This window comes from Poecile atricapillus, chromosome 2, assembly GCF_030490865.1.
Source record: "Poecile atricapillus isolate bPoeAtr1 chromosome 2, bPoeAtr1.hap1, whole genome shotgun sequence".
NCBI classification, from domain to species: Eukaryota; Metazoa; Chordata; class Aves; order Passeriformes; family Paridae; genus Poecile; species Poecile atricapillus.
Window position 1 is genome coordinate 66,627,144 of NC_081250.1, and position 71,133 is coordinate 66,698,276.

Below are 71,133 nucleotides of genomic sequence, written 5' to 3' on the forward strand. Positions count from 1 at the left end.
GCAGTAGCTGTGCTGCAAATGCATTTTTCTCCTTTTCAGAGCTTTTCAAGAAATTAAAATGCAGTGACTATTTGCAAAACAGTTTGATAGCTTATTGTTAAAATAGTAGTATCCTTATTCCCAATGTCAGAGGACACGACTGAAACAAGCTGCTAGGCTGTCTAATGAATGATTGACCATGAGCAGAGTATGCCTTTTTTCAATAAAAGATTTTTATTCTTACTAGGTTTCCAGAATTCTATCCAAATCACAAACTGCAAGATATTTTCAAGAAGACACATTTTGTCTGGATTTGTTGCATATAATATTGCATTGTAGTATTTTATAGTGAAGATTTATTAATTAAAAAGCTTGCTTGGGGAGCTTTTTTTGATAGTCTCTAGAGGTAGCAAAGAAAGGCAGGTGAAATTGTGTGATGCAAGTTGGTACAGCCAGTAAGCCTAGCTGCACTTGCTCAAATTTAAAGGTATTTTGCAAGGATGTATTTTCTGTACTGCAAGGCAAGTTTTAAGGTTAAATCTTTGCCATATCTGCAGCAGCAAACGTGACAACCAAGTAGTTGTAATAACCTGGTCAAGCACTCTCCTGTGGTGAATCCCGGTTATAGATTGAGTGGTTTGCTACAGAACAGATACTGAAATCTCGTTAGCAAAGTGATGAAGCAGACACACACGTAGGAGGCTTTGGGAGGCACAGAAGAGCGTGGAGGGGAGGCTGTCCTGGGATGCTGGGATGGCACAAGGAAGCACGCAGCCCAAGACAGTTACTTAAGATGGCTTTTATTCAGGCAACTACTGCAGCCATAAAAATAGGTGTGCGAGGGAATGTCTCAGGAGAGCCTTTCCCAATCAGCAAGGCGTGCCTCGAGGCACACCGTCACGAAGGGTGAGGTGCAGAGGGGCCCTGCTGTAACAAGAGATGTGTGGAGGATCCTGAGGACAGCAGGGAGCAGGTGGAGCTAGGCTGCAATGGAAATGGCTCTCCTTGTCTCCCCCCACTTCCCTGCAGCTTCCAGCCATGCTGCTGGCCAAGAGGCAGAGGCCTGAGGGTTGGGGTGAGAGAGCCTGACAGATGTGGCAATGTTGGGGGTGTGAAAGGGGGAGGGAGAACAAGGGATAAATAAGCCCAAGCAACCCCTATTTCGTACTTCTTTTTTCAAAACAGACATTAGGGCCTGTCTTTCCTGCGCTCAAGGATTTTTTTCTGTTTTTTTTTCTTTTTTAAACCCTGCTGTAACTGCTGCTGATGTAGGCGAGTCCAGCAGCAGCCCCCACTTGACCTTGCCTGGTTTGCCTTGCGATGAAGCTGAAGTTGCTTGGCTTTGCTGCTTTTTTACCTTGGGACAGGTCAGAAACACTAGCTTGAGGTAAAAAAAATGCACCTCTTTGCAAGGCAAAGGCAAGGCCTCACTCTGCCTCAGCCATCTCTCTCAGTAATTTGAATTTCAGCAAGTACCTGCCCCTAAGATGAATGTTGTGCAGCATTCCCAGGCATGCCCCACCTCGAATGCCAGCCCAATCTTCCTCCAGGCCCCAACACAGCATCAACAGCCTTCTCCCTCCTGGAGCAATGCATGGGCTACTGATTCATGCTGCTCTACCATCAGCAAGCAGGGAGATGTCTGCGCCATCTCCGGCACCTGGGTTCAAGTAGTTACCCAGGCAAAGTTCTTGCTTGGAAAGGTCTTTTTCTCTCTCTGCTGGCCCCATTTCCCAAGATTTATAAGACCAATTTCTAAACTCTTCTTAATTGTAGAGATAAGGTATTTAAAACATATGTGCTTCCCGTAATCCTGTGTGCCTCACAAGCGTTATATGCTTCAAGTGCTGTCTGCCTCTTGCCCTGTCTTCGTTCACAGAAGGTGCTCATGCATATGGAAACAATCAGGCTACCCAAAAGACAACACACTTGATACTGCTAATTACATGGAGTAAACACCACTGGGACTATAACTGGTCTCTAGATCTGAAGTCAGTGTTTTGCTGCTGAGCTAAAGAAAGTCTATTATGTGCATTCACATTAGCCAGTGAAGTCCCTGCTGCACATATTGCTGATTTCTCTACATGCTACATGGCACAGAGCCAAGGAGTTGTAGTGCAAACAGGATTTTATAACCAGCGTTATTTAAGGATGGGCAAACTGTGAAGCTCCAAAAGTTAATGATTGTAGTACACTTTCAATTAGTTTTTATTGTCAAGCTTTATTTCAGGGCACTAAAGAGCTCTTGCGATGACAAGCAGGAGTGTGTGGGAACAGGCGGGAATACAGTAGGCATTGTTATTCTCTCTGATTTATAGATCAGAGAATAACCTATCTGGTTGACAAGTTACCTTTTCCCTCTCATGTTAGATGAAATTAATCTCTGTGTTGAGCTCCCCCCCCCCCCGAAAATGCATTTTAGCAGTATAAATAGAGTGTCAGTCATCATGTTTCACAAATGGTACACATAAGCCCCTGTACAGAAGTAAATACCACCTTTTTTCACTAAGGATATCTGTACGATTTTTGTTGTTAAGACAATGTATCTTACAGTAGCCCGATGCAGAAGTCACTGAATGGATTTAAAAGTACCAACTACATTTTAATGACTCAGAGAAGGAACTTCTGACAGGATGCTTTCTTTTGAAACACAAGTATACACTGAAGTCTACATGCCATAAGGTTCAAAGTCTGGATAAAGGCAGGCTGTGCATGAGCAATTACAGTGACAAAGCCTTGCCTTGTATGATGAGCATTAAATTCACCACTTCAGCTCCCTCCCTGTCCCTCTGAAGCCATAGGCCAGAGCTGTGTGTCAGCTGAAGAGCAGCACTGGGTAGCAGCTGAGTTTTGCCTGCTTTTCCCCTTGCAGAGGACACAAGTTTGGGCCTCCACCCAGACACTGATGGATTTAGAGGGTCATGCTATATTTGAAACGCTCTCAGGTTTGACTGAGGATGGGACAGCAGACTTGAAACAGATTACAGGGAAACTGACAGAAAGAACAATTATGTAAGTCTAATTTACTTAGGAAATGTAAGGAAAAAAAAATACCCACCAGAAAGCCAATCCAAACCAAAACTGACACTTTGGAAAGTATAGGTAGAGCTGGGTCACAGACAGGTGTCCAGCTTTAGCTGTCAGCTGAGGGAGGTGGCTGCTGTGGCTGGCTCCTTCTCCGCTGCCCCAGGTTACTGCTTCAGCGGCTGTGCTGATACAGCTGTTTGTCTAGCTGCCCTTTAAGCCAGTCCTGTGAAATGATCCACTTCAAAGAAAAGACATGCATTTCAGGGAGAATTCATGGTGGGGATTTTTTTAACCCAAAGGTCCTTAAAAGAAGTCTTTGGAGCTCAGCTACACAAACAGTTGACTTGATGTTGTGGGACAGCAGGTGTAAGTCTCTCTCTGGATTTGTGAGGAATGAGGGGGAGCTACACCAAAGGGCCCTGCTACAGTCCGGACGGTTGTATGTCTGTAACCTGAAGTGCTCCTCTTCTTCTCAAGTCCACCAAAACCATCAAGTGACCTCAGGTTTGCCTGTGTGGTGCATGCACCCACAGGGTGGTCACTCTGTGGTTGGCTGCCATCCCCAGCACAGGGTACTGCGGCACTTCCTTTGCACCCACCAGTTTTGGCAGACCTAGTCTACACTGATCTTTGCCAGTTAAGCTATATCATACCAATTTCAAAGTTTAAATAATGGCAGTGCTATGCCCACACCATTTCAAACGTTAGCCAGGACTTAATGCATTAGCACCAGGCTCATTTCCATGTGAAAGCTGGCATGTGACAAGCCAGAGGATGAACTTTTGGACACTGTTACCCTGCACTTAGGCCACAGACATTCATGTAAGCTGTGACAGGAGTTTCTGTCTCCAGCTCTCCCCTGGTACCAGAGGTTCCTGCTGCTTCAGATCCAGGGAATAAGCTGTGGGTTGACCACTTCCTGTCATTTGGTGGCAGCTTGTAATGTTGAAATGCTGGGCCCCCTCTAACCTACCTCATTAAGCCTGAAAAACTGTGAGAAGAATTCAAGCACAGCTGAGCAGAGCAGGCCTGAAGGGATGCTGGGCCGACAGACTTCTCAGGCAGCACCTCAGCCTGGGAGGATATGCATCTGTAGCCCAAGTCCTCTTGTCTGCTAACAAGCAGACATTGTTAAATTATCTTTAGAGGGTTTATTGCAGACAAATGTTGCTTAGTACTAGCATGAAACCACACAGCTCCTCCTTTGGGCTGGCATTGTCCTCCAGCTGTGGGCAGCTATTCAGATCATCCATATGTCTGCTGAAAATGGGTACACACGACCTTGAGTGAGCTGAGTGGGAGGTAGCTCACCCATCTTTGAAACTCAGGTAAGCTGCTTCAGTGCTGATTGCAAACCAAAACATCTTCATGGGGAAGCTTTCTGCTGAAACCAAAGTGAGTCTTTACCCTTGGCTTTCTTACTGCTACCTCTGGAGCCACCACATCCTTCTCTTGCCAGGAGCACCTCTCAGTTTAGAAAGTGGCAACAAGTGATGGTGCTAAGCACTGAGAAGTGGGTCTCAGTGTTTGTGGAGGAAGGGATGAATTTATGGCAGGGTTAAAACTTGCTCTTTGAAAGCAGTGAACACCAAAGGGTCCACCTGAGGAGAATGTTCCTGGCGTGCTGCAATTTTGTTTCTTACCTACGTTTCTTGTGGAGACAAGCCCCAAGGAATCTAAAGACTTGGCTTATTTTCCTGATCCTGCAGCAGATTCCCTGCCTTGCCCAGCCAAGAGCAAGTCATTTAGGATCACATTTTCAAGCATGGGCTTTAATTTTAGCCCTGTAGCTTGAGATATCCAGAATGTGTCTTACATGTGTATTAATCACTTACAGCTCTAGCCAAAATTAACAGAAACTGCCTGTACCCAGAAGTGCACTGAAAATTAGATGTTACTTAAAAATACAGGGCCAGGTCTGTCTTACTCAGCTTGCTCATATGTTCACTGGAGGCAGTAACACCTGTCCAGCTGGGTATACATCAAGATGAATTAATTTTTATAAAGCATGTGGAATGATTAATTACTTTTTTAAACATTATTTGCAAATGTAGCAGAGAGAGGATCTTGGAGCATTGTTTCTCTTGTTTGGATGTTTTTATTGGATTCAAATAAGGATAAGCATTACCTCCTTCATCACCAGGCTTGCTGACCATAAAGAATTTGGTTTTGCTTTGAAGGATTAGGGCATGAGATTTTGGTTCCTCTCACTTGTTTATGGCACGAATTTGCTACACATAAATCACTGCAGGTCAGAACATTGCTGTTCCCTTAGCACAAGGCAAGAGAGCACGGAATCACTCTTTAATGTTGTGCAATTGGACAGGATTTGGCTTGTCCTGATTTTGTGTTTGGAGAAGTCAGGCTGCCCTTTGTGCTTGATGTTTTACCTCTTTTCTCTTGAAGGTCCAGTGGAGAAATCTGACTAGGTGCGTTTGCATCACTCACTCACTGCCTGAACTTTGTTTTGCTGAAATTAAAGTACAGCTTCCTAGTCTGTGGCTCACTGTGGGATTTCCCAGTGTTTCACCAGGCTGCAGTCTGATGTACTCTTCAAATACTGAAAAAATCATTTGTTACGATCTTTACACCTGGTCCAAAGTGCATGTAGCTGTAAGGTAGGCCAGTTCAGGGGAGAAATCCAGCTCAGAAAATGAGAGTTTCTGGTTTGCAGTCAGTTTAGTTTTGTGTGGCTCAGGTTTGATGGTAGAGCTGAGCAGCAAGGGCAGGAGCAGGAGATGCAGAGTCAAGGCCCGGTCCTTTGGGTGGCCTTCTATGGTGGTGTTAGCAGAAACATACGCAGTCTTACTGCCCTCTGTCTCTTCATTTCTCTTGCTGCTATCTCTCTGGGGGGGTGCTTGGGTGCGGTGGCAATAAGTTAATGTTACTCAGTAGCCAGCAAGCAATGGGGATAAAGACCAGAATTCTGCCTTTCTGATCCCAAGGCTATCCCCCTCCCCCCTTCCATTCTTTGGTTAACTCAGTGAAGCTACGCTGATTCACATAAGCTAACAATCTGTTTGAGAAGAAACAATTAGGCCCATAGAAGTTGTTGACATCTTATTTTCATTTTTTTCAATGGCATAATGGGTGCTCCAGTCCAGCTTGTCCTTTTGTGTTCTCCATCCCAGGCATTCCTCCCAGATGCAAAGTCCCTGTGAGGCTAGGGTCAGAACAGTGGCTCCCCAAACATTTTGGACCAAGAGACTGCTAGTGACACTTAGCATTTCTCACAGAACACGATGTGGCTGCTGAGCAGGCTATTAATTGGAAACACTGCTCAAACCAGGCAGGCTCCCCAGGCCAGCTGCGGGCCACTTCCCGTGCCTTCAGAGCCCGAAGTGCTGGCAATTGCTGGGACCAGCTGTAGGGGCTGGGGAGGATGGAGTGTGGTGGCAGGAGGCTGCAAGAACAGCTCGGGCATCTCTTCCAGGAAGTTGGGCGCACATTCCCTGCTTCTTCTTTCTCTGTGGTCTTTTGGAGTTCAGCTTAAATCAGATCTGAAAAACAGCGTCCTGCTGCAGAGGAGCCAATGGTCCTAGAAACAGACTCGTGCTATAAAAAATCTTACGGTAGCCAGATGCCCCCGACCCTGACGGAGATTGATCAAGTGGCTGCTGCTATCACCTTTCACTTTGCTTTGGCAAGGGGGGGGGGGAGAAGCACGGAATGATGGAAAGTTTCAGGTGGTACTTCCAGAAAGTATTTAAGGGTTGTTGTTTGTTTTTGTTTTGTTTTTGTTTAAGTGCTGCAAAGAGGAAGGAATCATTCTACACCACACAGTGCAAGCACAAAGACAGAAAGCGAGGAGGACAGTGGCTAGCAAGGAGCAGCCACTCCTGAGGAGCAGCCCTTCCTGAGTGTGGCACGCTGCAGATGTGTGCTCTGTCAGGGGCTGGGTAAGTTCATCGCCATGGAAAGGAAATCTATTAAACGTGCCTCCTGGAGGGATGGGAGGCCCTGCGACAAACCTCCCGGGACAGGGGGAATATTTGGCCAGAGAACCGCTTTGGAGAAAAGAGAGAGAGATGTTCGGGTGTGCCAGCACCAGCCTTTGCAGAAGCGGCGCGCCAGGCCTTCCCGCGGGGTGTTTCTGGAGCGGAGGAGGTGTCCCGCCGCTGGCTCCGTGAGGGACTGCCGCTGGAAGCGGGGCCGGGATCCGCGGCCGGAGCCGCCCGGGCGCTCCCGGCAGGTGCTGCCCGCGCCGCCGGGGCCGCACGCCGCCAGGGGGCGCTGCGCCGTGCGCGCCTCCGCGCCGCCGGGGCCGCGCCCGGGCCGCCCCCGCGCCGCGGGCACCGAGCGGCCGCAGGGGACAGGGACAGGGCAGCGGGGACAGAGAGCATCACCCCGGGCACCGCTGTGCCGCCCTGCGCCGAGCATCCCTGTTAAAGACACCGCCGGGCACAAAGGCCAGAGCAGGCTGAAACGAAACTTTCTTGGAATAAGTAAATGGCAAGGGTTCATAGCCCGTTAGGCTAGCAGAGCGTTTGCTCGTCTTGCTGCAGTTTGCAGTGTGTGACCAGATACGGGTGGATACTTCTTGCCTTCCTTCCTCTTTATATTTCCAGGCTGGGAAACAGCAAGAACATAGTGAAAAGAGTAACAACATCAGAGAGACAGAGAGAGGGGAAAAAAAAAAAGGATGAGGCGGGCCCGGCCCAGCGGCCAGCCTCAGGAGATGGCGAGACAGAAGAGCTATTCATTCTGAGAGCCAGTTGCTCTTCGCCCTGCTAGATTATAAATTGGACACCTTATTAAGAGCTGATCCTCCAGGAGCCCCACCCAGGGCTGTGCTCATGCGCTTAACCAGTGGAACGTAATCCCATTTCACTAGTGATGCCTGTTACTGGATAAGCACATGTGCAAGCGTGGCAGAGGATACAAGGCAGAAGGAAGCAGCACTCTGGCTGTTTTCTGACTTGTCGGTTTAAGAAAAGAAGATAAGAGTTTTGGGAGAGAATGGGGAGGAGGATGGTTTGCACTAAAATGTGGACACTTCCATGACAGTGCTAGCTGTTTTACCAAATCATTAAACTGGCATAATGTTTGTTTTTATATTTTTTTTTGCTTGTTTTCTCAGTTGTAACTCAAAAATGCTGTCTCTCTGTTATGATGTGCCAGCCCAAATGTTGCTGCTGGAATCAAGCACTGGAAGAGCCTGGCAAGATATAACCCTACCAAGGCAGAGGCTTGGCATGGGCCTCTTTGGTGATTCCAAGTTTCAATTCTGATGGTTTGGTTGGCCACTTATTTCTTGTCAGATTAGCCCAAAGGTCTGAACAAATTTAGGCAGATTTCAAGTTGAGTGGTTGTTGCAGTGAAAATTTTATGGAAACTGTTGTTTAACATTTCAGTGAAGTTTTATCAGCTTTGGCAATTCTTCCAAGCTCTTCAACCTTCACACACCTTTTAACCATTTGAAAAGTTGTCTGCCTGGCATTTGAAATGCACAAAGTTACTGCCAGTTGTCATCAGAAAAAAATGCCTGATATGGGCATATTTGTGCTGAAGAGAACAGGATGACTTATTATGAACCTGTTTCAGTGTCTCTGAACAGTATCCCTGCTCATACGTGCACATTTTTCCTCCCAGGCAAGACCAGCTGGAGGATTCATGGAATGCTAGATGCATCACAAAAATTCTGCAACGTCAGGGCATTTATTCTGAACAGTATACAGATAAGTGTGTGATTGGTTCACAGTATTGGGGCACCTCCGCTTTGCTTTCCTTGGCAGGCAGTTTAAGCGTAGTTAGACACATTGCAACTGAGCAGTGGTCTGGAAATGAAAAAGTAACATGGAAGTGCAGCCTTAAAACAAGGTCCCCTTCCTGTGCAGCAGTGAGTTATGGACATAGACTCAGTTGCATTTCAGTGGTATCTCAACTTTTTGCCTTGTTTTGAATCTCATGTAATTGAAGACCAGTCTTTGGGTTTGTTCTAGGAGGAAATAAATTTCTGTCAGCTCTAATTATCATTAGTGACTCATGTGTCATTTGGAAATGTTTGTGCGATTCTCTCTCCAGGTTCTGAGTTGCTGGTTGTTACTGGTGTGTTGGAAAGCAATGACTCCTCAGATGTTCCTGTATACCTTTATCTATCTGCTTCCAGTCATTTTATGAGCTCATGAGAATGAACACAAGACATCTTTGACATTCCTCTTTCTCATTTCCTCTCCTTTTTTTTTTTTTTTTTTTTTTACATAGGGTGCTTTTGCCAATAACTCTCCTGGTAGAACAAAGCATCTGAATTCATGCTATGTGTTTAAGTCTCTCTGTATACGTGATTTCATGTGCCTTCTCATCTCCCTGAAAGTTTGAGCCTGTTGACAAAAGAATACAGATCTGAAAGTGAAGTTTGTAACTTTGAAAGAGAGGGGCAGATGAGTACATGAAAGAGCCTATTTGTGCTGAAGCATCAACATGCTACCAGCTCAGCTCACCTTTCATCAGACACCAGTCTGACTTCCAGTGGAGTCCCCTGGAAGTCAGACTTCCTCCAATCTCTCAGTCATGGACTTCTTGTTCATTCTGATGGCTTTGGTACAGTTGGAACAGAGAAATGAAGGCTGGGTTGAAAAACTGGAGTTTCTCTTTTGTTCTGCCCTTCTGACATTTATGGGTGTCTCTTGCAGGTTGTGTCCTAGGCAGCAGGGAATCTCTGTCCCTGGTGCACACACCCTCCAAAGTGGGTATTTATTGTGTTACAGAGCAATTCAACAGTGTCACTTTTCAGAGATGTGGATGCCCTTAAATCAATTCTTGCTAAAGTCATGAAGGCTTTGAAAATAAGAGCAAAGCCTTGAATTTAAGCTGGGACTGAGTAGTCAGCAGAGCAAAGAACAGAGCTTAAGCTTGTTTGGTGGCCTTGTGCTGCTGAGTAAATGGCCATAAGCATTTTTGCATGGGTTGTCATTTTTAAATCCATTAGGTTGTAGGAACCAAGAATAAGGGCCAAGTCCAATTTTTCAGTTATCTGATTGGAAATTTTGCTGAAGGATTAAGGCTTTTGCAGCAAGAGTTGTGGGGCTTTCAGGAAGATGGAATTCAGATTAACACTAAATCTTCAGTTAGTCTGAATGCCAGCAATGGACATTATCAAAGTGTCAAATACTTTCCTATATCATCAGCCCAAGCTCTTGTGACAATTCAGCTTCTGCCAGCTTCATTCATTTGCTGATCTTAGTCAAGCCCTTGAAGAGTTGAGTAATGGTGTTATTTGCATGGGAGGTGAAGATAATGTAGAGATGGGTGTCATATGTGTACTGCTGACAAGTCAGTCTATGGTGCCACCGAATCTTCTCCAGAGGCTTTATATAGATATTGAACAGGCTGGGTGAGAGGAAAGACTCTTGAGTTATTCAGCAGGTGGAAAAGGTTTTGGAGGTTAAGGGAAGAGCAAGTGTTTATCATAAATCTCTTGAGTGTACAAGAGATTTATGTGAGGGATGTCTGAAGATGTACCAGCTCAGTTCCATAAGGCTGTGGATGGCATTTATTTTCAAACCACTGAGCTGGTTGGAAATTTTACAGTCATTCCAGATGCTTGCTACCAATCTTCTGCTGGTGGCACCTATATCCCTTGCTCTGCTCTTAGAAAACGTTGTCCAAGGTCCTCCTAATCTGTCAGGTGAAGCCTTTCAGATAGTTCTAAACACAGGCAAAGGTGGTGCTTGTTAACGCAGCTGACATTCCTTATGTTTAAGAGAGAGCTTTTACTAGCACTGCTTTACCCTGAGTTCTAGAAAAGAAGGAGAGGAGTGAAGGCAGCTCAATTCTTTCCCACAGAACACAAACAGTTCTTGCATTGCCTCCTACATGTGGTACTGGATGCATCTGCTGGAATAGACTATATTACTCCTGTTTCATGTGCACGTGCACTTCTACGTTTGTGCCAAGCATGTTAAATATGTGTCAAGTATTTGTTTGTTACACGAGCAACTAAAATGGTGTATTTGGAACTGTGTCAGCCTCCTGTGTAAGCAAAGGCTGTAGGATGGGTACACAGTGGGGTACAAGCCCAGGTAACTAAGAGATCATTATTTCCCAGATTACTAACAGAGCACTTACAAGAAATTCATATTGATTATTACATTACTACCACTGTGGTTAAAGCTGAACCAGCGAGTTATAATAAAATCCTTAAGAATATCCAGTTGGGGCAGTGAAGAAAGCTCCTGTACTCAAGGGATCATTGATAAATGGGAGGAAGGAGGAAGAAAATGGGCAGGTGGTTTTTAAGAGATCCTGTAATTCCTACAGGGTTTCCACATCCCAAAATATAGAAAACTGCCAAAGAATCCTTGGTGCATGCACAGACAGAGCAATCTATAATATTGCCTGTGGCCTAATTGTAAATGTGTGTGTGTGCTGATAGTGCTTGAACACAGAGAGAGCTGTTAGTACTTACCACTATGATTTTCAGCTAGTGAAATGTGCTCTCCTTTATCAAATGGTAACCTCTGAGGACTGGTGAGACTCAGAAGTCTTCCCAGCATCCACGAAACAACCTGCGGCCTTTCTGAAATGTGTAAATGGGGACACAGTTTCTAAATTTCTCCCTTCTTGAGGAAAAACCCCTACTTTTCATGTAAAACTGCTTATTTATTTTATGACACAAACCTGGAAAATGGACCACCTCTAATGTCTGAGCCTGACTCTAAATGAGATCCTTAATTTACTGGTCATCCTGTTTCCGAACTGGGCCAGAATGGAGCATCCTACTTCAGCAAAAACCTGAAACTCTAGCGGAATTTGGACTCTGGTCCAAACTCAAGGCACAGGCTCTTCTCTGAATAAAAATAACTAGATCACAAGCTATTCTGGGGTGGTGACTTTTAGACAAGAAACGTAGGGCTTACATAGGTTTTTACTCCTGTCAAATACATCTGGATGCTGTCCTCCTTCCAGCTGATATTCCCAAAGTGCTTTCATTACCTCAGAGCCAAATAACCCTAACTGGAAGTTAGAAACTGTAGAACAACTGACATTATTCATGGTAAATATTGTTGGTTTTTTTGGTTGTTTTTTTTCCTTGCAGAATATTCTGCTACTCTGGTTGCTGCTGATGCTGATATAATTTGTGTCATGGCCTGTGATGAATAGCATGTACAATGCTGGGTTGAGATAAGAGCCAACAGTGTGTTGGAAAGCCTTCTCTAAATATGAATCCCTGTGGTACCGAATGTCTCAACAGAGAGGTGGTTAAATTGCCATGCTTGGTACCATTTACACGGCTGCCAAAGCTGCTGATCACCGTCGCCTTCTCCCCTCCCTTAGCACCTGCTGGCAAACCTTCTGGGGTTTTTTCCTGTTTACTTGGCTATTTCTAGTCTAGTGATATGAATAGTTTCCATTCATGAAGAATGTGGTGGGATAGAGATGGTTATAAGGGATAGGAAGCAGTACGCTGGGACCAAGTACCAAGCACTAAAATATGTTTTACATCAGTGGGGGCTGGCTCTGTGTGGTTCCCCACTGAGAGTGTTCCCACTGTGCTCAGCAGATGGATGGTGGGAAGGTTTTGTTGCTGTGTTTTAAGGTAAGAGCACTTTTCTCCTTGGGAGCTGCAAGCAGTCTATGCACTTCAGTTAGTGGAAAGCTCTAGACTATGTAAATTACTGTCCTGCTGGATCAAGGAGCAAACTAGTTTGCTTAAGATGTCACAGGAAGCTTTCAGCTTTGTCAAGAGTATAAACTAAATCTTCTGACTTGTAGATCTGGGCTATAATTGAAGGAGTTTTATTTTTCTTAATGTAGCTAGCCTACCTTCACTTTGATATTATCCCAACTTCCCCTAATCACTGGGTGACATCTGATCTCTGTGACTTTTGTACAGGATCCAAGATCTATTGTACTTGGTCCAAGATCTCACCTTTCATTTCTGGCTCGTCTAATTTTGTTTCAGGCCCTGGCAAATCTGAGAAGCTCATCCCAAGTCCAGCTGCTGAGCCCTTGGAAAGCAGGGATGCATCTTGGCAGTGCATCTCGCCACAGCATAGATATTTTCCTGGACCAGCCACAGGAATGGTCACAGTGTCCTCCACTAAACTCTAGTGTGGAGGATGGCTATTGCCACCCACACACTTCCTGCAATTTCTGCTTAAACACAGTGATCTTTACTTGCTGCCCGCGGTTGGTATGTAAAGCTCCTTTCTGTAGGTTTGAAGCTGCTGACCCCTCCAAACTGGCTTTTAGTGTTCAGTTCAGTGATTTCAACAGAGAACTTACTAGCCAGTATCTAAGGTTTTATTTAGGGTCAAGCTAACATATAGCATTGCTTTTGTCAACATAATTATTTTTCTTTTGTCTCTGGTCTCACTAATTGTTTTAGGGCTGTTGTCTCTTTTCCTGCCCCCTGCTCCTGTAAGAATTTTCAGTCGCTCTTTTGGGCTGTGGATATCATGGGCCAAATCCTGACCTAATTTACACCTGTGAGACCAATGGGACTGCATACATGCACATGAAAACACAGGATGCTGAAGTTGTTTGCCTGTTTTGAAAAGTTGTGTGGAGGATGAATGCTGAGAAATGTCACTTAGGATTATATTATTCTAAACCTATAAATACTGATGTATAGATAGCTTCCCTCCTAGCTGCCTACTTTTATTGGTGGAAGAATATATGTATGTTTTCAAAAATTTAGATGCTGTACTTGCTGTAGAACCCTCTACAATACTTTTATAGCAGCTTCTTACACTGTACAGCAGTTTTATCATCCTTCCTAGTACTAAAGGCTTAATTACACCAGGGGATTTCACAGACTGAGAACTGTATTCAAATAATGTTTAATATTTATATAGAGGGTGAAAATTGATATATAGGTTTAGCTTCATAGAGGATTTTTACTGTTCAGAATTTGATTTGGCAAATTTTAAAATCTTCAGTTTTCTTACTTTCAGCTCTTTTTTTTCCTTTTTTTTTCTTTAGTTTGAGTTTTGCAGCTTACCTAGTGCAATACAAGGAGACAAAATTACAATTAAAATAGTTTTCAAATAGGAATAAAAAAGCAGCTATGCTGCATTTAAACATGCTGTAAAATGTTTCAATGCACTCTATCAGGAACTCCTTGTTTTCCTGATTTTCTTCTTAAGGAAAATCCTTTCAAAGTCAGCTGGATTTTGTGAAGTGTTTTGATTCCAGCAGAACAGTATTCCAGCAGAGATTTCTTTTCCTGGTGGATTGAGAACAGGACCGGCAGCGCTGCCTGTGCAGAGGGTGTTATTTCAGAAGAAGAGCACTCCCTTACTCACAAAGAGGAGCGATCCAATATGCCTTCCGTCCGGGGGCAGGAGTGGGAAGGAGGGAGGAGAGAGGGAAAAAGGATTCCTTCCCAGAGCTCGGGGGCTGCTGGCCAAGAATGTAAGTCTAAATTCAAGCCCAGTGAGTGCTGCGTGAGATCCAGAGAGTTTGGAGTCCCTTTGTCCAGAAGCTTGCAATACGTGAGGGAGTTGCCAAATGGGATGTGTGGCATCCATGTAATATATCTGATGCATGAAAACTGGTTCCTACTGAGCTTACTGTATTGCCTGGGGCAAAAGTACTTCTGATTCCCTACATGATGCAGTGATCACCAGGCCACTGCTGTTCTCTGTAAGCCTGGCTCCAGTGGCAGCTCAGGACAGCTCCTGCCTCAGGTCAGGCTGAGGCAGGTGGCGTGCGCAGGGAGAGGAAAGGTGGTGCTGCGTTTGACCCTGCTCTCCCTCTCTGGAAAGGGAGGACCTGGTGCCGTTTGCATTTCTCCTCAGGCTGAACCATTAAGTCTGATGACAGAAATGAACCTTTCCCCCTGGACTTGGGCCAAAAGGCCATTTTTTTTTTCTTTCCCTTCCCCTCTTGTCTCTTTCATAACCGTCATTTTCCCGTATCTCTGGAACATATCATGTACTACTGTCATGTGCTGTAGGTGCGCTCCCCATTTTTTCTTCAGCTATGTCCTGCCTCCCATCTCTTTGATAAGAGCCTCTCCTTGTCTGACTGATGCCTTTTTGCTACAGATGACAGGGTGGACTGAGGCCATTGCTGCTGCCCCAAGGGAGATCCTTCTCATCGAGGAGAGAGGGAAATCTGCTCTGGAAACACCACCTACAAGCCTCCATGTAAACAGGGCTGCAGCAATTCCTGTGGGATGAGAGTGCCTGTGCTCCTGTGTCTCACTGGAAAGTTCAGCCAGCTGTGCTTGTGCAAACCTCTAGAGGGTTTCTGAGGTTGAGCAGGTGTCAGCGAGGACACGGGCTGGGTTGCAGAACTCCTGCGACAGGCTGTGCTGGATAGAGGGAACTCGCCTTAGTAACAGTTGTTTTTGTGTTTCATATGGTGCCAATGGAGGAAAGTAGGCAGGGGGAACCCTGTTTGATGACACTTGCCAAGCCAGTAGCACCCAGTTTGGGTTTCCCATTTTTATACTAGTGGGTTCACATCAAATGTCAAGGTTGCTGAGGGCTGCCCATGAAGCAACTCTGATACAGGACGTGCCACTGTAGAGCCCTGTGCAAGGGCACTGGTTCAGCCAGTGCCCAGGCAGAGGTGCAGCAGAAGTAATGTAGTCTGATGCAGCGTGGTTCTCTTAGGCTTGAATTCCTACTAACGTAGTTCTGAAAGGGCTCATCAGGATGTGTGGCAATAGGTTTATAGCCCAAGTCTGTGCCTAGATCCAGGCCATCCAGGCTAGACTGACTAAAGGAGATGTGATCTCTCCATCCCTCATCCTCCTAACGTCAGTCATGATCCCAGCATATGTTTCAAGAAGCTTTCTGGGGCTTCTTGTCAAAGCTGTGCTCCTGCACTGATAGCAAGAGCTCTGGACCAGAAAACAAGAGCTTTGTCCTGGGGCTGCCCCTGAGCAGCTGTACTGTCTCCTGGGCTGCAGCTCAGCTGCTCTGGCTCCACAGGCAGCAGCCCTGCTTGTCCCCGCAGTGTGTGCCAGGAGGCGGGTTTCAGCTGTGAAACAGAGCATGGTCTAGCCTGTCCTTCCTGGGCCAGGGTCCAGAGAGCATGCCCTTTCCCTGCATCTCACCAGCATGGGAGATAACCTTTCCCCTGCACCTCACCAGCGTCCTCATCTTCTCTGTTCACATCGGGGTTGCTTTTTCCCTGAGCACAGCAAACAATCCTCTGCCTTTCTGTCGCATGCTGGCCTGGAGCAAAGCTTTCTGTGTGAGCCTCCCAGGCAGTGTGACTTGTTTCTAGCATGCTACAGGCAGGCCTCTATTCAGATGAATGTCCCTGTTAAATATGTATGAATCTGATTGACTACAACTTCCTAGTTGTCCAGGTTTTATTCCTTTTTTAAAATTTGTGGATGTCTCCTGCTAAACAGGGAGTTGTAACTACATCTCAATGAGTTTTGACTCATTTGAGGGGCTGCCTCTAATCTGCCTGCGTTTAAAGCTTCCTCCCCTCCTCCTCCACTCCATCCCCCTCTGGCTCATTTTCCCCCCTCCTCTCTCTCTGCAGCTGCTGGACAGCTTTGTGACCACCAGTTCGGATGGCTGTTTGCCACTCTCCCATGATTGCTGCCATGTGCTGTTTCCCTTATGCCTGTTGTGCAGTCAAAGAGGAATTCTCCTCCGCAGAGAGAGAAGCAGGCGCAGTTGTCTCTGGGCTGAAGTGGGAGCTCATGCTTAGCTCTTACTCCATGAAAAGCCTGGCAATATTTTTTTTATATGGCGACCATGTAGACTTGGCAAGCAGCAGCAGCAGCTTTCTCAGCCCAGCTGTTGGCTGCCTCTCTGCCACAGGTTCCCAGCCATCAGGCAAACAAAACATGCTCGCACCTCGGCCCTGGCCACGTGGAGCCTGGCGGCTTTCCAAGAGCCACCAACGCCACAAATGCTGCGGGAGGACGGTCGGTGGAGCAGCGGGAGATGCTTTGGGTTGGGCAGGAGTTTGTCCTGCTGGCTCCTGTCAGGGGATGGGATGGGTGGCAAGGGGCAGCCTTGCAGCTGCGGGGGCTTGTTGACGCTGCAACAAGTGGTGAAGCTGGAACAGGAAGCTGGTGCTTTATAAACAGACTTATTGTTGTGAGTGGGGCAAAAGTCCCAGGGACAGTGGTGCCTGTGTGTGGGCAGGTTTAACTTGTATAACCTGCCTTTGCTGGGACTTTGGATGGGATTTTCAGTGGCACCAAAGGAACTTCAGTGCCTGAATCCTGCTGTGATTTTGCCTTTTAAGCCTAATGTTGCTGTTTCCCTTCCTCCTCAGCCCTCAGGGAACCCTCCCAGGCAGGCCATGCTTGCAGTGATGCGAAGAAAGGGCAGGTTTTGGCAGAGACCTCCAAGTGCACAAGCTGGCACACAGGCTAGAATGCCACCTGCTGAAGTGGTGGCTGGCCAGAAACAACACCAAAACTCAGATGAAATCAAGGAGCTGGAGATTTTGTGTGCTGCCTCTGCTGCATGTGTCCTACCAGTGTGTTTTTGGGAAGCTCGTGAGCCAGCCAATGCCATGGACATAGGAAAGAGGACATCAACTGTGCCCTCTTATGTTCCCTGAAGATTTTGTACGGGGTGGCAGTCCCCCCACAGGGATGTGCACAGGCAACCTTGATGGGCAGGTGATGTTGAATGTCCTTGTTCTGCCTAATTCAGGAGGGCATGAACTGAAAAAGGAAGTGTTTTCCCCTCCTGTGTTTTCCTGGGAGCAGTAGTGGCACTAGCTCTGCCAGGGAGCTTGCTGTGGTTTCCAAGCTGCTCCAGCCTTTGACAGGGGTGTTGATTTCCTGTTGATTCCCAGACAGAGCCACCTCTGAAATGTTGGTATGGGTCAGGCTGAGATGGGTCCAAGGAGCCCATGGAGAATGGAGACCTCTTTGTCACCCACCTGGTTATGGGGCAGCCTTCTTGGCGACTGTAGGTGGAGGTCAGTTCCTCTGCTGTCCACAGAACACTCCTGCTGTGGGATATATCCACTGGGTGATGTTCCTCCAGGGAAACAGCTCTGTGAGACTGACTCTTGTCCTTCCATGAGCTAGGAGAGGACTGTGCTGCTGAGGCAGGAGCCGGTAAGAAAGTGGCTATTTCCCCTTTATTTTTTTATGGTTTTTTTTTTTTTTACTTTGCTCTATTTATTTTCACTTGGTTCTTTTTTTTATTTACTTGGTTCAGCTCCAGCATTTTTACTTCTCTCTCCTGAGTGCTCTTCAGACTGACAGTCCCTTTCACCCTGCTCTCTGCACCTCCCTCCCTGCCTGATGGGAAGGTTGTTCCTCAGGTGCTGGGGTTCATTCCTGCGTGAAGAGCACTGTTCAGCAGAGGAAGCTGTGGGAGGGCCATCCTGCTGCCCCAGCTGGGTGAGTGCCTGTGCCAGGCTGGCCTTGCCTTGTGTGACTCAAGTGTCCCTCACTCCTGCTCCTACACACTTGCTGACCTTTTCCTGCCAGTTCTGAGACGGGGCCACAGGCCACCTCTCACGCATCCCGCCCCTCTTTAAAGATAGGATAGAATTCCTTTATCTCCCAATGCCAGGCAAGCCTGGGATGCTCAGAGGTGCAGATAACGTTGCTGCTGTGCGTACCAGGGGCCGGGCAAGTGAGCGGAAAACCTCTCATCTCTCTTAGCACTCAGCAGGACAGCCTGAACACATCCCTGCCCTTGCTTTTATTTCTGGGGGATCCAGCTGCTCTTTCCAACCCGTTAACAACTCACAGTGCAGCCCTTCTGGGTCCTGGTGACCAGCTGGCTGTGCAAAGTCTTTGAGAAAGGGGCAACAGCAGAACTGTGGGCAGGGGTGACTGGCTGCAGCTCCACCAGGAGCTGCAGGGCTCTGGAGCAGGGGTGGCATGGGAGGATGGCTGGGTTCAGGCTGTGGTGCAAAAGCTGGTGGAGAAGCCAGGAGGTGCACAAAAAAGTAGTTCATGGCCTGGCAAAGGAGATAAGGAGAAACTTGATCCCTGCCTGAACATCCAGGGTTCTTGTTCCTTCAGGTCTGCTCGTCCAGGGGCATAGTGCAAATGTAAATGTCCAGGTATTTATGTGCTCTGGCATAAATTCAAAACTACTTTTGGTACAATCACAGAAGAAAGAGCAAAATCATAGTCACCATTAGCACAGAATACCCATGATGGTCCCATCTAATACCACAGTGCGTTGTCCTGTGATATTTTATAGTGAGAACATAAAGCCTGGCATCTTTCAATTTTATGACTGAAAGATGTTTACAGCAACAAAAATATGTGGGAATTTAGTATTTTCCATATCATCTGATTGAAAGCCTGTCTCTCAACTTATTTACTGCTCCACCTAAGGCTTTCACTACACCTGTCTTCACAAGCATCGGAGCATTTGTGTTTCGTCTGTCTTTTCGTGGCCAGATGAAGTCATCTTGGAGCATGGGTGCGGTGGTGAAAGACACACACAGTGAATTTACATCTGTTGGATAAAGGGAGAAACCAAAGAAAGATTTCCCCTGTGAGCTGGCTTTTATCGTCAGTGTGAACATCTTAGTCAGCACAAGCTCAGACTTCTCAAATTGTGCAGCCATGTGCTGTGAGAGGTACAGCCTCTGCAGCTTCCTTGTTCCCTGGATCAGCCAAGGACGAAGGCTCCAGGATCTGGTGCTCCTCTGGCAGGAATTGCAGAGCCCAGGTCAGATGAGTGGTAGGCTTTGAAACTCTGTGTGTGACCCTGCTCCTCTGGAATGTGGGAAAACACCCTCCCATTTGATTTTAACAAATCACCTCAAGCCAGATCCTTTAGCATGTTGAGCATCAGTGAATATTGACTAGAGAATACAATTAGCTGGGAGAATCCTAATGTTTTGTGGAATCATTTCCATGACACAGACGTGATACCAGAGTGGGATGTTGCACGTGTAAGTTCTCAAGTCTCCAGGAAGCAAGAATGTGCAGATACTCTGACTCACTAGAAGAAAAATTGCTTGTAGTGACTCAAACACTTGGATGCTGTGGCTTCCTATTTAATCACTGTGCTTCAACATGGGTCCAGAATCCTCCTTTCAGGACCACAGAACGCTTGTGGCCTTCACGATTCCTGCTCTGGTGCAGCTGTCTAGGTGGACAGATTAACCTCTTGCTGCCCATCAGTATGGTCAGCAGACCTAATTAATTTCTGGGCTGTTGGCACAAATGACCTGGCAGGCTCTGGAAGCTTGATGATACTAGTTTTGCCTAAATGAGGGACTTAGCAGGGTACACTTTGTTGGGGTGACTGTGAGACTTGAGGAATCCCCAGGAAGGTTGACTGCAGGTTTGGCAGCAATGTCACGGTCAAGGGGGTGCAGACTCAGACTTTTCCGGGAGGAGAAGGATCCAGTGGTGTGTTAGAGCTGGGAAACCCCGGGGAACCCGGCAACCCTGCCCTTCTTTTGCAAGAGAACACTATGAGATGCCTCCCTTTGCCTTGACTTGTCTGGTTGGCTGGGAAGCTGTTCCCATTGGGCAAAAGGTGAAATTTATGTCTTTCATAACTTTGTGTTTGGATTTTCGCTGTGCTTATTTTGCACAACGTGGTACAGAACACGAGTATTATGCATTGAGATGGCTCATCTCCACTGCCTTAAGCCCAAAGTGCATGTTGCTGTCACCACAGGAAAATAATGTGACCATGGATGGAAGCAAAGAATGTTTCTTTTCAAAGTTTGTGCTAATTTTGCACTTAATTGGTACGTTACAAACCTAGCAAATCATAAATAAAACCTGGGTTTTCCTTTTTCTAAAACTAGGTCTTGAAATGTAACTTGCCTTAGATTTGAGTTGAAAAGGCAAGCTTTGAAAGAGATGAAGCATGCCCTCATGTGGCAATATTTTTTCCTTATAATACCTGTTTGTTTTGGTTTTAATCCCCAAATAATCTATTACAACGAGTTATGCTATGACATCAGAACTGGCATACAGTGTGGGTGTTGTGATACGAAGGTGGCGTACACACAAAATGTTCAGAAATAATTATATGGGCTCTAACTCTCTTGTTACTTGAGTCCCTGCATGAGTGCTTTTATTCTAAAATAAGACTAGCTCCACACAGGAGTTTGCAAATAAACAAAGGTGCAAATTAAAACCTGTCCTGTCCTCTTCTCTGTGGGGAAGTTGCTTTCCACAACTGTGAGCAAAGTTTAAAATCGTTACAAAGTGGACAACTTGGTTTGAAACCAGAATAATTGATTTTGAAGTCAATTTTAATCTAACCCAAAATAAACTAAAAATTAAATACACATTCACAGAGCTGGCCTGAATAGCTCACTCTGAAAATCATGTTATTTGTTGAGCTGGTAGAACTTCCTCATGTCTATACAAGGCTTACAACTGTGTAGATAAACTTTCAGAAGCCTGGCTTTGCTGTGAATTTTACATTTTTGACACAAAAAGGTTGGGTTTTAAAACCCCAGCTGACATTTCCCAGCTTGATAAATAGGGAAGTTCTACTCTTTCCTGACACAGCATTGTCTGCTTTTACTGTAGATCAATTTCCTGTTTTTTCTTTCCTGAACTGAAACAGTAAATGTAATTCATAGAAATTACTGGGTCCCAACAGCTTATTGGGACTTTTTATAGCATTCTTTTTCTGTGATTCAGATAGATTGGTATTGTTGGTCCAGAGCACCATAGAGAGTAAAGAAAAAATGTATGGTGATCATTGGAAGTCTGACTGGGAAGCATGAGATGGAGTCCATCAAGTTTTAAACTTCAAGGAAGCATTTGAAATCCCAGGGTTTCCAGTGTGCTGCCTGGTCACTGTCTCCATCAGTTGGCTGTCCACCAGTTTCCTGGGAAGATGTCACCTGGCAGTCACATTCACCACAGATTCCCCAAGGTTCATGCTCTTCCTTGCAGAGCCTTGCAAAGCTTGCAGGATGGTTGGGTTGGCTGAAGAGCAGTAGGAGTTGCTTTCTCCTCATCTTCCTCTCCAGGCTACATTCCTGGCTAATACAAGCAGCTCCCTCCTGTGCTGGGGGTAGTTTCCATGAGGTCAGGAAATATGAGAAGCAGAGAAGTGGGAAACTCTGGCTCCACTAGGCAAGCCTCGACTCTCCTGGGGGGCCTGAATGTGTGTGAAAGCTGTGGGTGGTCTGAATTTTGGGTGCTTGAGCAGGAGGCTTTTGGATATCGTTGCGGCTTTGAGAAGACTTCAGGCTGAATGAGAAGTGAATTCCCTAAATCTCTCCCCTAGGGTCCCATTGACTTTCAGCAAAATCGTCCCTCAGAGGCAACTCAGCAATCTTCATTCATGGAGTTCTCAGCGATGCTCCGTTATCGAGTTCCCTCTGAAAAGGTTTTTGTGCTGTAATCTGCTGGCTGGTTACTTAACTGGTGCAGCTTAGAGACCTCCGCTGGTTGTTGCACGTCTTTTAATTTTTAAGGGTTTATTTCAGCTCCTTTGTGAAGTGTAAGGAAATGGATGATTAGCAAAATTCTTCCCAGTATTTTAGAAGCATTAGTAAATGTTGAATAAAGGGCAATCACACTGTTGTTTTCATGGGAACTGTGAAAGAAAGACTGCTAAATTAGGTGCAATCCTGATCTTAAAGTCAGAATTCTTACACAATGTTTTTTGCACTCTGGTGAAAAACTTGTATGTGAGAATATGTGCTTGCAATGAGCCAAGTAATTCAGCACTGCAGGAATCCCACCAACTTCATCTCCAAGCTAGTAATGAACACGGGCCTGGACACGTGCAACTGATGTGTTTGCCTGCAGAAATTATCTATATACAGTCAGTGACAGCAGTGTCCTTCAGATGTCGGTTTTGATGCAGTAAGCATACGTGACACTTCTGCTTTGCTTCCTCTTCTTGCTGTGCCCTGGACTGGTCATAGCTGTGCTCTGCTTTCTGTAATCTAGTCAGAGACACCCTGTGCCTGGAAAAAGGCACCCTGTGCCTGGAAAAGGGCGAGCTGGGCAGCTGTATTGGAGAACTTGTGTCAGCCTCCTGCAGCTGGTTGATCCCCTGCGCCTTGCTGCTCTTTTGCAAGGCTACAGTACCTGAGGCAGTGTGTTTCCAGTGGTGTGCCTGAGCAGCAACTGCTTGGAGGACCAGAGTGCTGTGGTTGGAGCAGAGGTGCTTGCTGACGTAGCTGACTAGATGAACTGGTTGACTGGTTAAATATTGGTGGCAAAAGAACTTGCAAAGCTGCTTTGCAGAAGTGGGTGGGTCTCAGCCACATCCTCACTGGCTTTGGTATTTGTCCTCAAGCCTGATTTCCATTTTCTTTACACCCTTTGCTTTCTGCTCTCCTTCTTTTTTGACAGGAGATGTTGGCCATGAGGTTGTGGCAGCCTGTCAGAAGTGGCTGGAGACCTTCATTGGATGAACAAAGCCTATCTACTTTCTGTCGAGCCTGAAAACACTACAGAAGGCATGGAGCACCCAGTCACAGTCCTGTTGCTCATCTTTCAAACTGCAGATGAATGTCAATGTCACCCCAGGACACACCACCCTGGAGGCATTGCCATGAGAGTCATGGCAACAACTCAGTAGGTGCTTTTCAGGTGAAGAGCACTTAAGGCCATGGATGTGAATGCTCTCTCTTTTCCCAGGCCCTTCAGCGATTTATAATGCGTTCTGTTCAGGTGCATCTGAAACAAGTCTTACAAGGTACACGGCTCCTGCTCCTCCCTCCTGCAAGGCTGAGGTGCAGGGCAGGTAGTCCCTCCCCCCTGAGGGGCTTCACCCTTGTGTGCTTCCTGTGTTGTGGGGCTCTAGGCTGCTTGCAGAGATGGCACATCGGTCATTTTTGCTTCTTGCTGTACACCAGTGACCCCTGGCTGCTTTCCCACCAACGCAGGTCACCAGGCTGGTGGGATGTTGAGGTGGCAGGGTGACAGCAGCTGCTGGGGATGTGGGGGGGAACAGCTGGCTGCTGCCTCAGTCCTGCTGCCTGGGGGGATGCTGGCTGGAGAGGTGGGGGGTGGGAGGGGAGAGATGTCTCCAAGAAGGAGCTGGGCCACCACGCACACTTTCCTCCAAGCCCATCTGCCCCTGCTTGTCTGCATGGCTTCCCAAGGCTTTGATGCATGTAGACAAATGCCAGGGAAGTTTAATCCAGCTGGCTTGGGTGCTGTTAGGCAGGAAATTGCCACCCCTTTTCCAGGAAATTTTAATCACCTGAGTGAGTACCAGGTGAGCCTGAAAAGCTTGGGCTGAAAACGATGGCATTGCAGAGAAAGGCAGGGGTTTTGTCCAGCACTGATCCTGCTAGCAGCTCCCTTGTGGGGAATGGGCTGTGCTGCAGGTAGTCCTTCAGTCTGCTCAGGCCACTTCTGAGGTGCTGGTCTCAGAGGAGCTCCATCCCTGGCTTGCAGGAAGAGGAGCACTTGTCTGGGCCAGGGGAAATCCCGAGGGCCCTGAAGTATGGGGCCAGGTCTGCTCGTCTTCCACAATGTCCTACAACAGCAGGAATATTGTACAAGGAGGTGACTTAGGCAGTACTGTGGGTTTCCACAGCAGATGGCACGCCCTCAGCTGAAAATTTGCATAAATACCTTTCCAAGTAACGAGTATTTTCTAAATAGAACCAAAATCATATGAGAGGAAGGGAGGGGCATTTACGGGAAAGGCAGGTTTGCTACATTTGGATCTCGTGCAAGAAATGGGATTAGTACTGTCTACAAAAGTCAGAGCGTGAATTTGTAAGGGTCTGGTTGAGGAAGTTCCTTAGCACAGATGGAATGACCTTGATGCTTTTGACCTGACAAAGCCAGTTAATGCCAAGAAGCAGCTTTTGTGTCCATGGCAGAGAGAGGAGCCCATTAATCCCCATGACATCTCTTCAGGACACCTCCATGTGTGCCCAATGGACCAGAGAGATCCCCACATGGCATAGCGATGATTGCTGTTGAAGACTGCAACCCCCCAAAAGCCAGCCTCTTTTTGAGAACAAGTTTGAGAGGTGGAGAGGAGGCAGGGGAGAAGTGAGTTTTCGAATTATCCACTTAAGGTCTTCTTCCCTAGTTGCTCTCAGAGCATTTTCCAGAGGACACTGCTATTCTTACCCTGGCTTATCCCATGGGGAAAATGAGGCACACAGCAGTAAGGTGGCTGAGCTCTGGTCAGTGGAAAGCCTGGAGAAGGACCTTGCTCTCTGGGATTTCAGCTAGGTGGTTGCTACCAGTTAAGTGACATGAAAATATCTGTTCTTCTCTCTTTATTTAGAAATCACCATTTCCAGCAAGAAGCAGGTAGAGGGAGAGTCAGTAATCCCTGCTGCTTCCACTTCTTTTCCTTACTGTCTGCCTGTCAATTCCCTTTTACCATTTTACATGTGGTCACTTGATACCAGCAGCTGTTCTGGGACATCTCTATCTGTCACATCCTTCTTTTTATTTCAGTGTCCAAAAGTTTGAGTGCACCACAAAAAACAAAACACAACAAAACAGAAAAGCCCCACATTAACAAAATGTGAGTTTCCTCCCAGGTTCAGTTCTAAACACGTCACTTTAATGATGTCTAAACTACTCAGCACTTGATGAGCAAAACATTACTATCTTCTAGCCACATTTGTTTTCCCTGTCTCCCAGAGCATTATAGTCACCCAGGGAGAACTGCGTGTTCTACTTCGCTGCTGTAAAGCTATTATGGGTATGAAAAGTTCCCATTAATCTGCTCCACACATGGATGTTTCTGGATAAAGTTCAGTAGCCAGATCCCTCTTTCTTTGTGTGCATCAAACGAAGCAGAAAAACGCCTCCAATTTAAAGACACCAAGTGAATAACCAAATAGATGAGATTAATTTTTGTTTAATCCACGTGGGCAGTGAAGCCAATGGCCAATGTTTGTGTGTGGACTTCTCCCGGGAGTTCATTACCAGCCGAGTCTGTAATAAGTTAATGCAGAGATTCCATGGAAATAGGGGGTTAATTATATGCAGAGGATGTTGGCCAATGTACAGCTTTGAACAACAAAAATAGCCCAAGTTTTGGATGTGGAATCAATTAACGAGGTCCATGACATGTACCAGAATTTGTTAAGATAGTTGTACTATAAGGATACTTTTTTCTTTTTTTCTTTTTTTTTTTTTTTTTTTTTTTTGTATAAAAAGCTAAAGAAAATAAGTGGGTAATGGAAGGCAAGGGAGAGAAAGACATGAGACTGGTAATAAAACACTGGACTTTGGCCTGCGGCCAAGGCAGGCTTTTCAATGGGCCTGAAGTTTGGACGGCAGCACAGTTTGAACCAGTTTTCACTAACTGTCCAAAAGGTTATGCCATAATAGATGGAGAGAAGAGGTTGATTTTAGTTTACCAACTCCCTTCTCTCTGCTGGCAGGAGTGTTATGCCGCTAAGATGCCGTAGTCATTACACTGACGGATATCAGCATGTGGCACGGCCTGCTGCAGATTCAACTCCAAAGCTGAAACATAAAAAATTCTCCTCAATGGTGGTTGGCACAAGCCTAATTTTTTCCCCCCTTTCCACATATGGTTTTAATATAAAATGTGTTTTTCTGTGCCTTTCTTTCCCCCCTTGCCACATCTTTAGAAATGGCTTCTTAAAAAAAAAAAAAAAGGAGTGTACAGAGTGTCACTCCCCTTTCCCTATATTCCTAGGTTTTAGTATTAATTGTATGTGTGGTAGTTCAGTAGTGCAGCTTGGGAGCTGAACAGAGCACAGCACATACCTTTGTATAGGGATGTTTCACAAAAAAAAGCAGAGGAAGACCAGATTACTTTCACTTCAGAGCAGTGAAACACCCTTTTGGCTGTTACAAGTTTTCAAGGAGCCACTTAAACAGGTAGAATACAAATTTGAATGAAAAAGATCTGACCCATTTTCACCCTGTTTCACTTTAGGACAAGCTCTGGACATGTTCCAGGCATTTCTAAAGTCCCTCAATGTTTTTTTTCCCTCACCCCCTTCCTTCCAATGTGGTCCCTAAACACATTAATTTGTTCCTAGAAATTATTTACTTGTTTGTTGTGTTTTGGGTTGGTTTTTTGTTTGTTTGTTCATTTTTCACACAGAAACCCTCAGACCAAAGCAAACAGTGCCACAGAAAAATGTTGCAATTCAACCCAATTTTGAGGGAAATGCCCCTGATAACTTCTCAGCTCCGAAGAGAAGTAGTGGAGGCTGGGGCCACTGAGTCTCCATGGAAATCACAGAGGGTAAGGTTTGTTTCACTAATTAGTGGTAATCCTGAATAACTCTGTGGGCTTTAATTTATGGGGTTTCGACCATGTTTTATGCTCAGCTCTTCACGGAGTGCCTGGATCCCTGGGTTTTGTCACACATGGACTCCTGGAGACTGGCATGGTCTGGAGATCTGAGGGGCCACCTAGGGCACAGGGACATGGCTTGAGGTCAAGTGCCCTCCAGTCCTCTGCATCTGGTGCTGGGCAAGCACATACCTGGCTGTTGTCCCAGAGGTACTCTTGGGGATCCAGAATGCAGGCCAGGACATGGACACCCTTGTCCATCCAGTCTGAGGAGGCTGACTGCATGTGGGGCCTTGGTGTGCCACACCAGGGAAATGGACTCTGTCAGCAGGGGTGATACGGGGACCACCGTGACCTTTCACCCGCCTGCCTGGCTGCTTAGAGTTAAAGTGTTACCAGGGAAGGTGGCTGCAGCCTCCATAAGGCAGAGCTGTGGCCGCCCAGGGGCACCTGGGGACAAGGTCAGAGCCCTGGGAAGGTTGTTTCTGTGGCAGCTCATCAGACAGACAGGAAAGCAGAGGCTGGGGAGGCCAGGCAGGAGGAGGCAGGGCTGAGGTGACCAGGCTCGGGCCGTCAGGGCCGTGAGGAGACACAAAAGCTGTGGGGCTTGTTAGTCAGGGCCCCAGCTTGCCAAAGGAGCCCATAGTACCAGGTAGGTTCCTTAGCCAGTGCGTGGGAATGGGCAGTGCCTTTATTTTGCCTGTAATGCCAGGGGCAGCTTCAGGCACTGTTACAGGTGCACTAATTCTGAATGCCAGCATTCAACTCCCCCATGAGCCCCCAGAACCTGCCAGGTGTTAGACCAGGAGCAGACTACATCTGCTTTCTGGCCGGCCACAATTTTAAATGGAAAAGGTATTTCCCAAGTGCCAGACCACCACTCCCTCATTTATATCCTGGAACTGGTCCAATCAGGGTCATAACCAAGTGAAATGGGAACATCCAGCCCCATTCATGCTGTAAGAAAACACCGTCTTTCTTTTGTTTTCTGAGCTGTCTTGGCAGTGCCATAAGAGAGGGGGTCTCTACTGTCAGGATCTTTTTATTTCTTCCTTGTTTGGGAGTGCTTTAGGATGGGATGACCTGCTGCTAACACAGCTGAGCAGTGCCATTTCCCATGCTTTTAACACAGCTGAAACTCTTCAGAACAGGAATGGATGATGGCTGCCTAATTCCTCTGTAACCAACCTGAGCAAGGAAGTGTAATTATGATAGTTATCTAGTTATCACTGGGGGATGTTTCAAAAGGAAAGCATGCTAGATACTTTGACTAAGCACTTAATTTTTTTTCTATCAAATTACTTCCAGCCCAGCAGCTAGCTCTATGTACACAATAGCTCTGTTGGCTTCAATGAGGTCCTTCGGTTAAGGTCAGCTAAATACCTGCCCCATGATAGCAGGCCACAGACCAGATGTGAGATGCCATGGTGTCACCTCATCCACTCCTTTCCTCTTTTGCTGCAGACCCCCCTAGCTTGTTTTCAGCATTTGGCTTTGTATAGTTTTAAATTAATCAAGCTCCATCGAACTTTACTATTAAACCACTTGTTCATTTCCCTTCTAAAATCCAGATTTTTGTTCACACTCAAATAAGAACACATACCAATATTTTATCTTTTCTGCAGTGTATCCCCAGGCAGAAATTATATTGTAATAATAAACTGGCTAGCTTGTTTTAACAGTTCCTGTCTTTTGGCTTTATGCAACACTGCAGGTGTGATTCTAGTAGCAATACTGTAGGTGTGAATTATTATGTTAGTGTAATAGGCTGTACTTTATTGTGCTTTATTGCTTAATTGGCTTCTTCCATAAGGTTTCTGCAGTTGCTACTGAGAACTAATGCCAAGGTTTTCTATGCAAAGAGTGGTATTCCTTTTCTTGTGTTTACTAAGGTCAGTAATTTCAGTGGGTGACTGGCTTTGGGAAATGAAGGAAAGATGTCACTAAATGAATTAAGAAAAGTGCTTACTAAGTCCTTAATAAAAAGCAGAGCAGGCTAAAAGATGCTCCTTGTTATGTGCAGATACTTGTAACACCAAAGAGCCCTTTGGGAAAACAGCTGGCTGAGCTTTCTGGCAAAGGAAGACCTCTCCCATGTTCAGGGAATTCCCAGGTGGTGGGCAATATCTCTGGGTAGTTATGCACTCTGTGACCTCCTCTCCCCTCTCTATCCTTCCCACCCCTTAGCTTTTTTTAGATGATGGAAGATCAAAGTTTTGTCTTCACAGCAACACACAGGCTGATCCCCTTGCAAGTGTACCCCTAGAGAGGTGCCCCCCTAGATACCCCCGGGTAGGGTACTGCCTCCCCCCACCGCACAGATTGCCTGAAACATCAGGAATGTGGGCAGCCCTCCAAAGCATGTGCAGATCCTGCCACTCTGCCTGCGAATCAAGGGGCAGGGAGGAGTCCCAGGGGTACCCAGATGCCCCACGGATGCCTGCACCACTTGAAACCTGAGACAACTTCAATATGTGCAGCCACACCCTGGTGTGGGGACCAAGGGTGTTTTTCAATGGTTTGAAATAATGAAAGCTGCTGCTTCTGTGAGTCACTCAAATTCCCACCATGTACACTTGCTAAATGATTTCACCTCTGCTTCCCTGTGCTCCCCGGGACTGTGCCTACTCATGCTGCTGAAGTTCATTTTTGGTCTCACACCTTCATTTAAGCCTTCTTCTGTTTGTGTGGAGCTGCAGGTTTAGCAGAAGGATCTGTATTTACTTTCAGCTGGGTGAAATATTTATGCCTGGCATCTTGTTTGCAGGACTAGTGGGGTAGGTGATTTCCCAAGTGAGATCTTCATCAAACAGAGGAGGAAACTTTTGATTTTCCCTTCTTCTTGTAATGGTGTTTTCCAAAACTGTTAATGCAAAGCAGAGCTGGGCAGTAGCTACAAAATATGGATGCAGATCTAGATTCTGAAGTCACAGGGTTTTGTCTGGTTCCCCCAAAATGCTGAGGCCATATCTGTAGGGGATGCTACGTTGCCTCACCAGGGATCAAAGTGAAAATATGCAGAGCTGAAAGCCCAGTGTATGGACCATTAATGGTTGGGTTAATAGATGTTAGCTGTGCACAGATTGTCCTTTTCTGTGGCTGAGACACAAAAAGTTGTAGTGCTCATTTCTTCCTTTTTCCAGGTCTCACCAGGTCCAGCCCAAAGGAGATGAGTGTGTTTGAGCTGTGTTTGCACTGTCTGGCCAGGAAGACAGGACTCATCTCTGCCACAAAGGTCTCAGTGTGGTTTGTGCTGGAGTGGGATCCTACATCTGGGATCTACCCAAGAGCTACATCATACTATCTTAGAGATAGGAAAGCTTCATAAAGGGAGGACTTTGAATCAGGAGTTTGCTGTGCATTGCAACATTTATCGCTGTGATTCACATACCTCCAGTGTTACTGCAAATCCAGGCAAAGTGTGAAATGATTCTCTCTCTTATCTTTAAGGAAATGCAACATGCTTCAACCACACTGACTCTCAAAGTCAGCTCTACCCTGCTTTGAGCCACAGAAATTGTCAGGATTTTTGAAAAAGCTCAACAAACCACAACACCACAATCTAGCCAATTAATTTTGAAGTGCTTTGGGAACAATTCAGGGTTTTTTCTTTTCACCTTATGCAGCTCCACAGAAACCCTTGGAGTTCTGCAGGTACATAACAACCAAGTTATGAAGGAGCTGGAGGCCCTAAGAGAGGTGGAACATGATTAATAACTGTCAAATTACAGGGAACACTTGAAAATCCTTAAATCTCTCCCCTCTCCTACTTCATCCTGGCAACTAGGACATGACTCTTTAGTTAGGCTGTCTTTCCCTGAGGCAGTCCCTTCACTTGAGGCAGGAGATGATCTGAAGCCACAAGCAAAGGGTTCAGAAACTTTATGACAAAATCAGGAGAAAAAAATGCAGACTGGGTGAACTGCCACACAGAGGATCACAGGAGGGAGTAGCTGGCATGTGTATGCCAGCACCAGAATCCTCAAACTTTCATCATGGGAACCACAGCTTGCCTGCCAGATAAACCATCTCCTTTTGTATTCACAATTGCAAAATGTCTCTGCAGCAGCTCTAGCAATTGCTTAGAGAGGAAAGAAATAGAAAAACTTTTCTTGCATCCTTAGCATAGCAGGTGTTTTACAAATTAAAGAAAAAAAGAGATTAATTCTGCATTTTATTTTGGCCCTTTGCTATATCCATGTTCTGTGTCTGAAATGTTTTCTTCGCCAAAGAGACAAGCAGAGATAGTCAACTCTTTACAAACAGTGGTTTTAGGTTTATCAATGTTAAGGTTGTTTTCTTGTACACATTTCAGTACTGTTTTTAGTCTAGATAGCATAGGGTAACTGTATTTACTTTGCTGCCCTGCTGTGTTTAGCAGAAAAACTTAAGTTTGTTTCTCACTCTTGTTTGCCATGGAGGTCTCAATCTCAGAGAAGATTGTAGAAGAAACTCAGTTAATCGAAGGTTAAACAAAATGAATGAAGTTTGTATGGTGCCCTGAAGGTTATTAGACTCAAGGTCTGAGCAGCTGCCAAGGGGAGTGAGTTCCAGGGCAGGAGCATTCATCTGAGAAATCCCAGTTGCTGGATGTGGAGGGGTTGAACTTGGGAGCTTCAGGCGCCTCCCAGCTGAGCTCGGCTGCCATGGCTGCATGTGGGGTAGGTCCCCCGTCCCTTCCCACACTCCTGGTCCAGAGAACAAATGGATGGGAGGGCATGCTCCACTCCATGGGAGGGCAATAGGGACTTGCCAATTGTTCCAGATGTCTGGCTGCTTCCATTACCAGCTATGGAGCAAGCAGGGAGCTCTAAAATCCCAAAGGCAGGCAATTGCTGGGAGTTAGGGCTGATAAAAGGGCTCATGGAGCCTGCTACAAGGCAAGTTTGGAAGGGGCACAGAGTCAAGGGGTGCAGCAAGCAATGCAGTGTGGTCAGCTTTGTTTCCTTTGAGCTGCTCTCCATACACACATGTCTTTGTCTCCCTATCAGAGTGATGCTCTGGAGAGGCACCTGGTTTATCTTCCACTTCAGTCCAACTTGGAGATGGAATTGAAATCACAAGGTATGGATGGAAGATGGAAACAGACAGGCAAAGTGTTGTGATGTCCTTTCAACTTCCAAGTTTCTTCCAAGTGCCTCTTTCTATGATATAGAAGAATTTTGACTAAATAAAGTCATTAAGTGAAAACTATAAGAGCAAAGATAGAGATGTATCTGGCTATACCTTCAGTCTTATTAGTGAATGTTAAGCAGCATGTTAAACCTTCCCATACATCAATTTGTGTATCTGTGCAGCAGTCTTGATATTTTATTCCTCATTTGTACCATAATTGCAGGAGTCCTTTATGCCAATGTAGACACTGATCTCACTGCATGTTGGAATTACAAAATATATGAGAGAGCTGGAATAACAAGAATGTGTGTTTTCTGAAAAAGTAGAAGCTTTCTGGAGGAGGAGTTTTCCCAAAGGGAGCTAAGTTTACAGATCTAACTCATTCATTCCTTTTTCCCTCTGAAGTTGACGCACACATGCACAAACACACAGGCTCCAGTATCTATTTCATGGACACATTCTTCCCATCTCACTGTGTAAAGGTCTTGAAAGCAATAGCTACTGGCAGTACCCCAATTCGACATATCTAATAGGTCCTTCCCAGTTTCAAAATCACTAAGGACGCACATGGCCAAATGAAAGCAGGGCTTAAACTACCTTGCTGTCAGAAGCAATGAAACTAGCTGCCTGTCCTCGTGAGCTTGATTTGTGGGCTCTTTGTTTTTGTAGTCTTGGTTTGCTGACTGCATCTCAAGAACTGTGTTGCTAGAGCAACATTGTTAATCTAACTCCTGCAAGTAACTCCAACTCCACCTGTTGAATGCAGGACTTTTCAAAATCTGATAATACACTGCAGTGGGTTTTCATTGTTTCCCAAATTTTATGGATTAATCGGCTCCAGGTGGAAGGATAAAAAAGACTGAATTTGATTGTTTATAAATTACCTCTGACACAGTGGATCTGCTTAGATTTAGGAGGGCATGGCCTGCCTACCTACTTAGAGAAGATATTTTGGATCAGCATCAAATGGCCTATCTCTACTGACTTAAACACAGCATTTCCAATTTACATCACCTCAGTGTTTGAACCTGATGTTACATGTGCAGACATTTAACCAGAGAAGGGATGCTACCTCTCTTCAGCTCCACATTTGACCTTCTCAGTGTTTGCATGTGATTGCTGCGTGTGTACAGAGATATGGAAGCACATGTATGATCACAAAATATCTATGCCTTGCCATGTTTTCCTTAGGTGGGAAATCCTAGGTCCAGCAACTATCAGAGAAAACTTTTTGATGCAAACAACCGTTGGAGGAAACAAATTCCTTCAAAATAGTTCTTGTGGTTTGCACCTGGTCAGGACACCATGAATCTCCAGGCTAATGGCAACGGAGCTCCTTTCTGGCTGACATGCATTTCCCAGACCTAAATTTCTGTTAGGAGTTTTTTTTGGGTATTGTTGGTATTTTTCCCTCCTAGCAATTGTCACACTGCTGTTCATACTTCCCAGCCTAGAAGAACTCTGTCCAGGCTTTATCTTAGTGGTTTGTATTCCTATGGTCACCACAGTTCAGGCTTATTCTTTTCAACAAAATTAATTATTGTTAGGTTATCTGGGAGTGTGACTCAGAGACTATTCCACTAATAAGCATAATTTTGAAGAGTTTGTGTTTAAAAAGAATTGTTATCTACTGCTTACTGGCAGGTTTTACATCTTACATCCCTGTTGAGATTGATTTCCTTTACATGCCTAATTACTGATGACACAGTTAGATAAAAGCTAAAGAGATATCTTGCAACTGGGAAAAAAAAAAGTTTTAAGCTAAGTTCCCTTTGACTTAAACAAAAGGAGGCTTAAGTTTATTTCATTTAAAAAAGTCACCATGGAAGGATCCTTCTCCAAGAACTTGCAGCAATATGAGGAGTGTGTACAAAACAAGTCCAGACATCAAACAGGGCAACTCCCAAAATGTCTCTGCATTTGTAAACATGCATCACATCTGCTCACCTTGGCTGTAAGCATGAAACATAAAACTTGGGATATCTGTCTTATTAATTTAAATGGATGCTAATTCAGGTTGTGGCTTGAGGAGATGGAGGATGCAGCTGCAGCTGGCTTTAAAAAAATGTTTCAAGAAAAAAAAGACACCCTGAAAAATTAAATATGTTTTTATTTAAAAAAAAAAAAAAAAAAGGATCAGTTGCCTGATCTGATTTGTAGTCCAGCCCTAGGTAGGCCATTTGGAGCAACTGCCTAAGCACTGCTGACACTGTTAACCTTTTCCTGGGATCAAACAACAGTCTTTGATCCAAAGGATGTCCACTGATGATGAAAACATGGAGCGAGGGAGAAAAGCTTCTGTCACATTGATATATGTTTCTTTTATTCCACAGTATGTGTGAAAATGGCTGGGGAGCCTTTTTTGGGAATTATACTGAAGGTTACTTCACACAACCACAGACTGGGCTTCAGCAGGTACACTTTTCCAAACACCAGTAGAAAATCTTACACTGAGAATGGGCACATAGTAGTTTATAGGGATGTGAAACAGCAGCACAGCGTATCCTTAAGATAGAAATATTCATGTAAGTATAAATAAATAATTTTTTTAAATTTCCATAAATAAATACATTCTAGGAATATATTTTACTTAGTCAGTAAAGAGAAGTTTTATACCAACATAGGTTCCTGTGCAACAGGGACAGTACTCTTAGAGACTGCATGAACTAAACTGATGTATATTTGATGCATACTTATATATGCATAACTATATTTGATCCATAATTATAACATGGAGAGTACATGGAGATCAGGTCTGAGATGTGGTATAAAGTGAGTGGCCCAAGGTAACCTTCATTCATGGCCAGGCACTACATGAGGCTCTTGGTTTAAATGTTAATATAATATTTTAGTCACTACACCCCTGGTTGATACACCTTTTGGACACAGTTGCTGGAAGAATGTTTTGCCGTGTCCCTCCTTTGCAAGCTACATCTCTAAGATTTTACTGGCAGAGCTGCTGATCTGAATTGTATCATGCAGCTCTGTCAAAATACCTACCTGCACTGTGGAGAAGGTGTCTGTTTGTAGCCAGGGGCTTTTGACTTGAGGCAAAGCATACTGAGCACAACAAGAATGAGTTGATGGAGACCGATTTGGACTTTCAAGAGTTTGGGGATGTGAAATTAAAAGAAAAGGGTCTTAGAGTTTTACAAACTAAACCCATAAATCCATAAATACAAGCACAGTTACCATGCCATCATTGGGCTACTTTCACACACTGGTTAGTGTAAGTATTGTCTCTCTACCCTCATGTCAATATCTACTCAGATGCACCAGCCAGCCACACTCCTCTCCATGCAAAATGGGCTTCTTTGTCGAAAGAATATACCCAATTTTTGATGGAGAGACAGCAAATCTGTTAACATGGAAAATACAGTTTTGTGAGTGCTGCAACCTCCTGGAAAATGTTAGGCTTCATACTGCAGATATTAAATACCATGTAGTAAGAACTCTGTGTGGATTTTGGCGAGGCAGAAAGGGGAAAGTAAGGCACGTCCTAACACAGAAAGTGAGGTCTGTTTCTTAAGGGTGCAAAAATGCCTTGACCTTTTGCCTTTGGCAAAACCTCACTTTATACGTGTTCTGTGGCTTGTGTCACTTGGCCACATCCCAAGCTCACCTCTAACATGGCTACATTTCAGCAATGTGGTGTGTGCAAGTGTCGTGGATGATTATCTATGTGACAGCAGTACCCAGAGGCTTAAGCCAGGGCTGTAGCCCTTTGTGTTAGGCACAGAGCAAGTACACTGGTAGTCTCACTCTGAACATCTCCTGGTCTAGAAAGACCCTCAAAAGAGGAGGAAAGGACAGAGAAGCAGCAGAAAAAAAAAAATAATCCAGGGTTGCACAGCGTGGAAGCAAGGCAGCTGAGGTTCCTGCTAATGGGTGGTGGCTGTTTTCTCACCTTCCCAGCAGCCAGTGTTGTGTCACTTAATGCTGCAGAAGGTAATTTTTGGGTCATGTCTAGGCACAGGGCTTTTGCAGGGCAGCTCTGCAGGCTTTTCGTGATGTGACAACCTAAGAGTATTTCTCATCCTGTATGACTGCTGTGCCCTGCTGCCAGAGTGACTGTCCTAATGCCTGAGTGACAAACAGGTACATGTGCCTGTGTAGAGGTTTTTCTAGGGCAAAGTTCAGCCTCCCGAGTTTCAAACTGCTTGTATGCGGCAGATCATTGCTGCTGCTGGAGCGGCACCTCGAGTACCTGGACCTCTGATGCCGCAGCCTCCATCTTACACTTGGGGATGAAAAGTGCTCTGCAAAGGATACATCGTGTTGTTAACACTGCTGATTTCCCAAGAGAGCTGTGTGCAAGAGGTTATTTTTGTTTGTTCAAAATCCTTTGATTTTTCCCTGATTCACAGAAATGTCTGATCTTCTCCAGAGTACAATAGACTTTATCCACGTTGCTAATGACTATTTCTATTCAATCTCCTTAATAGGACTGAGGGAGCAGTAACTGGTCACTCCTCTGCAATGTCACTCATTATTCCCCCTGGACCTTTTGAGTGACTAGGCTGGTAGGAAATGACAACGGAGTGCTGATGAGATTAGCACTTCTTGCTCTTCATAGTGTAAAAAACCCCAGGACTAACTCATTCTTCAAGCTCCTCAGTGACTAATAGTTGTTTTATCATCTTTTCAATTAGAAAGCGTTTATCAGCAATCTTTGCTAGCTCACTGCATGAATTGACCTGTCATTCACTGTCTCAGCCCTTGGAACTGGTAATTAAGTTTAGCAATCTGGCTCAGCAGCTCCAATTGAGATACGTGGTATGTTTCCATGTGAGTAGGCAGATACTTTGGGGTTTCCTTCCCAATAGAAAAGGGCTTTGAGGAAAGTGAAGAAGGGTCTCAGGAGATGCCATATGTCAGGAACCTGCAACCCTGAAAGCCTCACAAGCAGAGCACAATGAGTGGCATGGAGCAGCTCCACCATGGCTGGGGGTGGGCTGCAGAAAGGTGCCAGTGGGGCCAACCTGACTACCTATGGCCCAGGGAGAGGAGCAGCTTTGTTTAGAGCTGGCCACCATAAGCTGGGACCAGCACGCAGCTCTCCCTAGCTGAGCAGCTGCTTCATCCCTAAACTTTCCAAACTGTATGCTTTTGGAACAGTAAAGAAGATTTTGCACTTCGTTCTCAATGTGAGGTATGTCAGTCTTGAAGTTTGGGCGCAGATACAAAGCTCTGAAATCTGGGTACCTCTTTGTTGTTGAGCAAGGGGTAAAGCAAAGCAGTTGCAGTGAAGCATGTTATGTGTGATGAAATCCAGGCATCAAGTACACTGACACAGGTCCTACATCTTCTCTGGCACAGTTCTCCTCAGTGCCAGCAGAGGACATGTCCTATTGACAGTGTAAACAGCAACAACAAAAAAATGTAAGCCGGCCTCCTGCTGAAGGAAATTTTTTAGAGGGATTGACCCTAGGGAAAAGGGACTGAACTGCAATGGCACAGTGTGATTTGCCATGCTAACCCAAGGGTAATGCTAACAATGCCACAGGTATTGCTGACATTGTGGCTGCATGTCTGTTGTTATCTCCTGGCCTGTGCAAGTATCATTTTCTTTTTCAGACAAGAAGAAATTTGCAGATTGCTTAGACTAAAGCCATACTGCTGGTAAAGGAGCTTTGCCCCTCATCTGGATCTCTGGCTGACAATAATTGATATGTACTGATTTTCAGTAGCTAGCCCACTGTGTTTTTAAGCAAACTTTACTCTGAAAAAACAGACATCTTAAAAAAACGCACACAATCCTCTTCACAACTGCCAAGGGGTACAGAAATGCCAGATCCCCATTACTCACTCCAAAATCAGGGTCAAGTTGCCTGGCTTGGGGTTTTGGAGGAAACACACAATTTACAGAGTTCACTCAACCCCACAGAAGATTTGGATTTTAATTTTTCTGGAGCTGCCCTAAAACATTAATTACTGTTTCTGAAAATATTTTTTACTCTGTTTTACCACAGGAAACATCCTTTCTATTTCTTCTTTTTCCCCTCCTTTCATTACACCAGGTTCGTCTCCCTGTCTTAAGGAGACCACCTACAACTTAAGGAAATAAAGACCTCTGTGAAAAAATACAGGCAAACCTGGTGTTTAAGGGTCAGCTCCCCACAATATTTATCTAGTTGTCTGAGCTCGTCCAACCACAAAATGGGAAAGAAAAAAAAAATCACTATCATGTGGTGGCTGGGAGGGTAACCTCTGTTAAAAAACAACAACAAAAACAAAACGCAGCAGCGTAAAATTGATGGGAAAAATGCCAAATAGAGGAAAGGAAATGGACCCTGATATTTATGAGATATAGTAAATAACAGCACTAGGAGGTAGTGCTTGGTGAGAATAAAGCAGCAGACATCTTTAATTTTGGAGCAGAGAGATGGGATTTTGTCTAGTATAATTTAAGAGGTTTCTCTGTGTTTATAGTGGAAAAAAGTGGTACTGAACATGAATTTAAAAAAAAAAAAAAAAGAAAAAAATACGGGCAAAAAAATGACATGTTCTTCCCTGAAACCACCCAGAGGTTCCTTAAAGCATTCTGCACCCTGAAGATCATGTGCCTTAACTTCAGACCTGAAAAGCAGAGTAGGAAAGAAACACAATTTGGAGCAAAGGCTGCCTTTCCTCACTGAGGCACTAAGCAGGGATGTAAATTACAGGGTATCTGTTTCAGGCCCCTTTCAGTATACAGCTCCTATAAGAGCTCCAGAGTAAGATAATCCTTTGGAGATCAGAGGCAGCATGCTATTAGCAGGAGCTCATAGGTTACATTTAGTGGTGCCTGGGGTACCTTTATGCTGAAGTGTTAGTGTCAGCTCGAAAGCACATAATCTTTCTCTTGAGTCTAATTATACATTCATTGCACATGCAACAGAATATTCAAATGTGTTTAATTAGTTGAAAGATTGTGCTTTAAACCCACAAAAGCAAGGCAGGAAGGAATAAGGATGAAAAGTCAAATAGCCTCTTTTATCTAATTGCATCTCTGACTATCTGGGAGTCCCCAAGCACCAATGCGAAAGATATTGTAAAGATATTTAAATATAAAGCCATGGCTGAATATGCTATAGCCATAGCAAACCCCTGTGTTTCTCTTATGCTTAATGACCAGTTGAATTGTTCCTGATTTACACCAGTTCCTATAGAAAGGGAAAAGTGTACAGTTTGTGTCTACCTGGCCCCTCAGTTGGATCAGCTATAACAGTTGTGGTGTGGGCAAAATACCTTCTGTTGTTTGCAAAAGAACTTTGTTACCTGCTTTAAAAATGCCTTATTTACATTTTACCATCAAAGAGTATTAAGTAAAGTTCTCGAGGATTTCCATTAAAGTTTGGTTAATAGCACAAATAGAGGGTCATATTTAATTATAAACCATAAAGGCTTCACCCTTGAAAACAATGTCATAATTTTATCTTTTCATCTGAAGTACCTTGGTTTTTTTTGGTTTTTTTTTTTTTGTTTTTTGTTTTTTGGTGTGGTAAGTTAACTGGATTCTGCAGGTGCTTTCTGAAATCTAATGGTGATGTAATTGTTTTATAAAGTTGCAGCAGATAAGTTTTTACCATAGAGCCTGTGGCTAAAGAAGAGACCCAGCAAGGAGAATGAAGGCTTGTTCTTCTGCCAGTTCACTTGCTACTTAGCCCCAGGTGAGCACTTTTGGCTCAGACTTTCAGGAGCGGTCACTCTGTCCCCAAGCCCAATAATGTGACATTATTTTATGCTCAGTGCTGAGTATCAACAGCCCCATAGGAGATGGACAGGCATTAGCCCACAGCCAGGCATCTCCAGGCTCTTCCAAGGGGAGCCAAGTGCCCTGGCCATGCTCTGGCTCAGCCCAGCTTCACGCAGCTTCGACTCTGCTTATCCCCACTCAAGCGGTATAATGCCTTTATCTCATAGACACTTTGGGTGGAAGGGACACCTTCAAAGTAAGGTCATCTTTCATGTAAAATCAGCTTTTTCCTGGGCTAGGACAGGGGCCTAAAGATACGGGTTTTCCCAAGGTGTGGTCTGTGGTATGTGATTTAGTGCAAATACAGTGCAAGAGTGAAAGAGAAAAAACAAACCATGAAGTGAGCTGAAAATCCAGCTCCTAGAATTAGAGGAGTTAAGAGCACTAGGTCCTGCCTTAACAGAGTTCAGACAATTAAAGTAAGCCATTACTATTAAGGATTAATTAGCTCATCTGGGATGGGTGATAACAAATGCCCTTCAGTGGGTTGTGACCATGAAGATGCTGTATCCACGGCCCATCTTTGAGAAGCTACAGACTTTCTCCAGAGAACAGGTGTTAGAAAAAATCTGCTCAGTATTCCCAAATATGAAGGTTTTATCCTGGAAAGACAGCAGCTTAGTGAAAGCAGAGTAGAAAACAGCCACTTCATTCTAACCCATATCATACAATGTAGTGATTGTTTTATTTCCTTCTAGGCTGGGAGCATGGTGCCATATGCAGAACATGAAGCAGGATACAGTGAATTTATTCCTTTAGCACTTTTGAAAACCACATCTGTGTATGCAGCGTGTGGAATTTGTCATGCAAACACCTATGTTGTTTTAGATACCCTTAAACAGGCTTTCAGAGGGATCTCAAAGAATGCAAGCTATTGAAGAACTGACTGACACTTCTATGTACAGCACAGAACCATGAGACACAGCTCCTGAACTGCGAGCACTTGCTATTGCTACAGGCACTGAGGGAAGCCTAGGTGGCTGTACCTCCCTGCTCTCCTCCCAGCTCTGCAGATAAATGCTACGTAAGTTCTGGCAGTATTTGGTACTATAGTGCAAATAAATCTCCTCCTGTGCTGGCTCTTTAATAGAGGAGATCTATTCAAGACATACTTTCTTCCTTCTTCCCCCTCTGCAGCTCCTGTTATTTGGAGGTGTAGCTGGGGAGCAGAGTTCATGCTTGTGTGTTCTCTGAGGAACAGGTTGGCCTGTTTGGATATTTTTTCTCTGAGGGTGCAATGACCAGGCTGTGGAAAAGGTGTTCAGAGGGCTGGAGCCATTGTGGCATGGCTGGTAGGAATATTGAGGGGTAGGTGGTGAGGCTGCAGTTTTAACTGTAAGTACAACCTCTGGCCATAAATTTGATATTTTCTCCTCCTAAAACACCATCTACTTGCTACTGTTTATATCCCATGCCAACACTCACACATTCGGGCAAGTCTGTGCTACAGGGACACCTGTGGTCACAGCTCCTCCCTGAAGTCATCTGTGCAGCTTGGGAGGAAGGTGACCTCCCTTTTTGGAGTACTTCAGCCTGAATTAACAGAAAACTGCCTGTGGTTGTGGGCACTTTACTTTGAGTGTTTATGCCACTTATCTGTTACCTAAAGATGGAGGTTTTGAAGACACTTTTAAGTGTTTTTTTTGTTTTTTTTCTTTCAGCTGCTAATCTTACAGTGTCAGAGCCTGCACTCATGGGAAAGTTGCACCATCTTACCTCAAGGGGCTTTATGTTTAGTTAGAACGACATAGGATGAATTCATCCTGCATTGGAGGATAGGAAGGCTCTGCAGAAGGATCTGGACAGCACAAGAAGCAAAGTGTGACCTTGCAGCTTCCCACTGTGCTCTTTCACTTCACTTTTCTGGTCAGTCACGAGAGAGAGCTCAAGCAGAAGGCAGCCGATTCTCTCCATCTCCCATCACCCTTGCAGGGCTACTGCTGCGCATTCCACTGCAGGGCAGCCATTCCTGGCACGAGGTTTGCTCCCCGACAGGCTCGTGTGAGCACTGGTGGGACTCCAGGCTGTGGATCCCATACTGCATGGGCTAGGTGGATGACTCACAAAAGCCAGGATTGTACCCTGCCAGCAAGCAGCAAAGTGAGCAGTGATGCTGGGTGAAGTGAGCGTCCCCAAGGCAGCCCTTTGTCCCTTGGAGGGAGGATGAGGAGGAGGTGTAAATCACAGCTGGGTTTCCACACAGTAACCTGAAGGCCTTTACCTCTCTGCACGGTGTTTCACAAACAGCACAGCGGGCCAAGAGATGACTTTTGTGCTTGTTCTGGTTTTCCCACACAGTGTGGCTTGCTCCCTAACAAAAATCAGCAGGCAGAAGGTTTCTTGGGTAACCACTGCTCCATGAGACAAAGTGAGAGAAAAAACAAACTGCGAAATATGGACTGTAGGCTTTTGCCTTGCCCACCCTTACAGCCTGTGTGCAGATGAGAAGTGCCAAAGGTCAAAAGGCCATTGACTTCATCTTGTTCCCCTTAATTTTTATGTCCACTGTTACTGGATGGGATGGGTCCAGACTGTGGATGCCTGTATCCCACCGCTCTTTTCAGGATTCTTCCCAGTGTTTTTTGGGGTAAGGACAGGGGCTTCCTATGGGAAGTCAGCCCACGGAGCCCATTACCACCTCTGGCACCATTAGTGTGCTGAGGGATGAGCGAGGAGGCTCTTGCAAGGAGGAGCGCTCAAAGCTTGCAACTGCAAAAATCCAAAAGCAAAACAGTGGAAAACTGGCTGGATAAATGTGGAAAGCTCTTGGAAATAAACAGCCCACAGAGGCACAGCCAACCTTTTTGAAACTGGTTTAAAGCGACCAGTTACTGAGTCCTCCTCCATGTGGGTTGAGCCTGAGGGGAAGGCTCACTCCCTGTGAGGTGTGCGGAGGGCAGAGCGGGTCCCTCTCCCAGCCTCCTGGGACTACAACGTGGAGAAGAGAGGCCAGCTGGCAATGCTGGAGGCCAAAAGCCTCCCTTCCCAGGGTTTGGAGCAAAGTTGAGAGCGTTGAGCAAGATGCAGGGCTGAGTCTGGTCTGAGTCCCCCAGTGGTGGCAGGGGAGGGCAGGGGCATGGCAGGGCTGTGGGAGTTGTCGTCGGCCTGCATCCATCTGCCCCGCAACACTTTTAAAGTGCTAACACGTTTTATGGCGCCAAGCAAGTGAAACGAAATAGTGGCTCCTGGCTCCTCGTAACTTGTGTAAATTCCAGATGTGACAATCCTTTTACTGGCAAATGGAGATGTTTATTCCTGTGCTCTCCTCGAGTTGAATCAGCTCCCACTAGGAAGAGCTCGCTGAAAATGTGCCTGCCTGGCTACTAAACGGCTGCATAATTGTCCCTCTGCCCCTTCCCGGAGCTGCACATAAAAAGTGCAATCCAAATTCTTGGGCAAACCAGGCAGGGCCCTGGAGAGCACTTCCCACCCCCCTTCAGGAACTGAACGTCATGCCTAAAGGATAATGCAGGATTAGAGCAAGGGGAAAACGAGTGGCTTAAACAGATCCCAACTGCAGCAAGGCTCAGCAAAATGTGTCCTTATTCCCAGCCACAGCCCTCTTTTTTTTTTTTTTTTTTTTTTTTTTTAAATGTAAGTAAGATATGTTATTATTGCAAGGGGAAGGAGGAAAGGGCCTCCAGATTGTGAAAGAGGTGGAAGAGGAACAGTGTTAGTTCCCTGAAAGCCCCCAGCCCCGGCCACAAGGCCGCCCTGCCCTCTGCCACACAGCAGCCTACATGGGAAACCCTTCCTGGCCCTTCCCTGCCCATCCTCCCCCACCTCCTCCTCCTCCTCTCCCGGAACACACAGGCACTAGTTATTAGGGATTAGGTGGAACAGATGCATGTAAGATGCTTACTGCCTTTTCCAGACACAAGGCCACTTTCCAATCAGCTCAGAGGAAACAGGGTAATTAGATGGGAGTCGCGGTCGGGGAGTGGGGGGGAATTAGCCTCTTACTCAACCAGAGCCTGCAAGGCCACCTCTTCCACCCCACACTCCCTCCTCTCCCCTCCTCCCCATTCCTCTGCCCACTCTGTCGTTTCAAAGCTCTTTATTTTTTCTTTCTCTTTTCCATGAGGCAGCTGATGCCGGCCGGCTGGCTGCCAAGCAGGTCAGGCCTCTGCAGCTGAAACTGCCCGAGATTCCTAAGCGGGATGATGAATCAGCTGCGTCCTTTAGGACACATCCTCTCTTGGACATGTTGCCGGGATGTCGTGTCTCCCCGCTGCTTCCCCGTGAGAGTGTCCTCGGAGCTGCTGGTTGATGACACTGGCTGGGTTGATGAGTTTGGTTTAACTCTTTCTCCTCCCCCTCATAAACCAGCTTTGCCTCCTGGTGAAGTTATTGCCCCTTAAGCTGACGACAGCAGCCCTAGATGTCTCAGCGGAGGAGGAGTGCCAGGCTTTGAAAGAAATGATGCCTTGCTTGTCATTTGCCTGCTTTTAAAAGCATATTAAGACAGCTTTGGCTTGAGTGCCCTGCAGGCAGGAATTCTGAGCCAGGACAGGCTGGTTTTCACGGTGTCCATCCCTGTTTCCAAAAAAAAGCCTTGACTCAGGGTTGCTGAGTGCAACTGCCGCAATTGGAGGCTGCTGTACCCAGGCTGCCTCCTGCCTGATGACTCTCACAGCACAATAGATTTTCTTTTTCGAACCTTTAAAAGTTCTTGGGTGTGTTTACGGCTCAGTGCTTGTTCATCCCTGAGGAGTAAAGTCCTCCAAATGTGGAGGGTTGTCCTGTCACTGTTAAGCACAGGGTAGCTGAAACAAGGTAATGGTTATCAGGCACTGGGGATGGTGATTAAGAAGCTGACTATTGTATTTATTACCATCTCCTCCCACAAGCTCCTGCCTTGCCTGTTTGCCTTCTGAGGCCCGACTGTGCTGCTGTTTATTGGGAGAGCACTGCTCTTTTCCAAGATGTTTGGTTTTAAAACCATCAGAATGTCCCCAGGGCGTTTGAAAGGGGATGTGATGTGTCACGAAAGACAGTGTTCCCCATGGAAGGATTTTTTTCCACAAGTGACAGGCTGGTTGAGCTGTAAACATGCAAAGGAGGATCACCATTACAAATGTGAGAGAGAGCAGAGAAGAGCTGACCCCAGCTCAGGCAAAGAAACAAGAGAGTGTCTGGACTTCCCCAAATGCAGGTGCTGCTCCTCACTTGGTATTCTTTTGAACATCATGTAGATAATTTTCTGAGATTGACATTAACCTCTTTTTATGAGCATGCACAATCACCAAATGTTGAAATCCACTTCAGGCCTGGATGGAAAAATTCTGACTATGGTTTGCTGTCAGGAAATGCTGGTTCAGCAAGAGGAAAAAGATGTCAACTTCAACAGTAAAAAAAGGATCAGAAAGAAACAGAAAAAATATGATACCATTGAAGACAGTCTCCTGGGGGCTTTTTGAAGCAGTGAGGTTTATTTTTCAGTGCCCTGTTTTTATTGTTCATTGACATGTAGGATAAACACAGCCAGAGCGGAGGCTGTACCTTTTTCTTCCCCTGTGGTTTTGCTCAGTATATGGTAGGTAACAGCTTCTGCATACCCAACACATCCTTCCCAGTGCCTACCTGCAATAACACTGGTGCTAACAGTGCAGGTAAAGCGGGAGAAACTTTTTCTGATGTGCCATCTTTCTTAAGGGAGAGCAAAGTGCCTCTGTGAAGCACAAAACTCCCATGGAGGCATGCTGGGATCTATCTTGGAGGTGGATTATCTCCTTCACTGTCACCCTAGACTCCTGACTGTGTGGGTTAACTGATGACCTAGTAAAACCATTGGCTCCTCTCAGGTCTTGACATACTCCTCATTTATGTAGCTGCGGCGACTTAGGTCTGGTAATTCTAAAAATGGGATTCTTCCTGAGCACCTAAGTCCTCACAGGAGTACAAAATTAAATATGCAGGGCAGAAACAAGACATGGAAGAATAACCCTGTCTTGCATAGGAAGTGTGTGTAATTTTGGCTACTGCTCTGCATTTTTTTATGTCTGCCAAATACATGAGATTGACAAGTAAATAGACAAAAATATATATGTTGAAGCAAAAAAAGCTAAGAAAAACAGTATTCTAGTGAAGTTCTGAAAACAGCTAACCAAATAAATCTCCCCAAATACACAGCTTTGCTACCCAGGGTGGCTGTTTGGTTCAGGACCTTCCCAATTAGCATTATAAACATACCAAAGTGCTATGCATGTTTTTTGAGTAAATCACCTAAATAGATTATTACTGTTGGGTAGCAATTAAAATGATTGAGTAGTCTAATCTATGTCCTGGTGTAGTGCCAAGTATCAGAGCTCTGATTTATGCATTTCCCCCTCCTCCCCATGTTGCTTCTGAAACGGGACAGCGTGGGAAGCCTGGCAGTGCATGGGACAGAACTCCTCTCAACACTGTCAGGCCACTTGCTCCTTAAATTCCCCTCCAGGAAGTGGGATGGTAGAAGGAGAAGAGACTTGGTGCTTCCCATCCCTGCTGATGAATGGAGCCAGGCTTTCTTTGGACTGCAAGTAAATTCACTGGGCCAGATGCTCAGGCCAAGCCCCTGGGCTGCTTGTTCCTAGGAGGGAAAGGTAGAAGATTCCTGAGGTAGTTTTTTTTAGTTTCTTTATTTTGTGTTATGGTGAAGTTCCTGTCTCGGAAGTGATGCTTGTATTTTAGTCTCCTTTTTCAGTGCAGAAAGGCAGAGGATACAAGAGGGGAGCATAATTTTTATGACAACAAGGATGCATCCTTTGCAATTGTGACTTCCTTTGGCTGGGATGTGGGATGCTGTGGCCGGCCTGCTGTGTTTTCTGTCTTTCTCTGGGACAGCTGAAGTGAGTACCACAGTAACAGATAGAGTTGTGATGAATGGACTGGCAGAGCCAACATATTTTACAGAGGTTAATAAGAGTTTTGTAGTTGTTATTTATTACCAAGACAGGGAACGCCTACATGTGTCCCTATCTCTTACTGCAGTAGTAACGCTTGTCTTGAAAACCAGCTCATCAGCTTTCCCTCAGGCACTCGTCTGCTTTTCTCCTCCTTACAGTTTCTCCAGGCCATGTTGTCCATTTAGCATTTTCCTGAACTACAAGGGACAGACTGAGTGTCTGGGAATGTACACACAAATCAGATGACCCGAAACAGCCTGCATTTTTTCTCCCGTTACTGGATCACTCAGGTGTTCTTGCTTTGAATCTCCCTCTTTGTTACCTAGCAGGGCATTTGTGGCTGGAAGGTTGTCGGGACAGGGGCAGTTTGACACAGCATGCCCAGCACAGAGGAGCAGTCTGACCTGCTCACAGCTCCATGCGCTGCTGCTCTAATGATAACCGTGATTTTTCATGCCTGTTATTGGAAGAAGAAAGTAACTGTTTGCAGTAAGCCGCGTACTAATCAGGAGCTTTTGGGGACCTTTACCTGTTCGTTTTCTTTTCCGAGTGACTCGCCTCTGAGCGGGACACTTTGCAGCCCCGAGCCAATGTCAGCCCGGCCAGGCTCTGGCATTTGTCACTCACTCAGAAGACGGGAGCTCAACTGAGAGGTTCTCCCAGCTGCCAAACATTGTTCCTGCTATAGGAGGCTTTTGGTCCCAACCTTAGAGAAGCTGTTAGTGTTCTGGCTGCTAGGCAATGCTTCTGCCCGGGGGTGAAAAAGGAAAGACAGAGTTGTCCAAGTCTCTGGCCAGATAACGCCTGGATTTCACCGCCACGTGATGCAGCTGCTTAGCAGCTTATGCATGCAAACGCTGTTGAAAACCAAAGGGCCATGGGAGAAAAGGAAGAAAAGTTTTGTTTTTCCTCTCTGCTTGTTTTTGTCATGCTGCTGTTCTCCTGCCCCGCTCCTCAGCTATGTGGCAGAATCGCTGCCATTGCCAATGTACGTGACTAATCTGTTACTTGAGGAAACGATTCACAGGCATGAATGACCCAGGCGGTCAGGAAGCTGATGGGATCCTGTGCTGGGAAGAGTGTTTTGGGGGGTTTTGAGGGTTTGATGTGCTTTTTTTTTTTTTTTTTTTTTTTTTTTTTTTTTTTTTTTTTTTTTTTTTTTCCCCTAGACGGTTGCTCCCTTTGTTAACTGATGGGAGAGAGATACCCATCGGAGTGCTAGATGCACGGATAGGGTCTCAGTTAAAGAGGTGGCCGCCCTCTTCCCAGCCCCAGGGGCAGATGTGCTGCGCCAGGACTGCACGTCCCTCTTCCTCCCCAGCCACGTGGGTGCCGTTCCCTTGCGGTGGCGCGGTGCCATCAGCCGCAGCGTGCTCGCCGGAGTGCAGAGGCTCTGGAAGGTCTGGGTGTGAGATTAGGGCAGATCCTTACTCGTTCGTCTCCCAACCAGCTCAGGCAGACACCCGAGGCCGTGGGACCGGAATGCTCTGACCTGAATACAGCCAGGCACTATCCCTCCCAGCCCGGTCCTCGCCTCCCTCCACCACTTTGCTTTGCTCCGTTTCAGCTGTGCATCCTTAAGTGATTCAGGGGCTCCGGGCCAAAGGGCTCTTTGCCCCGCTGGGCTGATCCTGAAGAGAAGGGGTGATGTGCCAGGAGGTCTGGGAGGCGAATGTCATTTCATCACTTTTCTCCCAGGAGAGGTAGAGGGATCCAGCATGGGAACAACGGGGGTGGGGGGGCAGGGGTTAATGAGGAGAAATGGGATAAATTAAAGAAGGGAAAATGTAGGCCAAGTATTTGGAGAAAACATATGTTTAAATGCTGTCAAGCCAAGAATTATTTTCTCAAAAATAAAAAAGTAAATTCCAGAGAATGACTAAATTATTGGACACAGCTCCTAACTAGGTACCTTAAAAATGTGTTGAATCAGGCTGTTGGTGTGAATTACTAGCCCAGCTCTGGAAAATACACCCTAGGGAGCACCAGCTTTCCTGGTTTTCCACTGATCTTATTGCCAAAGTGAAATCTCCTGAGGCAAAGGGACATTAACTAACTTACAGTGCCATCTAGCCCCATCTAAGACATAAGGCGTCTATGAGTGGTTGCTAATTTTGTTCCTGTAACCGGGAGGCTGAGTCACTTCAGCTCTAACCCACCTCCTGGGTCATGTGCTTGTGGATATAAGTATATCTTGGAGTACACCCGTGCATGCACTGGAATGTATTTTTAAAAACCTGTCCATGAGCCATAAACATAAATGCCTGACTGGGAGCCATCCCAGCTGGACAAATCCTATGTGTTTTCATGGCCACTGGAGGTGGGGAGGGCAGCTCAGTGTTGCTTAGGCCTGGCTGGCACTTCCCGTTGATAAGACCTTACTTTGGATGGCTCAGGGATTTGCCAGCCTGCGGGTGCTTGAGCTGGGAGCGTTGGGTGCTGGGTGCTTGCTGCAGGCTGTTTGTAGGGACTTCTCCCCAGAGCAGTGTTTGTAACAGCTCCCACTGCTCAGAGCATGGGTTTCCACTTTCTGAGGGAAAAGAAAAAAAGAAAAAGGCAAATGTGAAAGCAACAGTGCTGCTGCTACTGCTCATCTTGTGAAACATGGTGGGGGCAGAGGGTGGTGGCTCCAGCCCCTACTGCCCACACTGTGCTGTGACTGCATCCCTGCACCTTTCACTGCACCCACCACAGATATATCATCCCCTGAGAGATGGGGACATGGGGTGAACTTTGATGAGGGTGATCCCATCAGAGGCCACAGAGTGGGAAAAATGCCTTGGGCTCCCTGGTACAAGGCTTCAGGGCTCTCTGAAGTCTGTGACAGTCCTAAAATTGCTGGTTTAGCTCTGCATTTTACCCTTGTGGGCTCCAGAGGGATTCAGGGTCTGTTGCTGGGGCCCGTGGGTTTGGTGCAATATTTTGGTTTTGAGTCTGCAAAGCTGGTGTCAGTCTTTCACTTCTGCCTTGCAAAAGACTAATGCAGGGAAGCTGGCCAGACTGACAAAGGTAGCGAAGTAACCTTTTTCTATGGAGGAAAACACCCATTATCTTACTGAGCTTGGATTACCAGTGTTTTTTCTCACTTTCTGCTTTATGTTTCTTTTTTTTTTTTTCCCCCCTTGTGTGCTTGCAGTAATGTCCGTAGCCAGACATATGCTCATGGCCTGGAATGAAGTCGACTGCAATTACATCCTAAGGGAGTCACTCAACGGGGGTTTTGTGGAGGTAGGACGCAGGCTCTGGTGGAGCTGCACATGTGCTGCTAGACCTCCAACTGCACTCGCTCTGCCTGCAGCTTTGTGGGAGTGAGGAGCAGCAGGCTCAGAAATACAGCCAGTCTGGTGCACATCTGGAGACAGTAATTGGAGGTAAAGTGTGCACCTTCTGTTCTCAATCGAATGAGGTGTTTTCTTGCATATTAGCAATTTCAGCGCATCAGCACCAAAATTCATCCTTCTAAACACACTTGCTCCCCGTCTCCCATTCTCTGTGTTGCTCTGAACCTTCTCCATGCATAAAGGTGTTGGGAGCTGGGTTTCAGGGTCAGGCTCTTTGTGCCTTTCTTCCTTTATCTCCAAGAGCAGCCAGAAGCACATGCTGTGGCAACATAATCATTTAATCCAGGCTGGTGAAACCTGTTCTCCAGATGAACAACTGACAGATCGTTTGCTCTGCAGCTCTGCATATGAATGCAATGTTTGTTGGGGTGGATGGATGCCGGTGCCAGTTTTCCACTCCAGTTTCCAGCAAAACCAAGCAGCAGCCTGACCATGAATCTGCTTCCAGGTCCTTTCTCTGTTCCCTGCAACATCCTTGCTGCAGCCACATTAGTGCTGGGGCTCTCCTTCCCTGGCTGCTGGCTGCTGATGTGGATGCAGTAGGTGCACAGATTCCTGGCAGGTGGATGCAGCCGTCGGACAAGAGCAGCAGGCCTGTGGCGCCCAGGATAGGAACGTGTTTGCCTGGGGAGGCAGGTGATACCTGAAAAGGTGCAGCCAAAACTAACAAAGGTGTGTTCAGAGATAGATACAGCTTGATCTTTAGCCCCTGATACAAACCTAGCCTTGGCTGGGGAAGCTGCTCTGCCAAGCCCTTTTGTAAGGGTGTAACAACCTGGCGGATTACTTGTGATTCCAGCAGTGGGTTGGAGTGAGGACATGTGCTGCTGCTTCCCTTGCAACTGCTGTGAGTTAGCAGAGGCAAGGGAGAGGTGCACCCCCTGTTTTAGGCATCTCAGATCCTCAGGTCTGAATGTCAGACGTGAGGAAATGGTGCTCTCATAATCTCATGTGCTGTCATAGGATTACAGAATGGTTTGCGTTGGAAGGGACCTTAAAGATTGAATTCCAAGCCCCCTGCCATGGGCAGAAACACCTTCCACTGGACGAGATTACTCAAAGCCCTGTCCAGCCTGGCCTTGAACACTTCCAGGAATGGAGCATCTATAACCTGTCTGAACAACCTGTTCCAGTGTCTCACCATGCTCACAGAAAAGAATTCCTTCCTAGTATCTAATCTAAATCTACTTTCAGTTTAAAGGCATTACCTCTTGTCCCATCACTACATGCCCTTGTCAAAAGAGCAGAGCCAGTGGTTCATTGCACATTGTGCAAATGCATGTGCTTATGTAGGCTTTCTGAGTGCCCAGAAAATCTGTCATCTCCTAAGTGCTGGAGGTACTTCTGGTGAGCAGCCTGTCCTGCTCTGCTGCGGTCTTGTTTGCTGCTTCTCTGGTTTCAGGGTCCATCCGTTCCAGATTTTTGTAGTGCAAGAAGCAGCTGGTGGTGGCACAAAACCAGGGAGAGGGCTGTGGTGTGCACTGGTGGCAGCCACTGCTCTGACAAATGGCATTAGAAACTTACTAGGTGAACGTGCAATGGTTTTGCTGACAATTTCTTTATTTTTGGCTTAAGGAGCAAGCTGAGGGCTGAGACTTTACTAGGGCTACCTTATGCCTCTTGAATTGCCTGATCTGCTTGCACTGCCTCTGAGGATGGAGACCTGAAAGAAGCTGCTTGCATTCAGATTGCAATCCAGACTCCCTTAAAACACCTTTTTTGAGAAGAGCATGCATTAAATATTTTTGGGGCCAGCACTGTGAGGTTGGCTTAACCTCCAGAAACACTTCCCAAAGCTTGTTGTCCAGAATAGTGTAAAATAGTGTAAAAATGCACTGCATCCCCCTGCATTAGCTGGTTTGACCTACTGTGACCACACAACAGGGTTTTTCTTTCAGCTCAGATGAGATTCATACTAAGATCTGTATTAGTTGCACAGTGAAACAGCTTCCTTTTCTTCCTTGTTCCAGTGCCTGTCTCTGTGCTAGATGAGAGCCTGTGGGGAGTTCAGGGAGTGCAGGTCTGGGCCGTGTATCACTCTGTCCCCAGGACCAAGCTGGGAGAGGTCAGTACATGTGCACAGCTCCGAGCAATGCGCGCTGTGCTCGAGGGGTGGGGGGGAGGGATGGGAGGTTTGAAACCGTCACTGGTATGGCTCAGGTTTGTCAGCAAAACACCATGGTCCTGAAATTTCAAGCCGGAGGCGGAGCTGGGAAGAACATCCTAGAGCTCCTGGGTTTCTGTCTAGGGCTTTGGAAACAGCTTCAGTCAAAGATTCCCCCTTCCTGAAAGGAGAGAGATGTCAGAGTGTAATGTTTACATCAGTTATGTGAAGTCCACTCAGGCCTATTCAACCCCCTGCCTCTGCATAACTTTTTTTGGCAAGCATTAACTAATAAGGAAGGGAGTAAATCTTGCTTGAAGTTATTTTTCTTCCTGCTCCTGTGTCCCACCCCCAGGCGCCCCATGGCAGGTGCTACAGAGGCGAAAACCAGCGCTCCTGCAGAGACAGATTAGCAGCACACAAAATGATCTCCCTCCTCCTTGTGCACCCCAGAGCCCGGAAACTCCCCCATCTCTCCAGCCTTGCAGCCCAGCTGTCCCAAACCCCAGACAGCAGGGATGGATAACAGCAGGCTGCTGCTCTCTGCACTGCAGCCCAGGCGATGAAGGAGATAATGGGAATGATTTCTTGGTACAAGTACAAGCATGAATCCTCTGAAGAAATTCTAACTCTAATTGCGGTGCAAGAAAAAAAGAAAAATGAAGCAAATGCACACACGTGCACACACACAACCTCGACCTCAAGTAACGTTGGAGGGTTTGGTTGTGTCTGACTTTTTTGCTCAGCTGCTGGTCCTTGAACTCCTCCCAACGTGGCTCCACCACTGGAGCAACAGCTGGCGTGCTGAGGTGCACTGCAGGGCTGCCAGCTCTCCTCACTGCAGATCAAGCCTTGCACTCTGTTACTGGGGGATTTCCTTGAAGCCCTCGTGCCTCTCTGACAGAGTGCTCGGATTGTGTGAGAATTGTGCCTTTTGATGGAAGGAAAAGGGGCTGGGGGGGGAGGTTGAAGTTAATTAAGAAAAAAATGTTTCTAGCACTCAGGATTGTGTAGGAAAATTAACAAATAGGAAATGAGTGTGACCTACAGTGAGTGAAATAATAATCTTTGCCCCGAGCAGGGCTGTATGAGCTGTTTGGATGACATGTGGCAGAGCAGGGGTGTGGAAGAAAATGGAGCCCTGCTCAGTGCTGCAGGCCTTTTGCCACGGCAACTGAAAGAGTAAAAAACTTATTTTGCCACCCTGGATGCTAGCTCATGACAGGCAATTGCTTTAGCTATGGCGAATGAAGCCCAAGGAAGGGTCTATCACAGATTAACTCCTAAGCCTTGGGGTGTTTTGCTAAGTGAGGTGCCAGACCAGTCTGTGGAAATCTTGTTCTTGAATTATAATTTCTTTCAAATGTTAGACCCTGCCTGCAAAGATGAAGTGTTTCCTGGCCTCGCTTTTCAGTATTGCTATTCTTTCCATCCTCTATTGCTTCCACAGTGGGTAAAGAGACATGAGCTTTCAATACCTGCAAATTTCCATCTGGTTTGTTAGCAGTACTCCTCATGAAGGGGATTATGAAAAGCTGGAGATGCTACAGGTAAGCATCCAAACAATAATTCTGAATTCCACAATGAGGCAGTGTGTTTTGTGTGGTTAGAGCAGCAGGAACAGGACTCATGAGTGACAGAGCAAAAAATCAGTGATTGCTGTTTGGCAGGAGATACTTAAACTTTGTCAAGCTAGGCAAGTATCTCCATTGTGGTCTCTGACTCACAATTCAAGTATGCTGGGAACATTTGAGGGGGCTGGGTCAGTTCTTTAAGCAGTGGGAAAACAAGGCTTTAATGCATCACGGCATAACTTTGGGTCTGTGCTCTACTGTTCTGCTTTTCTTTGAGGAAACTGGTGTAGCTGGCAGTGGGGAGAGGGAGGTGTTGTGAAACCACACACACACACACACACACACACACTCACATGTGATTTTAATCCCTCCTAACAGTGTTTCAGACTCATTTGACTGTGGTGGCTGAGCTGAACCACTTCTGACGTGCCCTCCTGAAAGTGAACGGAGGACAAGGCTGTGCGGTGGGGCTGGTGACAACTCGGTTTCAACCTCTGCTGCAGCAGCCTGGCTGAGGTATGCGATGTAGAGGAGCTTGTGGAGGGGCTCACCACCCCCCTCCAGCTATTCAGTACCACTCTGTGGGCACAAGGGTGTTACAAACTGAGCGGTGAAACCAGGCTTGCAGCTCTGGTGTGTGGTCATTATGGTGACAAAAAGCATTCGGGCTGTTCTGGTGAATCAGGCTGTGAGGGTAGGAAGGCTTGCCAGCAGCTCGGCTCTTCTGCTTCCTTCCACTGCTGCAGATAACACCGTGCAGCCTCCCGGGGAGGGAGGTGCATTTATGCCCTTACCAAAGGTGTTTTCTGTTGATATGGTGTGTTCCTGCACATGGGGGGGAAGGCAGATATGGCCAGACATCCTCTCCCAGATCCTGTTGCATGGGTGAGAGCGGCTGCTGGCACTGGGGTTGCTCCTTTGTGCTCCTCTGGCTGGAGGCAAGCGCCCATTTGGGGATGCTTCCCAGAAAATACAATTGTACAGTGAACAGGTGCTTTCTGTCCATGGCTTTGCACCTCCTGCTTCAGAGAGAGGCTGGAAGGAGAGCCAGGAAATGGTGCTGAAAAAGTATGGCAAAAATGGTCAAGACCAGGTAAGAAGCAGCCATATGGCAGATGAGCTGCTGGCTCCATAATTAGGCCAAGTGCTTGGGATGCTGTGCTCAGTTGAGAGCCTGGCTTCCTGTGTGTTCCTCCCTGCTATGATTCTGACCAGAAATTCCATTTTTGACCTGAAAAATCTTCCAGATGAAAATTTAATTATAAAAGTGATGTATTCCCACAAGAAACTTCAGTGTCAGCAAATAAGCATTTTTTTCTGAAAAACTATTTTATTCACACACACAAAAACCTGGCTCCCACTGATTCCATGCTAGAGCATTACCCTGGTAAAAATTCTGTTGATTTGTTTAATAAAAATGATTACGGTTTGCAGTTAGCATCCATGAAGCATACAAGTTGCAAAGAATTGACACTGGACTTGAAGTCCTCTTGCACAGGATAAATTTTCTTGGCAAGTTATTAAATCATGACCTATGCTATATCTGTGATTTATAAAAGTTTTCTGGCAGTGAAGAAGTGGGATGAATCAATCATGGGAGTGTTAAACCAGATAACAAGATTTTCTTTCCTTTGGTGCAACAAATTACTTGCTTTCTGCAGAGCAAAGGTGCAAGCATTTTCCTCCAGACAATGTGACTTGTAACATGGACTTTGTAAATATTTTCCTTATGTAAAGGTCTTTGCTCCTGGTTGTTATTGGTTCCATATTTACTTGGGATCTTTGCATGCAGAGGATGGCTTTTGGCTCACGAAGAGGAACTCTCGGAGGCTGGACTGTTTCCCCTCACACTCCTCTGTCTCTCCAAGACCGTGTGTAATGCTCAGGAAGGCTTCTAGGGGCAAGGTGCTTTTCTGTATCTAACAGAAAACCCTGCAAGCTCATTAATAAAGGCAAGATAAAATAAAGCTTGGAGAGTCAACATGTTCAAGAAGATATGCCATTCTGGGAAACAAGAGGAGAGGAGGTGTGTATTTACGTGAACAAAAGAAGTCCAAACTGTAAGCCATAATATATCTGTTAGCTCATTAATGTGTCTGATGCTGACTAATTCCAGGGGTGTTCCTGCTGCCCAGCAGCAAAAGTGCAAATAAGTGGACAGCTGTGATTTAGTGCCAAATACTTGAACACATCGTGACAATTCAGGCCACCCACTCTCTTAAGTAAATACGACTTCTGTAGAATCATTTCAAACTGGGCTCAAGTGCAGAGCAGCCACTTTCATGTGCATCTCAGCCAAATGGCCCTTAAGTATTTGGGGCCAAACTGTGTCTTCTCTTACACCCTGTGAGCCCCCATTCACTCCAGAGTTTGCACTGTGTAGCTGAGGGGCAGAGCTGACTCTTGATGCTAATCTGACTTTTTCTAGCTCAGTAAGTACAATTTCACATGTAAATGTGAATGTGGAACAGATCTGGACTAGATTATCTCCTGAATCCTTGACAAAAAGCCATAATTGTTTATCCAGATGATGTTTCTTTCTCTCTCTTTTACTTTCTCCGCACTTTAAACCCGAGGTTTTAATGGGCTTGTGAAATAAATACATGAGTGTAGATTACAGTGGTATCAAAGGTGGGAGGAAAGCCCTTCTCTTCTCCTCAGCACAGCTAAATGATCACTTGCTGCACACTCCAGTTGTGCTCTCCAGAGCCTTGGGCAGGGGTGGCTGCGGATCTGACGGTGGGAGGGAGGGTATTTCCAAGACAACACTTAGCCCGGGGCTCCCATTACAGATGTGAAGGACTTGTGATATATATCTTTTTTTTTTCCTGGTAGGCAGTGAAATTTGTGCTAGTGGCTATATCTGGGGCACAGGGTTGTTGGGGGAGGAGAAAAGCAAGGGAATATGGAAAAAAAATTGTATTTATCAGGGAAATCTAGTTTAAGAGCACAAGTACTAAAACATTTTAATCACAGTCATACGGCTGTGTGTCACTGCAGGGCAGAATTAAGGCTATTTGTATGCCTTGGTAGCACACTGCCACACTTCAACAAGTTTGAATTTATTTTAAGCATAACTTTAACTCTGAATTCCCTGGGTTTGTAATGTCTGGTCTGGAAATAAATGCAACCTCTTTATATTGTACTTTACTCTTAAAATAGGCTTTCCACTTTAGCTCCGTTTCTGTTGGCTCGGCAAGAGCATGGGCTGTCATTTCCTGCCCTGCTGGGTTTGCTGTTTAAATGGAGAGGGCGGTGTATCCGAATAAAGGAACACAGCAGTAAAAGCTGGGATGGGAGAGGGATGGCACTCCCAGTGCAGCTGTGCCAGAGCTCAGTTATCACTTTAACTGCCCATGCCTGACTGTCTTCTGCATGAATGTGTGGCTACCTTTGGCACAGAGGTGCTTTCCTTGAGGGTAGAAGGAGCTCACAAGGGGTAAGAGCTTCAAACTCAGTTTCATGCTATGGAAGTGACATTGTGATCTCAGCTCCCAGTAAGGCCACTGGAATTGGTGGAATGATGTTCAGCTCACACCAGGCTGCTTGTGAGCTCAGCTCACAGCTCTGGAGCTGCATGCTGTAGGTCTTGTGCCACGATGGAGAGGCTCCTCCCGGCAAGACAGGGCACAACTGGCCCAGTGGTGTGCCCAGGGATGTGGCACAGGGATAATCCCCTGCAGGAGAAGTTACTCTGTTTGCCTCCTCACAGGGGAAATCACCTCCTCCTCCTCCTGTGATGGGGAACGCTGGTGGCTCAGGGAGCTCTGGGGACAGAATCCATGACCTGACTGTTTTTAACATGGATTTCTTCGGACAAGGCTTCTTGATAGGAGAGAAGCAGCATCATTCCTGGAGTTTCTGTGCATTGACTTCTGCCTGCAACCATTACCTTCTTCCCCCGCTCACAAGTCATTCTGCTGGGCTTCTTGCCTTGCTACACATCCAGAGACACAGTGAATGCATACGTCCCCCCTCTCTCCCTTGCTCTCTTGTGCAAGTTCCCTCACTCTCTCCCTCATTTTCCTCCCAATACACCCATGCCCTACCCCCTGACTAAAGCAAGATTTTCCTCTTTTTTTGGCAGCTGGCCTTCCCAGGGGCCCAGACTAACAGAAGCCTGAGCCCTGACTGACTGTGCCTTGGCCGGAGCAGAGTAACTCTTTGCTGAGAGATAATGTTGCCTTAAAGGAGAAGGGATTTTTTTATTTCCCTATCTGTTTCCCTATCTTGCTCACCCATTTGTTTCAAAGCTCCCATGGGGAGAGTGATGCTTGTGCCTGGGAGCTGCTCCCTCCCAGTCACCTACTGGGAGTTCCCCTCATCCTGGACCATTTTCATGGCTGTGGAGTTCACCTCTAAGCCAGGCCTCCCATAATTAAAGCAAGCCTTGCTCTTGACTTTCTGCAAGCTCTGGATTTCTGCAAGGCCTTTCCAGGACTTGCAGCTTTCCTCCAGCTCAGCTCTTGCAAGCCAAGTGATGAAGCTTCCAGGGCTTCTCCCGCGGGATGGCTCCAGTGCATGCATCTCACTGTCAGGAAGCTTTTCCTGACACTCAGCCTAAATTTTCCCCTTTTAAAATGTCATCCTGGCACTCCTACTTAGCATGCACTTTCTGTGCGTCTCACTCCCTCTGAGCAGGCTGTGCTTTTCCCTCTCCACTGCTTGGGCTCTTTCTGGTGCTTGCTGGCTGTCACCCACTTTTCTCGCACCCGCCTCAGCTTGGCCAGTCCAAGCACATTATCTTACAGCTCATTTCCCTTTATAAATCAAACCTCCCAGGCATTTTCCTCCTTTTTTTTTTCTCTAGTTCTTCTTCTTTTTTTTTTTTTTTTTTTAATTTAAATTTTTTTTTTCTTTTTCCTTCTCCCCACCACACAGGAGGGATTTTTGGGTTTCTGCCCCATGGTTCAGAACATTTTTCTCTCCACTTTCACTGGCAAGGGTTTTAGTATAAAGTGCTGACATTTCTTTGTTGCTGTGGGCAGCTCTCTCAGAGTAATGAATGGCTGGGAATGGGTAAATGCAAAACCAGAGGTCCTGAGAGCAGCCCAGGCAGGTGTCGGTCGACCTGTGCCATGCTCATGCAAACTCTCCAGTACAGACTGAGCTCTCACTGTTGCCTTCCTCTGTGTGGAGTCATGATCACTCTTCCCTGTTTGGACTCTGCCCATGAATTTTGTGGATCTGAGGATATTAAACCTTTGCTGAGTTAGGTCTGTGTGTGCAATGACCCTGAGTTCAGGGAGAACTGCAAATGAAGAGGGGGAGGCTCTGCCTCATGGTATGCACACATGGAATCGCTCCATGTGCCTCATTTCTTTACCAAACCAGCCTGAATGTGCTTCCTGATGAGGAACAGAGCGGCACCAGAATGGAAAAGGGTAAGATACAGGTTGCTTTTCCTTCTGTATCCAACTTCTTTGCTACCACATGACATGGGTTTTGTTCAGCATCAGGACCTGGGCTGAAGGGCTGAGCTGCTCTCCCACTTTGCACTGCCACTGGCATTGAGTTCTTGCTTTGCCACAGCCAGAAAATGAAGGTTTCTCCATGCAAAGTGACAAACACGACCGTGGAGGTTGCCATGACAGCTCTGAGGAGAAACTGGGTCAGCCCTGCGGTCCGTGGAGGGAACCAGTCATGGTTGCCTGGTGGTCACTCGCAAGCCCACAAGAGCAGATGTGTTCCAGCACTCATTATTGGGCTGACTGCACTGGTTCTGTGTTTCCTCGGAGGAAACCAGAGAGTTTCAAACTTGGTTACCATTTTGAAGTCAGTGTGGCAAAAATGGTTGGTTGGAACCCATACCACTGCCATGGCAACAGATATATAAACTTTTTTTTTTGGAACATGAAGTGAGAGCAATGTTTCTGGTGTATAAGTAACTCTTCAGAGAAGATGCTGAGGAACTAGCATTAGGAATAACATATAGGAATAATGGAGTAGACTGGAGATATCAAGCCAGTAGAACTGAATACAAGATAATTTCAGAATTAAGAAGAAAGTTAAGGATGAATAATGAGGCTGAGAAAGTGCATTGGTCAGTAAAATTCCGTAAAGCATCCTCCGTGGACTTAAGGAACACATCATTGGTTTCACATCAAAATAGTTTTTTCAACAGATAAAAGTGCATATTCATAGATTATTGATCCCTTTGGAGAATGTGGTGACAAGTGTTTTGGGGGAGCATTGCTGAGAACTGTGGAAGATCTATCCTTTTTTTCCAGCCATTTACCCTCCTCACCCTCTATATATCCCCCTTGAGGGTATTATATTTATCTGTTAATTCTCCTTGTCTCTTCCTACTTGCCACTTTCAAGACAGAAGACACCAGGCATCTGGGTACGCTCCTTGAAGAACAGAAGGGACAGGTAAGGCACATCAAACAGTCCCTACAGTAGAAGTCAAAGTCACCATTGTTTCTTTCCTTTGTCATCACCACAATGCTGTGCAGAAGGACAAACACTGATGGCCCACCTCCCATGGATCATGTATTACCAGCAGTTTCATAACAGAATAGTTCTACTCTTAACTCCAGCTCTGCTTTTGTGTAGACACCACTGATAGTAATGGTTTTAACAGACCTGTTTAACAGTGTGATTATACAATCTGTGGTTATTTCCATGTAAAAGAAAATACACACTTTTGTAGACACCAGGAGATTTTTGGGGAATTGCATGTGTGAAATATAAATTAATGCACTGAACTGCCTTTTGTACACACACACACACACACACACACACACACATGCATACACACAAAAGTTGAAAGGATCAAGTTACAAGGTTTGCTCCATAAAAGTGGTGTTGATTTTGAAGGTTTTGCTGCTGCCTTTTGCAGCCTTTTTCCTGTCACAGAGGCAAGGAACACCACCCCACAGGGCACTGACAGCTTGGCACTTTGCACGGCATGGCTGGAGGGTTGCTGAGCCCGGCATTACCTGGCCAGGAGCAGAGATGTGCCAATGACCCCGAGCCTTGGGAAGAAGTGCCTCTGTTTCTGTGTGGGTAGCCAATATTACACTGCTGGGACAGCAGTTTAGCCATGACAACAGAATGATGACCTGTGCTTGCTGTGCACTCCCACTGCACAAGCAGTGCTTTTCTGAGATCAAACTGAGCCCTGGCTCAGTCAGCTGGCACCCAGGCTGGGTTGGGCACAGGGTCTTTCAGCACTGGGGTTGGAGTCTCTCTGTGGCATCAAAACATGCAAATCCTTCCTGCTGGCCTCCTCCCTGCCTAGTTTTCTTGTCTTTGACCCTGTCTGGATGCAAGGTCCCCACCCAACCTGCTCTATCACTCCTCTCCTCATCTGGGCAGGAGAGAAAAAAGGCTCCTTAACTGAGATAAGGTCAGGTAGAGATCACTCAACAATTACAGTCATAGGCAAAACAGACTCAACTTGAGGGAATTAGTTTAATTTTAATTTATTATTAATCAAATCAGAGTATGATAATGAGAAATAAAACTAAATATTGAAAACACCTTTCCCCCACTCCTCCATTCTTCCTGGACTCAACTTCACTCCCAAATTCTCTACCTGTTCCCCAGAGGGCACAGGGATGTGATGGGGAACTGGGGCTACAGTACAGAGGGGACAGGGAACTGGGGCTGCAGTCAGTTCATCACATGTTGTCTCTGCTGCTCCTTCCTCCTCAGGGAGGGGACTCCTCACATTCTTTTTCTGGTCTAGCCAGGGGTCTCTCCCATTGAAAACATTACTCCATGAATTTCTGAAAGGTGGGTCCTTCCCACAGGCTGCAATTCTTTATGAATTTCCCCACCGTGGGTCCCTTCCACAGAGTGCAATCCTTCAGGAACAGCCTGCTCCAGTGTGGGTCTCCCATAGGGTCACAAGTCCTGGCAGCAAACCTGCTCCAGGGTGGGCTCCTCTCTCCACAGGGCCACAGGTCCTGCCAGGAGCCTGCTGCAGCATGTGCTTCCCATGGGGTCACAGTCTCCTGTCCTCCACCTGCTCCGGCATGGAGCAAATGTCTGCTCCACTGTGGACCTCCATGGGCTGCAGAGGCACAGCCTGCCCTCACTATGGGCTGCACCATGGGCTGCAGGGGAATCTCTGCTCTGGCACCTGGAGCACCTCCTCCCCCTTCTCCTTCCCTGACCTTTGGTGTCTGCAGGGCTGTTTCTCTCACATATTCTCACTCCTCTCTCCAGCTGCAGTTGCTCTTGTGTGATAACTTTTTCTCCTTAAACAAATTATCTCATAGGTGCTACTACCATCACTGATGGGCTCAGCTTTGGCCAGCTTCAGGTCCATCTTAGGTCTGGCTGGCAATGGCTCCATTGGACATGGGGGAAACTTCTGGCAGCTTCTTACAGAGGCCACCCTTAGAGCACCCCACTACAAAAACCTTGCCATGCAAACCAAATACACTGTCTTGAACATCATCTCCTCTCCAAATTAATCTGAAAGCATTTATTTTCAATGTTTCTAGAATCAAAGAAGGGACTTTAATCCCTTCATCCTCCTCATGCAAAGTGTACCTTGGGTGCTGGATGGCTGAATAACCTCTCATGCACTGAGAGCTATTAGCATTTGAATTAGTGACATGAGGATAGCGGTCGATTATCCCATTAGCTGTTGAGTGCTGTTGAAGGGACACCCTCAAGAAGAATGAACAAAACTGTAGTGATTTTTTTCTCTTTTAGTAAGAGTTTTCCTGCCTTGTATGAATATTGACATGCTTGAAAAGTGGTGCATCTTCCACAGGGACATCTTATGATTGTTAAACCTCTTTCCTGGAGAGAGCTGGTCACCTCTGTATACCTACAGCATGCCAGCCAGATGAGAGTGAGAAAGGTGCACTGTCCCCATACAGGAAGGGAAGTGGTCTTGCCTATTTTGAAAACAGGCTAAGCCAAGCATAAGGAGGAAGCTGCAAAAAGAAGCAAAAGTTAAAGCATCTCCTCTGCTCTAGAGCACTTCAGCCATAAGAGATGTGCCTGAGATGAGCCTCACTGCTATTCTTCTAAGTGGAAATGTGACAGCTTCAAGGGGCAGGAGGAGCCAGGCAGCAGTTAGAGCCCTCAGTGTGATATAAAAGATGGAACAAAAAATGTCCTCTCTGAGGATTTGGCTAGATGAAGAGAAAAGCATTTTGAAATTGTAGGATCTCTCAGACATACTGCATAAGGAAGCCTTTCTGTATGCAGGGTATTTTTGCAAAAGAAGACAAAAGTGAGCAGGAATTATTGCAGTTATTAGTGTAGATAAATCTCTCTCCTGGTGTATGACTTCATTTCCCTTGACCGTGTGTTAAGAAAAAAGCCAAGTACCAGTCTTCATCATGACCTGCTGTCTGGGCTCCTGCATCAAAGACATTAAAACATGACTTTCCCCATCTCCAGCTTGGAGACAACATGACTCATTTTGAAGCTCTGCCTTTTAGAGTAAGCTGAAGATGCTGAGGATGCTGCACTTTCACAAGGATTCACCTATGTCACCTCCCACTGCGATGCTGGTGACCTGCTGGTGACCTGATCCTTTCAAAAGGTCAGGTCACTCATTCACGTGTGTTGTCGATGCCTGATCCCCTTTCTAAAAGCTGTCTTAGCCTTGAGATGTTTGTGGAAAGTTGACGTGATTGTCCCCGCAGGACCAGCATCTCAGAGAAAACAGAAGTAACTCCCTCAGGCTTTTGTCTTCAGTGGAGAATGAGGGGGACAGCAATGTGGGAGGACTGAAGTGGCTTCTTTGTCCCGCTGTGCTTCGAGGCTGATTGCAAGACGTGTGTACTTTGGGGGAGGTTACCACTGCAGGGTTAGAAAATCAGTTTTAAATGGTGAGGTTGTCCCTGGGGCAGAAGTGATGAGAGTGGGAAAATAGAAATATTCTCCCAGTCTTTTTTGTGGAGCTGGAAGTTTTAATTTCCTTTAGACTTCAGGGGGATAAACATTTTCTAACAAGCCAGAGGATTTTATGGGGTACAAGATTTTTCCACTTGACTTTTCAATCTCTTTCAATACAATTTTTGTCTTCTCTCTCACTAATTTTTTCTTTCTCTTTGAATAAACTCCCTTTGAGATGCATGCAGTGGCAATATCCAGGCACAGGTGAGGATACAGAAACACTTACAGTGTTAAATAACATCCTTCCTCTTATTTCCTCCCTAATTATTTTTACCCTCTGTGATGACCACTTGCAGTCTAATGAATGTAAGCATTATTTCCATACAAAGTAGTGGTAGCAACAAAGATGAAGACTCCTCTTTTTAACCTTACTTGTTTTTAAGCAGTCCTTCTTCATACCATCCTTACCACTTATCTGACCAGTAAATCTGCAAATACATGCAAATGGTATTTACTGTGTTGTTACATGTACCTTGAAGCAGATGGTGAGCCAGTACCAAAGCTCACATTTTTACACCTTTATGCAGCATCTGGGGAGCTGGATTAAATTCCTGCCCTGCTTGAGGCTTCACACAGACCTCTGCCTCTATGGCAAGTGACTCACAACTGCTGCCAATCCCAGCTGCATTGTTTCAGGGTATTTTTCTTCATACAGTATGAATAAAAGAATGCGGACAACACTTCCTCCACCTCCCTGTCCCCCCTGCCCACAAGTAATATTTCCCAAGAGCCATGCCAAGGTTTTGAGCCGTTATTGTGCATGCTGCTGGTGTCTCAGTCACCTGGGTGCCCTCCTGCTTTTTCCATCCTCTGTGGCCCAGTTCAGCTGATATTGCAGTGTCCCCAGGTGCTGTGTGTGGGCTGTACAGAGAGGCAGATGCAGGGAGCTGGGTGTACTGCAGGATAGAACCCAGGGCGGAGGGCTGAACACTTTTTGCTCACTGACATGGAAAAAGGAGTGGGAAGCACTGTTCTAGGATGTGAGCTGAGCTTGCAGAAAGACTCCTGGTGACATTAAACCATCCAAAGGGCTGTTGTTAATTACTGTAAGGAGATCAGGCAGGTCTGTCCTGTAACCAGGGCTAGCAGCAGGCTGTGTGGGTCTTGGGTGACCGTGAGACATCAGAAGTTGCTTTGACTCATCCACATGCTGGGCAGGAAGGAGAGGGCAATGGAGAAAGGGCTTCCCAAGCTAGGGCCTGAACTGCAGCCTATTTGAAAGATGCCAGAGCTTGCTAGCTGTGGACACCCAGAGGTCTAATCCTGTGGGCATCCTTGCTGTGCCATAGCCTCTGGCAGGGTGAGGGGCCATGCCAGTGCACAAGCTGTTCCATCATCTCTTGCGGTTTGTCCTGCAGGCTGGCTCATTGCTCCTGGACAAATTGTTGCTTGCTGGCCTTATATACATCCCCCACGCAAAGCCTGTGCGGTTAAATGTGCAAGATGGGTGTTGCCAGCAAAAGTGAAACCCACCTGTGGAGTTCCTTGAGAAAATCCTCTCTGCTGAGGACTTCAGCAGTGAAGAAGCATTGAAACCTACTCATGTTTCCTGGGGTAACACCCAGCCCTGGGGAAAATCTCCCAGGAGATCACCTTCAAACACACACACACACACACACACACACACACACACACACACACACACACACACACACAACACACACACACTCACAGCCCTTATCCCAAAGCTCTGCCCTTTCGCTTGTCACTGAAGAGCAGATTATTAGACATGAAGGTTTCTGTCATTGAAATCTGACCTGCTTGAGGTAGATGTCTTCTGGAATCATTACTGTAGCTCCCCATTTTCAGAGAGAAGTAGATGTATGATGTACTTGACGTGTGCTTTGGGATGAGTTGCATCTTCAATACATCTGTTTCTCAAGTGGATCTGACATCTTTGTATAGCCAGATGAATTCCTTCCCCTCACTCAGCCACCTTTCTCATCTATTGCCATTCCATTCCTGCAGCACCCACACTCATTTTCATCATCTTTTCTCTCTTTTTTTCACTTTGGTTTTGAAGGCCTCAGCTATGGGTCATTCCTTCTCATCCATGTGGTCCTTCCTTCTCCTGTACAGTGCCTCGTGGTGTAACTCTCTCCTCTCATCTCCTTGGAACCTGTGTTTCTCCATGATGCTGTGTCTTTCTGCATATTTTCTCTGGAATAATGTATCACAATTCCCAATCTTCCTACACACAGACTTGTGCAGTCTCTCCTTCCCATATCTTCACTTTACCCCTTTCTCTTCCCCTGAACAATGGCTTACTGCCTCTTTGTTGAGCTCCATTCTTTGGGAAACAGCTATGTAAGCTGCCCCAAGCTCTGCCTGCACAGTAGGCTCCAGCACAGCCATTAACATTGCCATTATCTTGTTTATCTCCCAGTCAGCCAGCAGCCAAGTACTGGTGGACAGATCTTCATGGACAGAAGGAGCTTTATTGGAATGATACTTCACTGATGTAAATTGTCATGTTAGAAGGGAAAGCAGGCCTTGGAATGCTCGCTCTGACACTCTGCAGTCAGTTCACCCCCCTGGGATTCACCAGGCTTTCCTCTCTCTATGTTCCACATTGCAGCCCAGACCAGGCACAGGAGTACCCATTGCATGTACCCAGTTGTTGACCAAGCACAAGACTACTCAGGGCTCCTTCTCCAGCAGCTGCTGAGTGCAGGGATCCTTTTATAACCTTATATCCACCACAGAGGGATAGCATGCATGGTAGGTAAACTGAAACCCTGCTCTAAAACACTGGAGTGTGATGCACAGTGGGCAGCTCAGCTGGGAGCTCAGCAAATTTGTGGCCTGTTCTCCCATCTAGTGTTGGATTTCTTCAGCTAGGGGTGGACCTTTCTTTAAAGTAGCCCCCTGCCCCCCATGCTGCAATGAACTCTTTCTCTTCTGCTGCTTTAGATCAAGCAATGGGAACTTAGATGGGAATTTAGATCAAGCTGGGAGAGAGAGGGACTCAGGCTGCAGGCTGTTTTCCCTTGCGGCTGAGGGGATGCTGTGTTTATTACCTCTTTCCCTGAGAAAACACAGTTCCTCAGGGTGGCTGCACTCTGACACTGTCCCACTGTTTTAACAGTGGCTGACAGATGCTCTTTTAGCTCTTGGTCAGTATTCAGGCCATTTTGGTAATGAGGTACAATCGAGCAAGGAGCTGTATAGGTCAAGAAAACTTTCTGGGGTAAATGGCAGTGTTTGGAAAGAGGGTGTTTCCCTAGGCATCACCTCAGAGATGACTGTCATTTTTTTCAGATTTAATCACAGTGCCACTGGCAGCACTGACACAGACTAACTCTCAGCATGGTAAATTCAAAGAACCCCAAGTCTGCATGCACCGACATTTGCTGGTTTACATCCAGGCTAGAAAGGACAGTGCCTGTTATTTCTTCCTGCCATGGGAGACACTGTGAAGGTCTACCAGCAGCCTCTGCAGAGCCAGAGCCGGCAGTGAGTATACTTGGGGCATCAGTGCTGCGGCTCTCTGCCTGGGGCTGCCAGCACAGGGGGTTTCTGAAAGTGGGGCACCACATGCACTCCTCCACAGCTGCCCTGCTCCCAAACTCACAGAGGCATCTGCGGGAGAGGGGAGGTACCCCTCTGGCTCAGCCGGATGCCAGTGTGCCTTTGACCAAGAGGAAAGGAATGCAGCATCTCCCCGTGACTGAGAAAGCTCGGGTGGTTTTGCACATAGGAAGCTCCTTTAAATGTGTTTCCTCCCACTGCCTGGCCTTTTGTTTTTCAGCCATGCTTGATGCTGGTGTTGGAAAGCTGAACTCCCCAAAAGTGAACTTCCTCTCCTACTATAAACTGACCCTTGGGGTTGCTATAGCGACTGCAGAGCGGCCAGCGGGCTGTGTAAACACTCCCTCCCGCTTCCCATCACACTGGGCTTGAAAGGCTGAGCCACGGGATGTGCACAGCAACCTGGATTATGCAGGCGGTTGTGAAATGCAAACCCGACAATTTCTCTGCTTCCTCCCTGCTTCCCCCGCGGGGAGGCAAACCCAGCAGGCTGGTAGCAGGCATAAACACGCCCGTCCTGACGAATTTGGGCACATGGTGTGGTACCGCAGAAACCAAATCCAGACATTTACCTGGGGAGCTTGAGCAAGATGTGGAAATACATGGTGCAACTGGATCCTCTGCAACATCTGATTCCCTTGGCCTCACTAACTGTGGAGTTTTCCCAGCTGTGTGTGGGGAGCAGTTTGGTACACACTGTCACAGCTCCTTCTATGTAATTAATTGCAACAATCGACCGAGTGTGAAATCCATCAATTCCTGTGTCCACTATTGCTCACTTTGATGTCAGCTCTCCCTCTTTCATTTTCTTCCTTTTTTTTTTTTCTTTAATGCATTTCATTAAGGTCCCTGACTCTCTGAGTCACTCTCTAAACGTTGATGTTCGTGTCTGTATCCATACCTGTAAAACCAGGTCAGGTGTTTCAGCAGCAGTAGCCTGAGTGACACACTGAAGCATGTGGGAAGGTGTTTCCCAAGCACAGTGGGATATGCATCCCCTCCAGCCACTGCAGATGTTCTTCCAAAATGCCAGGTAATGCCTAGCCAGGGGTTTTGTGAGAGGCAAGCTAAACTACCTTACCAGGAGGAGATAATCAGCTCTGCTCCCATGGCATCTTCCTGGGTTGTCTTCAAGAAATAAGGTTGCTGTCCCACCACAAGGGACATGTGACTGCTTGAAAAAGCACAAAGCACATCATCTCAAAGGTGTGTAAAATGAAGGCCCTGCTCCAATGCCACCTGGAGGGGCCATTCAGAAGTGCCAGGTGTCCTGCAAAACACCCATCTCTGCCAACTGCCAATACACTCTTTTGTTTCACTGTTAAGAGACTTCCTGGCACGAGGATGGATGGACTTATGCGACCCCATTTTTATGTGTGCTGGGTGTCACTGACCAAGCTGATCGATATGTACCTTTGATCAGACACCCGGCTATACAACCACAAGCTGTCCGGGAATTCCCTGAATTTCCATCCTTTCTGCCACATCAGAAAGCCTACACAGCCTCTGTTAAGCAAGGAACTGGCAAAGGCAGAAAAGAAGGATATCTCTGGGAGAGTGCTTGTCCGTAATCCTAAAATGTCCCTCTAATCCCAGCCTGTGACTCAGAGCTGGGGGGATGCAGAGGGTCGGTGTGGTCTGCTCACCCACTGCAGTGAGTCATTACACCCCAAAGAGAAAAGGAGCCTTAAAGCCTCTCTGTGATTGCTGTGAATAAGGGCAATGGGACATGTTGCACAAAGTATGCTAAATTAAGGGAAATTCTGATATGCATTTTGTTACAATACTCAGTCCCTATAGTGTCTCACTTAACAGATGGCAGGAGCTGGATCTGATTAAACAGGGTTTTCTGAATCACTGGCAGAGACAACTGAGAGGCAGGCAGAGCCATAAAGCAGCTCTGAGAGCCTTCTAGATCTCAGAGGGTTTGCACTTCTCCATTCACTTGTTTCCTGGCTTATTACAGCATTTAAAAATAAATCAGCTGAATTAGTTGGTGTGAGTACATGGTCTTTCCTGTCAAAGGAGTGCCCCAGTGTCAAGGAGTGCTGCCAGCCTGCCTGCATTCAATGCAGAAAATGTGGTGAGCTTGGTAATGTGATGACACTGATGCTCCCATTTTCCCTGAAACAAACGTCACAAAAATAAACAGCTTGCAAATTCCATATTCAGGTAGGGGTTTAGAAAGTGTGAAGTGGGCCACATGCATCTGTGAAGTAGCTGGGGGGAAGGGAGTCAGGAGAAAAGAGGAAAGGCAAAGCAGAACTACTTTGGCAATTCTGGGAGCTCAAAGATCACTGGTCAGGTGAGTTTACAATTTTTCTTCAGAAAGAACCTTAAGCCAGATTGGCCCTGATGAGGGATGGGACAGCGTCAAACAATGCAGCGTCAGAATTATGTCCATAAAAGCAGTTAAAAACCTGGCTACTATACAAGTTATCAAAACCTCTGCAAACTTGGATTTTTTTTGTGCACATTTTAGTGATTCTTCTTGGGAGGGAGGCCAGCTTTGTGGGCCCCACAAACCACTTGGTTCTCCAAGCCTGGCTGCCCAGTGCCAGGGCTGCATCTCAGCCGAATGCCTGGCCTGGCAGGGAGCATGAGTAGGCACCACTTGAAGTCACCAGCGGTCTTGGTGTCACTAAGCACTAAGGAAAAATGAAAGAAGATAGTGCAAGGGACCTTTCAAATCTTTGCTGCATCTGGCTCCAATCCAGCTGCAAATGGTCCAGCTATGCCCTTTCCAGATGTGCACTGACACCGTGGCTGTCCAGGGAAGCTAAAAAATTCCTGGGGGAGGGAGAGGAAGAGGATTATTAACCTGGTTCAGCTTAAAAATGAGGGGAGGTTTGTGAGGCTTCTGCAAGGTCTCCCTGCTGCAGGGAGCATGTTTTCAGAGGCGCCTCTGGCTGTGGATTGTGAGTGGCCGGCCGGCGCTGCGGTCGGCTGCTGTTGCCTCCCAAAGCCACAGCAGCATTGTTGAGCTGCAGACGTGCAGAACAGCTCACGCCAAGACTGTGCGCTCACAGGTGATCTTTTGGTCTGTACATTTTCCAGCAGAGCTGGCAGCTGCTCCTGCAGTGTGCATGCTTCGTTGGCTGTCCAAAGAAGGAACTGGGAGGGCGTTGATCCAGTAGAGGCAGTTTCGAGGAGTGAAGGCAGGAAGGAAAATTACCAACTTTGACATATGTTGCTCCCTGCAGGTCTCTCTTATTATAGCCTGGCGGGATGTCAAGGTGCACAGACACGACCCAGAGCTGTAATACACGATGGCTGCTTCGCCTCCTGTCCCACCCCTTTCACACAGGCAGGAGTGGCAAAACCATTTCTGACATACCAGGAAATCCTGGTTCTCGCTATTATCGAGGAGGGAGCGTGCAGTTATACAACCTCGAGCTGCCATCAGCAGGACCTGTGGGAGGGAGGGGGGGAATAGTTCACTTGGAAAGGAATGCTGCAGTGTAGGGCAGTGGTTTTGACATGCTGGAGTGAAACTTGGCATAAGGGAGTAGAGGGAATTCGTTTGCCAGGTAGACGTGGCACTTGAGCAAGAGAATAAACGAAATGGCAGTAGAAATCTTGAGAGATCTTAAGAGGTGGCTGGTTAGCACAGGGCATGTATCTGCAACCCTTAGTGCAGTTTTCACTGTGCTGGGTGTCCACATCTTTCTAACAATTAGTATTTACCTGACCCTCTGGCTCTTTCATCTCGCCAGGACTTAAGAGAAACCAGCTGTGTGCATAGGCCCCCGGCTTGACAAGAAATGAAGACCCAGGGTGCAGTGGCCTGAAGTGTTTGTCAGCCCTTTCTGATGGCAGAAATCTACTTACTTTTCCGAGAATATTTGTCCACTCTAG

At 46.4% G+C, this 71,133-nt stretch overlaps 2 long non-coding RNA genes across 7 annotated transcripts; both read left to right on the forward strand.

The window, feature by feature from the left end:
- The first annotated feature begins 6,481 nt into the window (after window positions 1–6,481).
- LOC131575800 (uncharacterized) lies at window positions 6,482–43,485 on the forward strand. 5 transcript variants are annotated; one of them, XR_009276858.1, is made up of 9 exons: window positions 12,433–12,544; window positions 12,911–13,141; window positions 23,207–23,552; window positions 26,919–27,062; window positions 30,257–31,774; window positions 32,105–32,177; window positions 39,776–39,880; window positions 40,665–40,990; window positions 41,628–43,485. It is a non-coding gene; the product is annotated as an uncharacterized LOC131575800 (long non-coding RNA). The 5 variants fall into 5 exon arrangements; XR_009276857.1 differs by lacking the exons at window positions 12,433–12,544; window positions 12,911–13,141 and adding an exon at window positions 6,482–6,905; XR_009276861.1 differs by lacking the exon at window positions 12,911–13,141 and having other exon boundaries at window positions 12,448–12,544.
- A 6,220-nt stretch (window positions 43,486–49,705) lies between these two features.
- On the forward strand, window positions 49,706–57,053 carry LOC131575801 (uncharacterized). 2 transcript variants are annotated; one of them, XR_009276862.1, is made up of 5 exons: window positions 49,706–50,224; window positions 52,165–52,259; window positions 53,749–53,848; window positions 54,251–54,965; window positions 55,610–57,053. It is a non-coding gene; the product is annotated as an uncharacterized LOC131575801 (long non-coding RNA). The 2 variants fall into 2 exon arrangements; XR_009276863.1 differs by having other exon boundaries at window positions 54,251–54,388; window positions 55,665–57,053.
- Window positions 57,054–71,133: the final 14,080 nt, after the last annotated feature.